This window comes from Somniosus microcephalus, chromosome 12 (assembly GCF_052327205.1).
Source record: "Somniosus microcephalus isolate GS21.2 chromosome 12, FLI_Smic_1.0, whole genome shotgun sequence".
Lineage (NCBI taxonomy): Eukaryota > Metazoa > Chordata > Chondrichthyes > Squaliformes > Somniosidae > Somniosus > Somniosus microcephalus.
Genome location: NC_140998.1, coordinates 104228271 through 104300032, shown reverse-complemented (window position 1 = coordinate 104300032; position 71762 = coordinate 104228271). Strand labels below are relative to the sequence as shown.

The 71762-nt window shown below is 45.4% G+C and overlaps 2 protein-coding genes across 7 annotated transcripts in view; both read right to left on the bottom strand.

Moving 5' to 3' along the window:
* Positions 1 to 19709, bottom strand: part of baz1a (bromodomain adjacent to zinc finger domain, 1A) — a 112155-nt gene extending 92446 nt beyond the window's left edge. For 2 of the 5 annotated variants that reach the window (XR_015080275.1, XM_086003367.1), the window contains exons 1-8: positions 19397 to 19709; positions 18908 to 19041; positions 16168 to 16446; positions 13375 to 13533; positions 7182 to 7280; positions 6924 to 7011; positions 4633 to 4761; positions 1721 to 1829 (exon numbers count right to left, since the gene is read on the bottom strand). Coding sequence is in view for 4 of the 5 variants with exons in the window: in XM_086003367.1 (XP_085859493.1) it covers positions 1721 to 1829; positions 4633 to 4761; positions 6924 to 7011; positions 7182 to 7280; positions 13375 to 13533; positions 16168 to 16446; positions 18908 to 19020 (976 nt within the window). In the remaining variant the exon portion in view is untranslated. The remainder of the gene's footprint in view (positions 1 to 1720; positions 1830 to 4632; positions 4762 to 6923; positions 7012 to 7181; positions 7281 to 13374; positions 13534 to 16167; positions 16447 to 18907; positions 19042 to 19396) is intronic. The other 3 variants (XM_086003365.1, XM_086003366.1, XM_086003368.1) reach the window with 3 other exon arrangements.
* Positions 19710 to 34931: 15222 nt separating this feature from the next.
* Positions 34932 to 62475, bottom strand: LOC147109440 (uncharacterized). Of its 2 annotated transcripts, XM_086003363.1 has the most exons (8): positions 62198 to 62475; positions 49250 to 49371; positions 48920 to 49058; positions 47665 to 47786; positions 47257 to 47367; positions 45069 to 45175; positions 38825 to 38915; positions 34932 to 36503 (listed from the first exon to the last, which is right to left on the bottom strand). In XM_086003363.1, the coding sequence occupies exons 1-8, from the start codon at positions 62292 to 62294 to the stop codon at positions 36387 to 36389; spliced, it is 906 nt and encodes a 301-aa protein (XP_085859489.1). In that variant the 5' UTR covers positions 62295 to 62475; the 3' UTR covers positions 34932 to 36386. The 2 variants fall into 2 exon arrangements, with proteins under 2 accessions (XP_085859489.1, XP_085859490.1); XM_086003364.1 differs by lacking the exon at positions 47257 to 47367 and having other exon boundaries at positions 62198 to 62473.
* Positions 62476 to 71762: the final 9287 nt, after the last annotated feature.

The following is a 71762-nucleotide window of genomic DNA, read 5'->3' as shown; positions in this document are numbered from 1 at the left end:
TCCGTAAGCATTCATGGCATACTAAGGTAAGCTTATAAAAGTTGTGGCATTGTGACACCACCTCCATCATGCCTGTCAGGAATAAGTCAAAACAGCATTCAACTCAAACAGAAAATGCTGGAAATACTCAGCAGGCCAGGCAGCATCCGTGGAGAGAGAAACAGAGTTAACGTTTCAGGTCTGGGACCCTTCATCAGAACTGGAAATGTAACAGATATTAAGCAGGTGCAGAGACCCGGGGGGGGGGGGGGGGGGGTGGTTTAAGAGGGGAGGAAGGAATTGAAAGAACATACTGTGAAAATGTTGCAAATGGGAATGGCAAAATCATACTGCATGAAAAATGGGGGCAGGGATTATTATCTGAAATTGTTGAACTCGATATTGCGTCCAGAAGGCTGTAAAGTGCCTAATCGAAAGATGAGGTGCTGTTCCTCGAGCTTACGTTGAGCATCATTGGAACAATGTAATAGGCTGAGGACAGAGATCAGAGTGGGAGTGAAGCAGAGAATTAAAGTGACAGGCGACCGGAAGCTCAGGGTCACCCTTATGGACTGAACGGAGGTGTTCCACAAAGTGGTTGCCCAATCTGCGTTTGGTCTCCCCAATGTAGAGGAGACCGCATCGTGAGCAGTGAATACAGTATATTAAATTGCAAGAAGTACAAGTAAATCGCTGTTTCACCTGGAATGGGTGTTTGGGGCCCTGGACAGTGGGAAGGGAGGAGGTAAAAGGGCATGTGTTGCATCTCCTGCGTTTGCACGGGAAGGTGCCAGGTGAAGGAAAAGGGCCGTTAGGGGTGATTGAGGAGTGGGCCAGGGTGTCGCGGAGGAAGCGGTCCCTTCGGAATGCTGAAAGGGGAGGTGAGGGGGAAGATGTGTTGGGATCACGTTGGAGGTTGGGGAAATGGCAGAGGATGATCCGTTGAATGTGGAGGCTGGTGGGGTGAAAGGTGCCGGTCACTAATTCTCTACTTCACTCCCACTCTGATCTCTCTGACCTCGGTCTATTACATTGTTCTAATGAAGCTCAATGCAAGCTCGAGGAAGAGCTTCGATTAGGCACTTTACAGCCTTCCAGACTCCATATCGAGTTCAACAATTTCAGATAATTCCTGCCCCCATTTTTCATGCTGTATGATTTTGCCATTCCCATTTGCAACATTTTCACAGTATGTTCTTTCAATTCCTTCCTCCCCTCACCCCACTGTCTCTGCACCTGCTTATGTTACATTTCCAGTTCTGACGAAGGGTCTTCGACCTTAAACATTAACTCCGTTTCTTTCTCCACGGATGCTGCCTGGCCTGCTGAGTATTTCCAGCATTTTCTGTTATTTCAGATTTCCAGCATCCACAGTATTTTGCTATGGCATTCAACTCAATACTGGCAAAATTGAAGTCACTTTATTCAGCTCCTACCAGAAACTGTGGACTTCAGCCTCTAGTTCAATCCCCAATGCTTCTCAAAGATGCACTCCCCTAGTGTCCTGTTTAACCTTCAAACCCCACATTCAGTCAATCATCCATGACTACTTACTTGCATCTCCAATGTGGTCCATTCCACCCCACCACCCCCCCCAGTGGGAAGACAAGGAAAAATGGAATCCAAAGCTGAACTCCCGTCATTCATGTTCCCGCATGGAAAATTACTATGTGGCAGTGATGGTAAGTCTGGAAATATGCCACTGCCTGCGCTTTCAGATGCACAATGAGGCAGAGCATACCTATTGCCTTCATTTCTTCCTTTTGCCTGTGCATCTTTTCAATTTCTCGTGCAGTTTTGTTTCTATATCTTGACGTGTCCTCCCCATCAGTAGCACTATCAGACTGGGACTGAAAAAGAGAGATCTAGTTTAGCTGATATTTCAACTTTATTTAGGTTCTAAAAGTTAAAAGTAATTTTTTTATTTTGCTAATAGAGTATTTTAAAAAAAAGTGCATTGGAGACATTAGCAAGAAATTTTCCATGGACTGGTAGAGGAGGGCAAAGAGGACATGCCCATTCTGTTCCCCAATTCATCTTTCAATCAGTTCGTATTCATTCCACTACTGAAATGGTTTCTGAGCAGCAGCAACCAAGTTTCCAAACCAGCATGAGGAAACTAATGCCACGAGAGAGAGAAAGAAAAGAGCAATGGGATCCACTAGGAAATGCCAATCTGAATGTACCTAAAACTTTTAAAAGCCTGTACTGGCCACATTGCTGCATTCTCAGCTAACCAACCAGCTAAGCCAAACTGCATTAAGCAACCGCCATACAAACTTTTCTCTCATTTATGGTACAAAAACAAATACGGGATTTTTGTGTCAATACCGTGGAGCCCAATTAAAAGTAAACAAACCAAAGGCCAAGGAGACCTGCGCATAAGGGTTTGAAAAATAATCTAATTTATGATAATTTAGGTGAACTTGCACATGAATCAGATATAAAAGGCGTTACTATGGTCATTGTAATACAGTTGATTCAAAACAGCTATTTTATTTTAGAATGTTATTTGAAACTAATTGCTAACAATGTGTGCACAACCCAATTAAGTTTGAACAGAATGCAATTTTAAAAACTGATATTCAAAATCAAAAAACGTTTTATTCTCTAGACTGCTGCTGGAATACTGTAATGTATTGTGTCTTGCTTGTGCTGAATAAAGTTATATCACAGTCCCCAATACAGGTCAAACTCTAATCATTTGGAATCTTACAGTAGTACAGGAAACTCTCGATTTACCGGCACCCAAACAACCGGAAATCTCGGTTAACCGGCAAAATTCAGGAGTAGGTTCAGTTAAGTTTTTCTTCATATTAGTGGCCTTTTCTTGATTCTTGGCTGTGTAATTGGGGGTTTCTGCACTTGTTGTTAAGCAACAGGGAAGCCTGGATTTGTTGCTGTGTACGGAGCTCTCGTACCTTTTAATTATAACTCTCTAATCCGGACTTTTTGATAAACCAGCACCACGCCGGTCCCGGATAAAGAGAGTTTCCTGTAACTGGGATAGAATCAGTGCAAAAGGTATAGAGGGCACAGAATTCTTGAAATACATTCAGGAGAACTTTTTTAGCCAGTACGAAGCAAGTTCAACAAGAGGCGGCGGCAGCTTTCCCCCGAGCCCGCTCCTTCCCGGCAGCTTTCCCCAGAGCCCGCTCCCGCCCCGGCAGCTTTCCCCAGAGCCCGCTCCCTCCCTGGCAGTTTTCCCCAGAGCCCGCTCCGGCAGTTTCCCCAGAGCCCGCTCCCTCCCTGGCAGTTTCCCCAGAGCCCGCTCCCTCCCTGGCAGTTTTCCCCAGAGCCCGCTCCCGCCCCGGCAGTTTGCCCCAGAACCAGCTCCCGCTCCGGCAGTTTTCCCCAGAGCCCGCTCCCTCCCCAGCAGTTTCCCCAGAGCCCACTCCCTCCCTGGCAGTTTTCCCCAGAGCCTACTACTTCCCGGCAGTTTTCCCCAGAGCCCGCTCCCTCCCGGCAGTTTCCCCAGAGCCCGCTCCCTCCCTGGCAGTTTTCCCCAGAGCCCGCTCCTTCCTGGCAGTTTGCCCCAGAACCAGCTCCCGCCCCGGCAATTTGCCCCAGAACCCGCTCCGGCAGTTTGCCCCAGAACCCGCTCCCACCCCGGCAGTTTTCCCCAGAGCCCGCTCCCTCCCCAGCAGTTTCCCCAGAGCCCGCTCCCTCCCCGGCAGTTTTCCCCAGAGTCCGCTCCTTCCTGGCAGTTTGCCCTAGAACCCACTCCCTCCCTGGCAGTTTTTCCCCCAGAGCCCTCTCACTCGCTGGCATTAAAAAAAAATTAAACGAGCCCGCTCCCGCAACGAGCTAGAAGCGCACAACGCTTCTACACAGCTTCCGGTTCGTTGGCAGCAGTCGTATCCATAAAATTGAGGGGCCTAGATAGAGCGGATAGGACAGACCTATTTCCTCTAGCAGAGAGGTCAATAACCAGGGGGCCTAGATTTAAAGTAATGGGTAGAAGGATTAGAGGAGAGTTGGAAAACTTTTTTTTAATCCAGAGGGTGGTGGGGTCTGGGACTCACTGTCTGATAGGGTGGTAGAGGCAGAAACACTCTTCACATTTAAAAAGTACTTGGATATGCACTTGAAGTGCCGTAACCTACAAGGCTACGGGCCAAGAGCTGGAAAATGGGATTGGGCTGGATAACTCTTTCAGCCAACACAGACACAATGGGTCAAAGGCCCTCCTTCTGTGCCATAAATTTCTATGATTCTATGATTACTGTCTACAGCAAAAGTACAGGAAACTTTGGTTTATCCGGAGGTTAACTATCCAGAATGCTCAAGCCACCGGCAAAATTCAAGAGTCGGTTCAGAGAGTTTTTTTTCTTTTCGTTGCTTCTTTTTCCCACCAGTCAGGCTCTGCAAGATCTAGCTAAAGCTGTTGCTTAGCTACAGAGACGCTTGCAAGCTACGGCCGACTGTTTAGAAGCTGTTGCTAAGTAACAGGGTTTGTTGCTAGATACGGAGCTCAAAAGCTTCCATATGTTTTAACATTAGCGCTGGTTTGCCCGGCAGTTTTGATAGGACGGCAACAGCTCGGCCCCGTCAGTGCCGGATATCACAAAGTTTCCGGTGGTCTTTCTCAGGGTTCAAATATATAACATGAAAATTATCTGGCATGCAAAGATAAAATTACTTTCTACTCACATTTGCTAATGAAGAGCGATTCTTGAGAGTCCTTCCTTGCCCTCTGTTAGGACTAAATGTTGATGGATCATCCGGGAACAAATGTGAAAAGTTCTGCTCTGAAAGCTTGTATTTATCAACTGTTGTAGACTGCATAATAAAATATATGGAAGCACAGTAAAACTAAATGCACATTTTGTCAACAAAATAAATCAAGTACAATATTGACAGTATTTATAACATTATGCAGTAGCAACATATTAACAAATCTCAAACAGCTAAACACATCCAATATGGTTTTAAAGATGCAGAACAGACGTTTGCAAAGTCATTTGAACTAGATCTGAAGAAGTGACTATGCAAGGCAACGTAATTGCTCCTCAAACACTGCAACTACTAAATCAGTCTCGTTCTGCACATGCATAACATTTCTATGGGCTAATCAGAGACAATGTGGAGTTGTGATGGTCCAGCCTTGATCGACAAAATTGATCAAAGTCTTGAGAAAAATCACTGAGCAGATCGACAAAAGAATGCAACCGATGTGATATATTGGGACTTGCAAAAAGCATTGGGTAAAGTGCCACATAAGAGAATGAGAAGGTCCTTGGTACCAAAGGCAAAGTTGTAGCACAAAAGATAGAACAAAAACTACTTGTATTTATATAGTGCCTTTAAAGTAGTAAATCATCCCAAGGCAGTCCACAGGAGCAAACTGTGACACCAAGCCACATAAGGAGATATTAGGACAGGTGACCAAAAGCTTGGTCAAAGAGGTAGGTTTTAAGGAGCGTCTTAAAAGGAGGAGCATGCAAGAGTGGCTTAGGGAGGGAATTCCAGAGCTTAGGGCCCAGACAGCTAAAGGGATGATCGCAAATAGTGGCGCAATTAAAATCGGGGATGCTCCAGAATTGGAGGAGGGCAGAGGTCTCAGAAGTAACAGAGCTAGGGAGAGGCAAGGCCATGGAGTGATTTGGAAACAAGGAGGAGCGAGTGAGAATTTTCAAATCGAGGCATTACCGGACTGAGGGGCAATATAGGTCAGCAAGCACAGGGGTGATGGATGAACAGGACTTGGTGCAAATTAGAATACAAGCAGCAGAGTTTTGGATCAGTTCAAGTTTACGGAGGGTGGAAGATACGAGGCCTGCCAGGATTAAGGTTTCAGCAGCAGATGAGCAGAGGTGAGACAGGCGATGCTAGGGTGGTGGAAGTAGGCGACCTTGGTGATGGAGCAGATGTGTTGTTGGAAGTAGGAGTAAATAGATAGTGTGTCTATTGGCAGGATGGAGCTAGTGGCCCTCCTGTGAGCTTTGTATTGGGACCTCTTACTCTCCATACATACATGAATCAGATACAGGCATAGTGGTAAATAGTAAAGGATTACCTCTACTAGGTCATCAAAATGGTAATAAGGGGGCATAAATTCAGGATTATTAAAAGCATAAATGACATGCTAAAAAGGATTGTTTTTCATGCAAGTGATTATTAGAAAATGGAATGCATTACTACGTGACTTCTGAAACAACAGTCGTTCACAGGGAGTTAAATGAAATGAACATTTAAAAATAAGGTACAGAGAGAAAGCTGAAAAACAGGACTAGAGTAGATGGATCTGGTGTGGAGCTAGCAGTGAGAGTCACAATAGGTCAAAATATCCTCCGACTGTGATTAAACTTTCTACTGATTCAATGCAGCATCCATTTTGTAATCCAAATTAGACTTTCTTAACTATCATTTATGAAGGACAAAGCTTCTTGCGCCCCCTAGTGGCTACTGAACAGTGAATCCGACAAGCTAGGTAGGAAAAGTCTCTGCAAAAACAGCAAAATGGAAACAAAGAATTGGTCAAAGCTCAGTGTCTTTTCCAACTGATCACTTAAAGGACAGTGGTATAAACCAACTCAGACTCTTGGAACAAACTATGGCATTCTAAAACAAAGCTTGAGATTGCTATTTTTAATACAGCATTCACATTAAATGTTGATTTTATACCAGATTGATGACTATTCATAGGCATAGACTAACTGATAAGAATGACACCATCAAACAGGCTTCACTGTACAACAGTTCCTACATGACATACTGCAGAAATCTTGGTATCATTTCAAGGAACCTACTGTGCAATGTGAAAGCTGGGAATATAGATTACAAAGGAAGCCACCACTACACGACTTTTCACTAATTACAGCAGGTGAAAGAGTGGATCTTACACTCTTCCTCCAACGTCTATGCCAATATTAATACAACTGATGTTCTCCTTGCCAAGCAATTAATGATCAACCGATAGCCCGTTGAAAGACAATTCTTACCTTGACTTTAAGCATGCCATGTCGTAATTCACAATGCTGTTTGAGAAAGAGCTTCAACCTGTCTCGGGAATACTGATTTTTCTTGCGACTATTATAAAAAAGAAAAACCTAAAATGAAACTACATACATATACACATATTAATTAGAAACATCACTATGTAGGCCCTAAGCAAATGAAAACAGATTGAAATATTTGCCAGAAGACACATTCAAATGGATTTTAATCTTCCAGGAAAACAGGCCATCAATAATACTCACTTCATCTGGGCAGACTTAATTATGATTTCATTTCCTTCAGTTTTAAGTGGTTTCACCTTGTACTTAAATAAAGCTACATCAATCTTGCTTTTCTTTTTCCTGTAAAAAAAAGAAAAGTTACAATATCAAGTTATAACAAACAATATTTGATGTTGCTGATTCAATATAAAGATTTTTAGCTACACAAGCTTTCAGGATCACTTCATGGGGTGCAAAGAGTCATGGGTAGGTGAAACCTAAATTTGCATTTTCACAATACATAGTATATTTCATTCATCTTATTTGCTCTATCAGAATGGCTAATGGATCAAAGTTTCACCATAAACATTAAATCCTGTTTTATTATTGCAGATGCAAATGCACATACTATTTGGGTATATGGACTCATCAGAAAATGTCAGTCAGTAAAGGAAACACCTTAAAACAGGCAATCATTTAAGAACATAAGAAATAGGAGCAGGAGTAGGCAATTCGGCGCTTCGAGCCGATCTTCTACCTCAACTCCACCTTCCCACATTATCCCCATATCCCTCGATTCCCTTAGTATCCAAAAATCTATCGATCGGTCTTGAATACACTCACGTATTATGCTTGCGTTTCAAGGTAATTTCCCTAGCTTGGACAATTTCAATCCAATTACTGGTGTGCTGGGGCCTACAGCACAAGATTGTCCCCAAATGCAGAAGCCACAGGATGACGGCTGCGAGAGCACATTCGTGCAGTTCAGAACATTCTTGAGGTTGGGGCAAAGAATATTTTACGCTGCATTTGGTTGTGCTACACCTGACCTGGGTTTACTGCCACTAAGTGCCTGAAATGAGAAAGTTCTGTTTTCCAGCATCAACATCCCTCACCTTGATGACCACAAATAAACATGGGGGGGGGGGGGGGATCCTACTTCCCAGAAAGTTAATTAAAATTGCATAATCCCCACTCCCCAACCAAGAAATAATATGGATTCACCTCCTTTTCCTTCCCTGTAACAAGACGAGTCAAATATACATTTGTCCAGGCAACAAATGGAAAAACTTTTGTTCCCTCATTGCAGTCTAAACCTTTAATCTCTGAATTAAAATTAAACATGCCACTTTACTCAAACAGATGTCTTTTGGCTGCAAGCTACCGTAACCCCCACTAATATATAATGATTCTGCCAACTAAAAAAGTGTACTAAACTGGACTGCGCATTTAACTGGTCGGCCATGAAAATCAATGGGCACTGCTTGATTGAATACATTTTAAGCAAAGATGAGCACGTGCAATTCCAAGTACACCCATAACAGCCCAGCTTATGGATCACTAATTTCTGGTCTTGCACTATAACCAAATCCAAAAGCCATTCTAATAATATTCTAACCATCAGTTCCCTGCAGTATATTTTGTCACAAAATTTCCTCATCATGTTGAAGCAGTTATTTCAGGTATCTAAAACTATTTTCAATTGAAATCATATCCCTAGCACAGTAAGTTGCAAAATCCAGTTCAACGACAAACCTTGACAACAGATGTAAATTAAAAAGGTACATGCATTGTAGTCTTCACAGATGTGTATCCAAGGAATCAGTGAATGTGGTCAGACTCAGCCAATACACACTTAAACAAATTCTAAAGTTAGAAACGGCTTGATAAAAGCAACAGATGCAAGGCAGCTAGAAGAAAAAGCCAGAGACAGGCCTGAGTGGTAGCTATTTTACTGAACAATGTGAAGTAGTAAGAATCTGTGCACTTCAGTGAACAGACTGGCACCTGTGGAATCTTGTGCGAGAAAGGAGGCAACAGTTTATGTGCATATGAAAATGACAAGACAGAAAAAGAGCAGCTGGTCCATTGATACGGCCCCATACCGTCACGGTGCAATTTAAACCATCTTCTCCATTACCCCAATCCACAATCTCTGGGAGAGGTGAGAGACACGAGGAAACAAAAAATCTAGGCCAATTCAAGGAAAAGAAAATCTGCGGAATTTCTCACCAATCCCCAATAGCAATCAAACAACAACAACAATTCATATAGCATCTTTCTTTAACCTAGTAAAATGTCCCACGGCGCTTCACAAGAGTACTACAAGACAAAAAATTTTACACCAAGCCAACATAAGGAGAAACTAGGGCAGGTGACCAAAAGCTTGGTCAGAGGTAGATTTTAAGGCGCGTCTTAAAAGGAGGAAAGAGAGGTGGAAGGTTTTAGGCAGGGAATTCCAGAGCGACCTATGGGGCTAGGCAACAGAAGACACGGCCACCAATGGTTGAGCGATTATAAATCAGGGATGCTCAAGAGGGCAGAATTAGAGGAGCGCAGATATCTTTTTGGGGGGGGGGGGGGGGGGGGGGTGGTGGTTGCAGGGCTGGAGGAAATTAGAGATAGGAAAGGGCGAGGCCATGGAGGGATTTGAAAACAAGGATGAATGAGAATCTTGAAAATCGAGGCGTTGCTCAACCGGGAGCCAATGTAGGTCAGCGAGCACAAGGCTGATGGGTGAACGGGACTTGGTGAGAGTTAGGACACGGGCAGCAGAGTTTTGGATGACCTCAAGTTTATGTAGGGTAGAATGTGGGAGGCCAGCCAGGAGGGCGTTGGAATAGTCGAGTCTAGATGTAACAAAGGCATGAATGCGGGTTTCAGCAGCGGATAAGCCGAGGCAAGGGCGGAGACGGACGATGTTACGGAGGTGTAAATAGGTGGTCTTCGTTACGCCACGGATGTGTGGTCGGAAGCTCATTTCAGGGTCAAATATGACACCAAGGTTGCGAACAGCGTGGTTCAGCCTCAGACAGATGTTAGGAAGAGGGGTGGAATCAGTGGCTAGAGTACAGAGCTTGTGGCGGAGACTGAAAACAATGGCTTCGGTCTTCCCGATATTTATTTGGAGAAAATTCTGCTCATCCAGAACTGGACAAATTTAGAGACCGTGGAGGGGTCGAGAGAAAAGTGGTGGTGAGGAAGAGCTGGGTGTTAACAGCGTATATGTGGAAACTGACGCTGTGTTTTCGGATGATGTCACCAAGGGGCAGCATGTAGTTGAGAAATTGGGGAGGGGCAAAGGATAGATCCCTGGCGGGACACCAGAGGTAACAATGTGGGAGCAGGAAGAGAAGCCGTTGCAGGTGATTTTCTGGCTACGATTAGATAGCTAAGATTGGAACCAGGCAAGTGCAGTCCCACCCAGCTGGACGATGGTGGAGAGGCGTTGGAGAAGGATAGAGTGGTCAACCGTGTGTCTAACGGCTGCAAACAAGTTAAGGAGGACAAGGAGGGATAGTTTACCTTTGTCACAGTCACAAAGGATGTCATGTGACTTTGAGGAGAGCCATTTCGGTACTGTGGCAGGAGCAGAAACCCGATTGGAGGGATTCAAACATGGAGTTGCAGGAAAGATGGGCAATGATTTGGGAGGCAACACACGTTCAAGGACTTGAGAGAAACGGGAGGTTGGAGATGGGGTGGTAGTTTGCAAGGACAGCAGGGTCAAGGGTTGGTTTTTTGAGAGGGGTGATGACGGCAGATTTGAGAGAGAGGGGGACAGTACCTGAGGAGAATCGTTAACAATGTCAGCTAACATAGAAGCCAGAAAAAGAAGTTGGGTAGTCAACAGTTTCGTGGGAATAGGGTCGAGGGAGCAGGAAGAGACACTCACAGACAAGATGAGCGTGGAGAGGTCATGAGGGGAGATCGGAGAGAAACTGGAGAAAGATGAGCGTTCAGGGCTAGGGCAGGGGGAACCTTAGAGCAAGTTGGCCTGTTAGGTTAGGGGAAGGAAGGGAAGTGGCAGAGGCAGCTGAACAGATGGTCTCAATCTTAGAGACAAAGAAGTCCATGAGCTCCTCACACTGGTTGTCAGAGGTGAGGGTGGAGGAGATAGGGGAGAGGGGTTTAGGAAGACAGTTAGCAGTGCAGAATAGCAGCTGAGGTTTATCTTTACATTCTAAAATGATTCTGCAATAGTGAGCAATTCCGGCAGACGAGAGCAGGACCCGATAATGCTTTATGTGGTCCAGCCAGATATGGCGGTGAATGGCTAAAACAGTTGTCCTCCAGGAGACTAGTGACTAGGACACATGTCGCCCAATGCCTCAACTACCTTTTGTGCATGGACACCACCCACAGTTAGCAACTTGCTCAGCTCCTGTGCAGTTAATGTGTACCCAGCACACGAGCCAGCAACTTGCTCAGCTCCTGTGCAGTTAATGTGTACCCAGCACACGAGCCAGCAACTTGCTCAGCTCCTGTGCAGTTAATGTGTACCCAGCACACGAGCCAGCAACTTGCTCAGCTCCTGTGCAGTTAATGTGTACCCAGCACACGAGCCAGCAGCTTGCTCAGCTCCTGTGCAGTTAATGTGTACCCAGCACAAGGGCCAGCAACTTGCTCAGCTCCTGTGCAGTTAATGTGTACCCAGCACACGAGCCAGCAACTTGCGCAGCTCCTGTGCAGTTAATGTGTACCCAACACACGAGCCAGCAACTTGCTCCAAAGGCCAATGACCTCGGTGAAAAGAAAAACTTCCTGACATCTAACTTATACGTGCATAGCTCATACGCATATCTCCTGGTCCTCCCTAACCTAACAGTAGGATTTTAAAGTAGTTTCTCAGTGGTTGAAAGTGGGTAGCTTTGTCCCACAGGGTCCAGTTCTGGGGTCATTTCTGTTTACTGTGTAGATCAATGATTTGGATATAGGTCGAGAGGAAGTAATGTTGAAATTTGTAGAAAATACCAAAATAGAATCATAGAATGATACAGCATAGAGGCGGCCGCCATTCGGCCTATTGTGCGCCTTTGAAAGAGCTATCCAATTATAGTCCCACTCCCCAGCTCTTCCCCATAGCTCTGCAAATTTTTCCCCTTCAAGTATTTATCCAATTTCCTTTTGAAAGTTATTATTGAATCGGCTTTCAGGCAGTACATTCCAGATCATAACTTGCTGCGTAAAAACATTTTCTCATCTCGCCTCTGGTTCTTTTGCCAATTACCTTAAAATAGGACATATAAATTTTTTAAGACCAAAAGGAAGCTGCAAAAGGATAGTAAGATAGACAAATAGGCTAAAAGCATTAGATGGAATTCAATGTCAAGTGTGAAGTGATGCATTTTGGGGGGGGGGGGGGGGGGGGGAACCACCAATAATTATACTCTGAATGGAAGTAGACTTAATGCTGTGGAAGAGCAGGGGGGATTTGGGGGTACAGGTTCACAAGGCTGTAGAATAAAAAAGAGCTAATCAAGGTTCAGCATAGGAGGTACAGAATGTAAAAGCCAAGTGGTAATGACGAGCCTGTATAAAACCTTCACACCGGAGTGTAGTATGTGCATTATTAGGCTCCAGACTACAAAGGATATTGAGGCTTGAGAGAGAATTTACTATGGTGCCCATATGATGAAATACAATACAAAAAAAAATTGAAAAGTTGGGTCTTTTTTCCTTAGCATGCAGAATAAGTGGCAGTATGATAGAAGTGTTTAAAATTATGAAGTTCTGGGACAGGGTAGATAGAAGCAGATGGTTTCCAGTAGTGGAGGAGTCAAGAACAAGAGGGCAGGAGAGAAACCTTATTATAGAGTTGAGGCGCTGTGGAAGTCGATGGCTAAAGCAGAAACTGTATCAAGATTATTAGACTAGATAAACAAATGAAGGAAAAGGAGCTGAAGGGATATGGGAACAGGGTGGATAAATGTGATCATAACTATTTGCTTGCGTGGAAAGTAAACGCCGATATGGACTGGTTGGGCTGAATGGCCTGTTTTCATTTTGCAACAAAACAGCCTATCCACATGGACCAAATCTAATTCTATTATCTTAAAGACTCTCAGGAAGGGAAAGTAGAAATGATGGTCAGAAGCTGATATTTCTTACAGCAGCCAAGATTGTCACTCGAAGCAATAGCAAGTTTTTCTTGAAATAAATATTATCCATAGGTGGCTCCCCAGATTACAATTGCTAACATTTAAATAGCTCCTTGAAAACAGAAATGTATTCTTACTGCAGTGGCTGGTATTGAATCTTAATTCAAAAGTCAAGCTACTTTGTGGTCCAACCAACAGTTCTACCTTCACATTTGTTGAAGAGTTAGACCCATCACCTGCTGTATGGTGTTCCTCAACCATCTTATTGATGACTTTACAGTGCCTGTATTGGAAGTTGAATAGCTTTAACAACTGAATTATGCCATTAGATCCAGTTTAATGTAAATATTTACCCAAGTTGTGCAGAAGTTGTGGAGCTTTTGGATTGTTCCTCATTGTCACTTTCATCGCTAATAACAATCACCACATCTTCAGCTCTGTTGCTTATGTGGCCATTAGCAGTCCCATTTTGTACTGGTGGGGTCAGAACTTCCAAAACTTTACATGTTTGCCTACCAAAACAGAACAAAGATTTAAATTCAGTCCGAGTGCAGAATAGCCCCTCACCAATCCATTATATCTAATAATGAAAACTTGTAGCTGAGCTGCAAGCTCATACTTAATATTGGCTTCGTTTATTTTCAACTCCTGCATACTTAAACTCATGGAATTCCACTACATATTTGTTTTTGAATGTAGAAAACTCAAATGGGTCAAGTGACATTTTATACGTCCACTTTTTTGAAAAAAATTACAATTTCCTTACCTTCATTTCTATGAAAACCCATTTTAGTTGGTTTAAAAAAAAATAAAGTACATAGATCTACATTCCATAGATGGAATGCATGAACTTAAGACTTTCATAAGTCACATGTTTACAAATGGGTTCTTTTAACAGATTTATTCAAGAATTAAACAAGATTTCATGTCCTCTACACAATCAACATGTAAACTTCCCCCACTTTTCCCTTACCGTCTCCCATATACTTCAGGGTAGTGTCCTCTGAATACAAGTGGGATTTTCTATAGAAAGTGGCAAAACATGGTCACCCCTCTCCCAGGTCCTTTGCTTCCATTGCCATGGGTTTTAAAGAAATGGCTCCAGCTACTTAAGCCCCCAAAATTATTGTTTTCAGTTACCGCTGAGAATGTAGGCATTAATTTCAACAGCTATATTTATGGCATCTGATTTCAGAGCAGCGTGCACATATTTTTGATCTTCTGTTTTAACCAGCTTACATACTATGTACTAATGGTAACCTGAACATCAATGCTCCAATGCCCCCTCCCTCTAACTACTTAGGTTTTTTTGAAAAGGAAGCCAAACATCTAGACATGAAAGCAACCAACAATAACTTCAAAAGCATAATGCCTTCCATTCTGGTGTGCTCTGCAAGAGTGCAGACTTGCATTTATACAACACCTTTCACATCCTTAGGAAGTCTCAAAGCATTTACAGCCAATGAATTACTTCTGAAGTGTAGTCACTGCAATGCAGCAGCCAATTTGCAAACAACATGGTCGCACAAACATAAGTAACCAGTTAGTTAATTTGTTTTGGTGGCATTGGTTGAGGGATAGACACTAGCCAAGACACCACCTTTTTTCTGTGAATGTTATGGGATCTCAAATAGGCAGACAGCACCAGAGTTTAACATTTTATCTGAAAGATGGCACCCTTGTGAACAATGTAGCACTCCTGCAGTATTTCACTGAACTATCAATCTAGATTATGTGCTTGTCTTGGAGTGGGACTTGAACTTATGACCCTGTAACTCAAGTGGAAAGCAATGGCCTGGAATTTGCAGTGGGTAATAACAGCAAACGCTGTAGTTCACTATGAAACTGACCGCAACTTCAGGATGTAGTGCATGCGCACATAAACGCAGAAATTCTGAAGTTGCAGTCAGTCATTCACTGTTCAGACACTGGCAAGCATCTCTGCAGCGTCTCTAGCTGAAGCTGTTACTTAGCTACAGACCTTGCACAGCTTGACTGTTCAAAAAAAGCAAAGAAAAGAAACGAAAAGAATAAAAAACAGCTCCTGATTTTTGCCAGTGGCTCCAGCTTGCCGGACGGTTCGCCTCTGGATAACAAAGTTTCCTGTAGTTATATTTTTTTAAGTTTGTTCATATTTATTTCAGGTTTACCTTCTCCCCATACGCGAGCCCCAATCTTTATTTTACTCTCTAAAAGTCACTGCAAACAAGAAAATTAAAAAGTCTGAATAAAAGCAACTTCTTCACTTCCTGGTTCCCTGTCTGCGAGAATTCTGCATTGTGATTGGCTGCTTAGACGTCACAGCAGCTCGCACTATGGAATTCCCACCATTATACAATGATCTGACTTGCGCATCGAAAAAGGTAAGCTTCTCACCAGATAGCGAGATCTTTGTAGGCAGCTTTCTTGGGGGCCAGCAGCGAAAGCCTTTGCTTCAGCGTTGACCGCAAATTCCAGGCCAAAGAATACTTTGTTCCCCCGATGGCTTAGAAGACAGCATCGGAGACGAGAAAATCCTACGTTTATATCCTGGCGTGTATTGAGTTAGCAAATTTCAGTTGTAGCAGCGGCGAGAAGCTACAATTGGGTGCAGTATCTTAAGTAAAGTTTAAAAAAAAATCAGCCTGGGTTTCCACCATCACTAATCTTTCTGGAAATGCATGAATGGATGTCAGGTAAAGGATATCAACAGGCATTGGTGGGATGTTCTCCTGAATTGAGTAGCCTACCAATAATGCCAAATTCAAACATGAATAATGCCAGTTTGGTCAACATGCCATCTGTGGAACAATACCCAAAGGAATCAACACCTTGAGGAAGACAGGGAACAACATTAGATGGGTGTACACGAGTAAGCTTGTGGCACAGAGCTCTAGATGGCAAGGGCAACTTTATTGTATTTGTGAGAAAGGCTTGCACAATTGAGTTACGGGCACCTTTATTTCAGGATAAAAACAGCATTCCAGATATAGAAAGGCAAAAAGTAAGCAAAGGTGCAGTATTGAGGAAGCGTGTTAAAAGCAACATGTTCAGAGATCCAGGGCAGCAATGCAGGAGGGGGTGAAGAAAAAAAACTCAATTATCCCTCTTAAAATACAAGAACTGTAACCTCATGTCTGTACTTTATTATCTTAAGTCAAACTTACCGGAGGCCGTTAACACTCGTTACTTCCACTATCTCTCCAGCAAAGTATCGATCCTTAGTGTACATGTAGAGTTCATCACATAGTTCATGGAGTCGTGAGCAATAAGCAAGAGTTGTCAAGTAAAGGATGGGAACCACCAGTGGCTCAGGGAAATTTTGGAGATTCTGTCTGGCCTTGCTTTCTGACTCAAGTGCTTCCTGGTAAGTCAGCCCTGGCTTGCCTGTAATAGCACAGCTCCACACTAAACTGTTGCAAAGTATGGTTCTTTCAAAAAAGTCACTGCAAACAAGAAAATTGAAATATTACAAACTTTAAACAAAAGAAAAAGGAGCAATGGAAAGAACTTTCAAATATAGTTGGAGAATTTAACAATCTTCTACCACAAAATAAACACCCTGGCAACGCGGGGCCCCCCCAGCTAGTTACTTATAATTTAGATCTGCTCTGCAATTTAAGATTTCAAACTCACAGCAAAGTTGATGTCAGTTAACAACTCAACAGGGTGCAGGGTTGACCAATGCCCTTTATGATCTGGATGTCAATTAGATGAAACCAGACTAATTAATTTATAAGTAATCCGCTTAAGTGAAAAATAAACAGCTTCTATACCTGTAACGGCTCTACTAAAGTTCACCTTGGACTGAAAAAATTATAGTTTATAGCAAAAAAAGAAAATTTCAGAATTAACCGAAACTAGCATTCAATATTTTTCTATTTAACACAATAACCAACAAGATTTCTGCTGGTACAATACACATCAGGCAAGGTATTCCTAATTTATGAATATTACCAGCATCTTTTATTTTACATCTACAAAATGGAAAAATATAACCTTTCTAGAGAGCTAGCAAAGCTGTTGAAACATTTACTGCATTTATCTTTAGAACCCATTTTAATGCAGCATCCCCAAAAAAATGCATTTACACCATTCAAGTGCAAGAACTATCTTTCCACCATTCAGTAAAATAAGATTACTATACTTAGCAAGGGCCATTGAGAACATTTCTCTAAAGCCCTTCAAGACATTTTTAAACTTGATCAATCATGGCTCCAGGAACATCAGTTGCCTAAAATACTATAGACAGTAGTACACCTTTCACAGAATTTGAGAGGTTTCCCCCATAAGTTTTATTTACTTCCCATGATGTCTCCACAGCATTCTCAACCAAGAGGGTGAAAATTATTTACTTCTAGGCATACAATCCAAGGTGATAAGTTTCCCTTTCCTCCCGTGAAGGTGTGGTTGGCCTCCACTCAGCACCTGCCCACAATAACATGGCAGAGACTGGCTACTCATCACAGGCACAAACTCACCTTCTACTGCACTGTGGAGCAACACGTCAGATGGAGAAAGCATAACACGCGTAACAAGGTATACTTTTTCCTCCAAGTACGCATTGCCCCGCCATTAGCTAAGGCAGCAATCTGCTTCGATGAAGACTGGGTATTAATATAAATCAAGTGCACAAACCACCTCACCGGACATGTATATTTGAAACTGGTAGGGTCTAATATTTAAAAGCATATTTGATACCATTTAAGACAAGTGTTTTTAACCAAGTTATGCCAAAAACCAGAAGAACTGATAAAATAATAGAAAAATCATTTTACTTCTACATCAGCCATGAAGTGTTACCACAAGGACAAATGGTTCATCAGTAACTACATTACAATCACAAATCCTTCAATATGATGATCACATACAGAGCTAGCTGGCAGTGGCACTCGCCACTAAAACAAAAATCCCAGAATTCCATAATTTAATACATGGAAATGTACTGTGGAGATTTCAACTGATCTATTCTCCAGATTTAGAAAATCCAGTTTCAGTTATGATGAATCAACTCTTCCATTAAATTACTGCCTTGATCATTTCAATTATCCTTTTTCTCTTTGGGTGCCTTAGCAGAAGCGACTGATGTTCATTATTATTGAGGCAGCCACAATCCACGTTAAATTTTCTAAAAGTTAAAGCAGGGGAGATAATATACTAACTAGATTTATCACCTTAAAACAAATGATGAAATAAACTTCCAATTCTGTAAATGTGACATTTTACAGTCGAGCAGGCTCAGGCTCTCCACCAGGCCCTCCATGTACAAAAGAGACAATGTTCGGATAATCACCAAAACAACCCACGCTCCCCACATGTCGCCCAGAAACTCAAGTTGTCTCTTCGCAGGAGATGGTTGTATATATTTTTTTTTAAAAAGCGCAGACACGCACAATCCTGGCAACAACCTCCCGTCCCCCTGAAAAAGGGCCAAGCCACGTTTGGTTTGGCGCAAAATCCGTTGAGAACAGCTCGGATCGAGTGCTAAAAAAATCAGCCATCACGATGTATGAATAAATTTACATTATCCGACAGCACAAGGCCTACTTGCAATCGACACGAGTTTATTAGCACTTGACAGCCCGCCCGCCACGGGTTAAGAGCCGGCAGGGCCGGGGGGGGGGGGGGGCAGCGACAGATCGGGATGGGGAGCCAGCAAAAGTGCCTTTCCACACCGGGGGGGGGGGGTAGAAAGAGAAGAGGAAGGCGGCCAAACCCGGAGCCGTTAACGTTGGTTTCGAATCATAGTTTGTTGATTTGAACGAAAATGAAGAGTGCGCCCGTGTGGAGGGCGAGGAGAGCAGTCCCAACAATCACCCCCCACCCATTATCACTTTCAATATCTCGGCAAAAAGGTGGTCAGGGGTAAAAAGTTAAGCGACCTGGCGACGGGTAAGCACAACTCACTCGTAGTTCCTGAAGATCTCGTTGGTCATTCGACAGTAGAAAACTTCTTCGTCCGGCTTCAGGTCGGCCGGGGCTTTTTGTCTGACGAACGGCTTGCGATGGAGCAGCGGCATCCCCCCCTCGGACAGGCGGTGCTGTCAGATGGAGAAATATAAAAAAAACGAGAGTCAGAGTCAGAGAGAGAAATACACACACTCCAAATAAAACCAACGCCCGAGGCTGGAGCCGGAGAGCGGCCACCCCGCTCAACTCAACCCCCACCACCACCCCCAAAAAAAAACTTCACCCTGAAACTTCATCCTCGCCGCCGTCCCATCGCCTTTCACATCGCGAGAAGCAGCCGCCCGGCACACGAGTGAAGCGAGGCCGACAATGTGCTGGGCAGCGGCTGCCTCGGCTCCCGGTTTGTCGTCTCTTCCCCCCCGCCGGCCGGCGTCCCATACGCGGAACAAGCCGCCAAAGTTGCGAGAGGAGGTCTGCCCGCTTTACCTGGTGTGTAGGAAGCGGGTGCTGGATGTTTCTCGGTTGCTTTTCCCCCTGAGTTTGAAGAGTATGGCTCTGTCTGTCTGTATCTCTCTCTCTCTCTGCCCCCCTCCTGCTCCCCGGCGGTCGATCCTCTCTCAGCCCGCTGTAGCGGCTCGGGCGCTTCCTCTTCCTTTCTTCCTCCTGAGCCGCCGAGCGCCAGCCTCTGCCGCCTCTCGCTCTCCCCTCCCTTCCCTCGAGGGAGGCCGCCGGCGCCCGACGTCACAAGAGGCAGAACCCGTAGCCCAACACCTCCCTTCCCATTGGCTCACGCCCAATCGTTTAACTGAACACAGGAAGGAGCGGCGCGCGCCGCCGGCCGCTGGTTGTCTCGTGCTGTGACACCGCGTGCGGCGTTGGTGTGGAGCGCGCACTCCAGGAGCATTTGCTCGCCGCTCGCCTTGTGCTTCCCACCACACACTTGTTGCTCTTTTTATTACTGCATTTGAGCCGTTTCCACTTGGTGCTTTTCTATCTGCGACAAATCCCATTCCAGTTTTAATCGTACTTTTCCAATCAAGCTGCTGTCGGTACGGGGCGAATGAGTGACGCTTTCTGCGGGGTGATTTGATGCCCACATCTTCTGTGGGGTTGTCGCTTGCGCTCAACTCGCACCAGTGGAAAGGATTTGGAACACAAACGCTTGTCGGATAATCAATAACTTATGCTGTTATCAAGTAACAGCAATATTGTATTAGTGATACTGTTCTGGTCATAATATAAATCAGTGTATGCGCAGAGAAGCGGCCAAGCCGTAGCTCAGTGGTAGCATTCTCACCTCTCTGAGTCAGAAGGTTGTGGGTTCAAGTCCCACTCTAAATGCTTGGCTACATAATCCAAACTGATACTTCACTGGCGGAGATGAGATGTTAAATTGAGCTCCTGCCTGCCATCTCAGGTGAGCATAAAAGATCTCATTGCACTATTCAAAGAAAAGCAGGAGAGTTCTCTCCATTCAACAACAGAAAATGCTGGAAACACTCAGGGCAGACAGCATCGTGGAGCGAGAAACAGAGTTAACGTTTCAGGTCTGTGACCCTTCGTCAGAACTGCTATTGTATTGTATTGAGTTCTCTCCATTGTCTTGGCTAATATTTATCCCTCAACTAAAACTGATAATCTGGTCATTAGCTCACTGCTGTTTGTGGCACCTTGCTGTGTGTAAAGTGGCTGTCATGTTTCCTACATTACAATAGTGACTGCACTACAAGGTCCCTTTGGGACGTCCTGAGGTTGTGAAAGGCGGTGTATAAATGCAAGTTTTTCTTTCAATGTTTTATTCACCATAGCACCCTTGGACATATAACGATCAAGTTCAATATGATCTGGGATTCAACTATAATATGTGACATGAATCAACTGAGCAGCTTGCAGGTGGCGCTGTCCACGGAGCATATAAATACTCGGGCACAGGCCCAGCTTGCGCAGGACATTCTTAACAGGAACTAGTGAAGGACACAACTAGACCTCCATGTTGTAAAACAGTTGATTAAAGCCTTGTTCAACGCTTAGACCAAGTGGCTAGTAGTTTTCTTACGTCAATTTAATCAACTGAAACTTGCTCCACGCTCTAAGTGATTTTGGGAACAGATGGCTATGACTCTAATGTGTAGAAGGAAACCAGATGTAGTAATCAATGCATCATGGAGAAACTACTCAGAGCTGCCCGTCTTGACCTGGACCTGAATTCACCTACAACTGCTAAGGTATGGAAACACTGGTATCGTACCTTCAACTTCCTCGGGGCTTGTGGTGAGAATGTTCCTGATGAGATACATAATTGGCAAGCATTTGTAACTCGTGTTTGATTTATATCGAAGACTGTGTAGACTATGACTCCGCTATCCAAATACTGCAGCAACTATATGTTAAGGCCCCAAACGAAATTTTTGCTCGGCCCTTACTGGCCACAACTCGACAACAACCCGGGGTATCACTTGACGAATTCCTTCAAAAGTTTCGCAGGCTCAGCAAAGACTAATCTCAAAGCTGTCTCAGCTGAGCAGTACCAGGAGGAATTAATTTGAGATTCTTTTATTAATGGAATTGCGTCTCCCTTCATTCGCCAGCGTCTGTTGGAAAATAAAACCCTCGAGTTACAAGCTGCCTATGACCAGGCATATTCTCTGGACATAGCAAGAAAAATGCAGATGCCTATCTTTTACCATGTGCACGGACTGCTGCTATCATTTTTAGTGACTCCTCCGATAAGCCTCAGGCGGCAGCCCTCACTGATGACGACTCTAATCTAGCTGATGACGACCCTACCCTAGCGGCATCTTGGCAATCTAAAAAGTGTTTCTTCGGTGGAGGTGCATTTCACTACAGGAAATTTTATCCTGCTTGTAATGCAACCTGCAATCATTGCAGTAAGAAAGGTCACTTTTCTAAAGTATGTCAGTCAAGAGCCTCTCCTAGGGTTACAGCTGCTATCTATAAAACTGCTCCTTCCCCAAGAGCCACTACTAATGTTACAGCTGTCATCTGTAAAACTGCCCCTCCTCCCATCACAGCTGTTTTTCCCCAAAGCCTGTCCCATGCAGTCACGAAGGTTTCGGTAAATGGACACATTTTGAGTGCACTACTTGACTCATGTAGCTCTGGCAGCTTCATCAGTGAGCAGGCTGTCAGTAAGTTAAAACTGCGTATTTACCCCTCGGACAGGGAAATTGTAATGGCTCTGATGACACTGACCACCAACTCTTCCGGCTTTTGTCTTGTCAACCTTATTCTCAATGGTCGCACTTATTTTTCCACCCGGCTTGGGGTGCTCAAAAACCTATGCAGTGATGTGCTCCTGGGACAGGATTTCCAGAAGCAACACAAAAGACTCACTTTCGAGTTTGGAGGGTCAAAGCCGGAGCTTACTATTTCCAAAGTACTGTTTTGTGCGCTTTCGGCGGCTTCGCTCGACAAGCCCTCCTTGTTTGCCAATTTTTCCCCTCGATGTAAGCCCATAGTCACTAAATCACGATGTTTCAGTCAAGATGACCTATCCTTTATCGAGGCAGAAATCTCTCGCCTTCTAGCGGATGGTATCATTGAGCCAGGTTCATCTTCCTGGCGGGCTCAAGTCGTCGTCGTTAAAAATCCTCTGAAGCAACACAAGAAACGTCTTTGCATCGATTACTCGCAAACTATTAACCAGTATACCGACCTGGATGCCTACCCACGCATCGATGACATGGTCAATAACCTTGCCAACTATAGGGTATTTTCAACTTTAACTTAAAGAGCGCATACCATCAAGTACCGTTAAAGGACTCTGAGAAGACGTATACGGCCTTTGAGGCCAACGGTCAGCTTTACCAGTTTTGTCACCTTCCGTTTGGGGTCACCACTAGACTGTCCATTGGCCATCTTTCAACGTGCAATGGACAGTCTAGTCAAACAGGAGAACTTGTCGTCGCAACTTAACCTTAAATGAGTCCAAATCCGTGAAATCAGTACCATCAGTCAACATCCTTGGCTACTGGGTGGGCAACGGTGTCATCAAACCGGATCCGGAACGACTTCGTCCGCTTCAGGAGCTCCCCCCTCCTATGAATCTCGGCTCTCTCCGTCGTGCCCTCGGCATGTTAGCCTATTATGCGAAGTGGATACCCCACTTTTCCAACAAGATCCAGCCACTGCTTCATGCAAAGTCATTTCCGTTGGAGGCAACGGCTATTTCAGCTTTCGACCTCCTCAAGCAACAACTGGAAAAAGCCACGCTTCGTTCCATCGACGAAAATCTCCCTTTTGTGGTCGAGTGCGATGCATCGGAGGTGGCGATCTCGGCTACCTTGAATCAAGGTGGTAGACCCATTGCATTTCTGTCCAGAACTTTGCAGGGTAGCGAGCTCCATTATCCTCCTGACGAGAAGAAGGCTACGACCATCATCGAAGCAGTACGTAAATGGAGTCATTTTCTCGCTCGTCGCCATTTCACGCTTATAACTGATCAGCGCTCCGTGGCCTTTATGCTGGATAACTGGAAACGCACTAAGGTCAAGAATAACAAGATACAGCTCTGGAGAATGGAATTGGCCACCTTTGGCTACACCAAACATTATCGACCCGGCAAAGATAATGTGGCCCCAAATACCCTCACGCATGCATTCTGCTCTTCCATGTCAACTTCGACTCTTGCGGATCTTCATACTGACTTATGCCATCCTGGCGTTACCCGTATGTTACATTTTGTGCGATCTAAAAATCTCCCATTTTCCACGGAAGACATGAAAAGAACATGCTCCACTTGCAGAATTTGCGCGGAATTAAAACCGCAATTTTTCCGTCCGTCGGATGGCTCGCTCATACACGTTACACAGCCTATGCAGTGACTCAGCATTGACTTTAAAGGGCCACTGCCTTCTTCAACACGAAACACCTACTTGCTTACTATGGTGGATGAATATTCACGCTTTCCACTGTCCCAATATGCTTATTTCCACAGTGATCAAATGCCTCGATCAGGTCTTTTCCCTTTGCGGTATGGCCAATTTCATCCACTCTGATCCCTCCTTCATGTCAAGTGAACTCAAGAGTTATCTTTCCCAACGGGGAATCGCCACAAGTAAAATGACACCGTATCATCCTATTGGAAATGGACAGGTTGAGAGATACAACGCTATCATTTGGAATGCTGTTCATCTTGCACTAAGGTCACACAGCCTACCAGACCAGCAGTGGGAAACTATGCTCCGACGCGTTGCATTCCATCAGGTCTCTCATTTCTACATCCACCAATGTTACTCCTCACGAACGATTCTTCAGGTTCCAGCGTCGCTCCACTCATGGGACGTCCCTACCATCATGGTTGGCAGCTCCTGGCCCTGTGCTGCTCCGAAGATTCGTCCGATCCTCCAAGAGTGATCCCCTCGTCGACGAAGTGGAACTAACGGATGTCAATCCTACATACGCGTACGTGTGGTACCCTGATGGCCGGGAGTCCAGTTTCACTTCGGGATCTGGCTCCCTGCCCACCCAGTCTCACGGACCCAATCGATAGAGGGATCCGTATTAACGACGCTGATACTCTGCGCTCCTCCGAGGATGACGCCATAACTGGGACGTCAAGGGATCTGCCAGCTGCTCCGCCAGATCAACCTGGGTACAGAGCGCTGGTCAATCACCGACTACTGAGCAGGATGACGCTCCCCGCGGGATGACCACTCGAAGCCAGGACGCCGATCAATCACCGACTACTGAGCAGGATGAAGCCAGCTCTGCACCTGTGGGGGCCCGCACCCGGAGTCACGATCTCCCCAGTCCCCCTCAGGTCGATCAAGGCGACACGGGCTCTGCCAGCCTGCCGGTATGAACCAAGCGACCCAGGGACCAAGACTCGGTCCGAGGAGACGTGCCTTCCCAGCCACAAACGGAGATCCAAACGACTGCGGCTCTTCGTAGTCCGATTAATCCGATAGAAGGAAGTCGCCGGACTACTAATCCTTCAGGCGGGACGAATGAAATGAATCAACTGAGCGGCCTCCGGGTGGCGCTGTCCAGGGAGAGTATAAATACTCGGGCACGGGCCCAGCTTGCGCAGGACATTCTTAACGGGAACTAGAAGGATACAACTAGACCTCCATGTTGTAAAACAGTTGATTAAAGCTTTGTTTAACGCTTAGACCAAGTGCCTAGTAGTTTTCTTACGTCACTATGCATATGTGTGTGTATATAATTTTAAAAGGCCAATTTCAAGACAATGCATACTTGCTTTCCCATTCCTTCATGGACATAGGCTGCTGAAACAACTTCTGCTCCTTTAACACAAATCCATTTCTCTCCCTGCTTCCTCTGCTCCATTATTGGCTTTTATTGCTTCAGCCATTATACCCTGACCTCTGCAACTTCTTTCTTCAGCAGCTCTGCCTCATCAGAATGATAACTGAATCACAGAATCATACAGCAGAGAAGGAGGCCATTTGGCCTTTATGCCCATGCCAGCTCTTTGAAAGAGCTATCCGATTAGCCCTGCAAATTTTTCCTTTTCAAGTATATATCCAATTCCCTTTTCAAAGTTACTATTGAATCTGCTTCCACCATCCTTTCAGACAGTGCATTCCAGATCATAGCAACTTCCTGCGTAAAAAATTTTCTCCTCATCTCCCCACTGGGTCTTTTGCCAATTACCTTAACTCTGTGTCCTATGGTTACCAACCCTTCTGTCAGTGGAAACAGTTGGTACTTATTTAATGGACAGAGTTGTGAAAGTCAATCCCGAATGCATCAGTAAAATCGCAGAATATCATTTAATAAAAATAGAATTTGACTTATTCTGTCACTGTAAATCAGTGGCATGGATATGATTCCCTACATGGCATAAACACCTGTCTAGACATTCCTCTGACTCACGATGATCAACACCACAGGAGATCTACTCGTATCTTATCAATAATCTTGTGCAGGGCTTGAGCTCCATTGAAATCTGAGGGGTAAACATTTGCTGTGGGAATTTTGTTAAAATGTCAACACTTAACCAATTACATTTTCCAGTAAGGCTACTAGGTTGTTCTCTAATAGGATTTCTAATGTTAATGTGATCAGCGACCTGTAACAGCTCTCCGTCACACCAGTAGCTCACACTGGCGCTGCCTGCCGTCAAGACTGTTAATGATATTTTCAGTTTAAATATCAGCACCTTCCCCAAGTTGTGAGAATGCCCTTTAAGGAAATTGCTCCCTTTAGTTTGAAAACCTGCTCCTGGTTAAAGCCAGGAATCTGTATTGATCTGCAGGGAGTGAATTTCCTAAAGGGCTTCCCCAGAATTTGAGGAAGGGCCCATCATTTACACCAGAAAGGCTTTAAATAAAATGTCCTTCCCCAAACCTTTAGCAGAGAACAGAATCCAACATTCTTGCGACCCATTCCTGACTCTGTCCTGCTGCCTATCTCTTTCCAGCCCCACTACTCCCTCCTGCTTCTCCCACAACTCCTCAGGCCCTTTCCTCAGCTTTCCCACTACCATTTCAACCCTTTCTGCCATGATTCCTGCTCCAGCTCTGGTGCCTCTCATCCAGAGTCTTCAGCCTCCAGCTGTTCCATCCCTTCCATCTACCACTGCCCAACCTCGCATTGCCACTTTGGAGTTTCGTGACCTTCCACTGCTCCGTCAGATCTTGCTGCAGTGGCTCCTGTCCTAATTCTTTAGCATCCCTTCTCTCTGGATGTTGCTGGCTCTAAATATTTAAAGGCCTCCTGCTGCCATTTCCAGCCAGCTCTTCCCACCCTACTTCAGTGTTTTTGTGGGAGCTTTGCTCCAAACCTCTTCCTCCCATCTAAATAGCATCTTCTCCAAGTTGTGGGAAAGCCCTTTAGGGAATTTCCTCCCTGTAGTTCAAAACCTGTTCCTGGTTAAGGCCAAGAAACTACATTTGTCCTACAAGGAGACTATTCCCTAGAGGGCTTCCCCACATCTTGGGGAATGTCCTATTACTTAAACTGGAAAGGCTTTAAATAAAAGGGCCTTCCCCAAAACTGTAACAGGAAGTGGAATTTAATCCTACCTTCTCCTATCCTGACCACCCATTCCCTCTTTCAACTTGCCTCCTACTACCTACTGCTCCAAATGACCGCCTTGCACACTTACCCTCTCATGCCACTTCCCATTCTGAGTACAAGCACCTGTTCCTTTCTGAATTTCACCCTTTCCTTCTCCCTTCCATTGCATTGACCACATCCCTCTCTAAGCAGCATCCCACATTCTTCACTGGAAAATATAACCTGTGGCCTACATCCCTTTCCTTACCCACCAACTGAGACTTGACACCCAAATTGCAACCATGAGGTGTTCGCCTACCTGGATCCCTCTGCCATCTGGCACCCCCTTACTACTTCCCTCTCCATTTTACCACCTCCCACTCTGTGAGCACCCATTATTTTCTGCCACTAGCTTTTTTATTTCACTTCTACTGCCTCTCACCCCAAGCACCCCTTGTACTCCCTCCCCCTTTCTGCCCCTTTGCCTTTTTGCCCTTTCTCCTTTCCCCGCTACTGCCTCACACCCCTGGCAATGTTTCCCACACCTAGTGTCCTGCAGTCCCAACTATAAAATACTCTCTTCCCCGCCATACCATCCATCACCACCCCACCTGAAAAAATAGGAGGCAGAGAAGCTAAAGGGAGAAGGAGATAGAACCAGAGGAGACAATCAGAAGAGCAAAGAGAGAACTTGCAACACAAGAAGCGTAAGAGAGATATTTTCTCCCAACTTTCTGTGGGCAATGACATGGGAGATCAACATATATTAAAATTCTTCACTTTCTTTGTCATGCCTATTTCCTGTTGTTACGGTTTAGTAATGCTTTTTAACTGTTGGGAATGCCTTGAGAAAACTAGTATCTGTTATTCACTTCTAACCATTGGTGTTGCCCAAGTTTGTTCCCATTTTCTTGCAACTAACTTTATTTACTTCCAGACCTGCAAGTAAGTTGTGTAGTAGTGTCTGTTCTTCATTTTAATTGCTATCCCCAGAAAAAATCTTCAATCCTATTTTAAAAATCCTGACATTCTTAGAATGCTTCAAAAAGATGGCTGTTCCTCACAGCCTTCTGTATATACTTTATTTTAATTGCTTTTCCCCGTAGTGCCTCGAAAAGCTTGATGCCCCTCCCGGGTTCTTTGTTCTTTATTTAAACTGCTGCTCCCTCAAAAAATCTTCAGTCCTATTTAAAAATGTAAAATCTTTTGTAAATTCTTGGAATGTTTCAGAAACGCCACTGCTCCCCCCAGGCTTCTTCTGAAGTCCACCATTGTCTCTTCCCCACCCCATCCTCCAGCTGTGCTTCCAATAGGCCTCTGCTTCTCGCAGGTAGACAGCCAATTTATGTAGCAACATCCGTCGTTTATTTCACTGCCTGCTCCTTCTTTTCTCCGCTATGCCTCCAAAAAGCCAACTCTCCTCCTGGCATGCAGTACCTATGCTTTATTTTAATGGCCCACGCTGCTTCAAATGCCACGGTTTCTTTTTCTAACATCTTCCCAAACTCCATGGCATCAAACCTGCTCTCTCTCTCTCCAATGTTCTAACCGCCATTCAACCTAAATCGATCATTCTCTCGGAAATACCACCACTCCTTCACTCTGCCTCAAAATTATTTTAAAAAATCACCAACTGTCTTCCTCTCAGTGCCTACCATGTCACCATTATAGCTTACTCCATTTCTATTTCACAATTAATAATTTCTTATACTTCCCAAAAGCCACACGCTATTCCCACTGCCTCCATTTCCCCTGATCTGCCTCCCCACAGAATTACATAGAAATTACAACATGAAACCGGCCATTTGACCCAACCAGTCCATAATGATGTTTATCCTCCACATGAACAATAGTCCCAAATGTGTGTGCCCTCCCTGTTGCATATCCTTTTATTTTATTTTCCTTCAACCACCTATCTAACATATTCTTAAATGTTGAGATGGTCTCTGCTTCAATCACTAACACTAGTAGTGTATTCATTCCACACTCATATCTCGGTTTCTCCTGCTCTCTGTTCTAAATCTTACATCTATGTCGCCTTGTTCGAGATCCCTCAATCTGGTAATAGTCTGTTTCTATTGCATCATAATTTTAAACACCTTTATCAAATCACCCGATTATCTCTTCTGTTCTCATGAAAAGTCACAATTTTTGAAGTCTTCGTATTTTTATTTCCTCATACCAGACAACATCCTAATGAATCTGCACTGCACTCTCTTTATTGCCGCCATATCCTCCTATAGTGTGGACAGAAAATAGTACTCCAACTGCGGTCTTACTAACATTTTATATAGATTCACCATTACATATTAACTTTTATATTCTATACCTCGTCATAAAACCTGCTCCCAGTCTTTCCTCTGCTCTGCCCATGTAAATTTTCATCCTTCCGTTTCCCACTACTTCCTACTCACCCCATTTGAAAACAGATATCTTCCTTTTCAGTACCTGCTGCAGCCATTAGTCACCTCTCACAATTAATAATTTCCTTTAATTACCGAAAACCACCTCTCACTTTAGGTCTGCAGCTCTCATTCTCCCGCTGCTGAGCCGAGCCCCAACCTTAGTCTCATAGCTTGTTCCCTTCTTTGTGGCCTTCTGAATTTTCATCTGCCTCAGGGTCTCATCCCCCCCCCCCCCCGTCCTACCAACTATTGAAAATACTATATGCTGTGTTCAAGCCTCCTGCCTTAGAGCTTGGCCTGTTGCAAAGCTGAATGTCCCTACCTTTTTTCCCAACCCTATCCTCCAATGCCCTGCAAGGAGAGGAATTTTTCAGATTTTTTTTCTTGCTTGTTGGCCTTGTTTTATTTGCCTCTCCCAAGTTCCAGGCATCACGAGTGTGGAGAAGGCTTGATGGACGAGCTGGTCTTTTCCTGCCCATCCTGTTCATATTTTCAGTATTACTGCAATCCTAACTGAATTGCTTGACCCCTCTTTTCCCTCTCTCTCTCTCTCTCTCTCCCCCCCCCAACAAACAAGACCATCTCATGTTTCTTGGTGCTAATGTAATCCATTTGATGGTCCTACCCAGAGTCATCATCCTATCTCACAGGAAACCAGTCATTAAAACTTGAAGATGATAATTGTCTCTGGGCATTTCTGCTGTTGCCTGTCCCACCTCATTTCCCCTGATCTGTGGATAGTCACCATTTCTTCTTCTACCACAGATAGCTCCATATCTCTCAGTGGGATGACTACCCTCTGAAACTCTTGCTTCAAAAACTTGGTGTGTCATAACTGCAGTATATGGGAGTTTGTGGAGAGCATCGCGATCCCAAGCAACCACATCTGCAGTAAGTGTCTGGAACTCAAGAAACTTTGGCTCAGAATTGTTGAGCTGAAGTACGAGCTGCAGACATTGCGATGCATCAGGGAGGGGAAGAGTTACCTGGACACTTTGTTCCAGGAGGCAGTCACACCCTTTAGGTTAAGTAGTACTTTAGAGTTCGTCAGTGGTCAGGGACAGGAAGGTGTGACTGCGAGTCAGGAAGGTATGGGGACCCAGGATATAGTGATGGAGGAGCCTCAGCCCTTGACCTTGTCCAACAGGTATGAGGTACTTGCTACCTGTATGGATGAGGAAAAAGACTGCAGGGAGGATGGGCAAACTGACCACGGCACCGTGGTACAGGGGGCCATCCAAGTGGGGCGAGAAGGAAGAAATGTGGTAGTAGTAGGGGACAGTATAGTCAGGAGGATAGATACTGTTCTCTGCAGCCACGAGAGTCCCGAAGGCTGTGTTGCTGCCCGGTGCCAGAGTTAAGGATATCTCCTCGCGGCTGGAGAAGAACTTGGAGGGGGAGAATCCATTTGTCATGGTCCATGTCAGAACCAACGACACAGGTAGAACTAAGAATGAGGTTCTGCTGAGGGAATTTGAGGAGCTAGGGTCTAAATTAATAAGCAGAACCGCGAGGGTAATAAGCTCTGGATTACTACCTAAGCCACATGCAAATTGGCATCGTGTCATGCAGATCAGAGTTAAATGCATGGCTCAGAGTGGTGTGGGAAGAAGGGGTTTCAATTCATGGGGCACTGGTACCAGTACTGGGGAAATAGGGAGCTGTTCCATCGAGACAGGCTCCACTTAAACCGGGCTAGGACCAGGGTCCTGATGAATCAAATAACTAGAGCTGTAAATAGGGCTTTAAACTAAAAAAGGGGGGTGGAGGGGTCAGGTATGGGGAATTTTAGAAATCTAGAAAGGTCAAGGCAATAGAGCAGTTTAGCGATTTGTGTAAAAATAAGCAGAGTGTGACAGGAAGGGACAGAGAGTTTAACGGTAGCAGTGCAGCAGAGAATAAAGGTCAAAGCAGGGAATAATGGTAAAATTTTTAAAATTAGACGCTCTTTATCTGAATGTATGAAGCATTCGTAACAAGATAGATGAACTAGTGCCACAGAGATAAATGGGTTTGATCTAATATCCATTAGAGTCGTGGTTGCAAGGTGACCAAGGTTGGGAACTAAATGTTCCAGGGTACTTGATGTTTTGAAAAGACAGGCAGAATGGGAAAGGAGGGAGGAGTAGCCCCGATAATAAAGGATGACATAAGGACAGTAGAGAGAAAGGATCTCGGCTCATAAGATCAGGAAGTAGAATCAGTATGGGTGGAGATGAGGAAAAACAAGGGGCAGAAAACAGTGGTAGGCGTAGTATTTCGGCCCCCTAACAGTAGCTATACTGTTGGACAGAATATTAATCAAGAAATAGTAGGAGCTTGTAACAAAGGTAATGCAATAATCATGGGAGACTTTAATCTTCATATAGACTGGACAAATCAAACTGGCAAAGGTAGTCTGGAGGAGGAGCTCATGGAATGCATTCAGGACAGTTTCCAAGAACAATGTCATGGAATCAACCAGGGAACAGGCTATATTAGATCCTGTATTGTGTAATGAGACAGGGTTAATTAGCAATCTCACAGTAAAGGATCCTCTGGGGGAGAGTGATTATAATATGATAGAATTTCACGTTAAGTTTGAGAGTGACGTGCCTAAGTCCGAAACTAGAGTCTTAAACTTAAATGAAGCCAATTACATAGGTATGAGGGGCAAGTTGGCTAAGGTAATTGGAAAAATAGATTAAAAGGTATGGCGGTAATTAAGCAGAGGCTAGCATTTAAAAAAATTCCATAATTCTCAACAAAAATACATTTTGTTGAGAAACAAAAACTCCACAGGAAAAGTGATGCAAACATGGCTAACTAAAGAAGTTAAGGATAGCATTAGATTGAAAGAAGCAGCTTATAATGTTGCGAAGAATAGTAGTAAGCCTGAGGATTGGGAGAGTTTCAGAAACCAGCAAAGGATGACCAAAAATTGATAAAAAGGGAAAAAATAGAATGAAAGAAAACTAGCAAGAAATATAAAAGCAGATTGTAAGAGCTTATACAAGTATGTAAAAAGGAAGAGAGTAGCAAAAGTAAACATTGATCCCTTAAAGGCTGAGACAGGAGAAATTATTATGGGGAATAAGGAAATGGAACAAATATTTTGTATCTGTCTTCACAGTAGAAGACACAAAAAGCATACCAAAAATGGTGGGGAACTTAACGTAATTAATACAAGTAGAGAAAAAGTACTAGAGAAACTAATGGGACTAAAAGCCGACAAAATCCACTGGTCCCGACGGCTAATATCCTAGGGTTCTAAAAGAGGTGGCTGAAGAGATAGTGGATGCATTGGTTTTGATCTTCCAAAATTCCCTAGATTCTAGAACGGTCCCAGCAGATTGGTAGGTCGCAAATATAACACCGCTATTCAAGAAGGGAGAAAACAGGGAACTACAGGCCAGTTAGCCTGACATCAGTCGTCAGGAAAATGCTGGAATCCATTGTTAAGGAAGTGGTATCAAGGCATGATTAGGCAGTCAGCATGGTTTTATGAAAGGGAAATTGTGTTTGACAAATTTATTAAAGCTTTTTGAGGGTGTAACTAGCAGGGTAGATAAAGGGGAACCAGATGGATGTAGTATATTTGGATTTCCAAAAGGTATTCGATAAGGTGCCACATAAAAGATTATTACACAAGATTAGGGCTCATGGGGTTGGGGGTAATATAATAGCATGAATAGAGGATTGGTTAACGGACAGAAACCAGAGAGTAGGGATAAACAAATCTTTTTCAGGTTGGCAGGCTGTAACTAGTGGGGTGCCACATGGATCAGTGTTGGGGCCTCAGCTATTTACAATCTATATTAATGACCTGGATGAAGGGACTGAGTGTAATGTATCCAAGTTTTCTGAGGATACAAAGCAAGGTGGGACAGTAAGCTGTGAGGAGACCACAAAGAGTCTACAAAGGGGTATAGATAGACTAAGCGAGTGGGCAGTAAGGTGGCAGATGTAGGGAAATGTGAGGTTATTCACTTTGGTAGGAAAAATAGAAAAACAATATTTTTTAAATGGTGAGAAACTTCCAAATGTTGGTGTTCAGAGAGATTTGGGTGTCCTCATGCAAGAAACACAAAGGTAGCATGCAGGTAAAGCAAGCAAGAAGGAAAGCAAATGGCATGTTGGCCTTTAGTGCAAGGGGTTTGGAGTATAAGAGTAAGGATGTCTTGCTACAATTGTACAGGGCCTTGGCGAGACCACACCTGGAGTACTGTGCACAGTTTTGGTCTCCTTATCTAAGGAAGGATATACTTGCCTTAGAGACGGTGCAACGAAGGTTCACTAGATTGATTCCTGGGATGAGAGGGCTGTCCCATGATGAGAGATTTTGCAGAATAGGCCTATACCCTCGAGTTTAGAAGAATGAGAGGTGATCTCATTGAAACGTACAAGATTCTGAAGGGGATCAACAGGGTAGATGCTGAGAGGTTGTTTCCCCTGGTTGGAGTGTCTAGAACTAGGGGGCATAGTCTCAGAATAAAGGGGCAGGCTATTTAAGACTGAGATGAGGAGGAATTTCTTCACTCAGAGGGTTGTGAATCTTTGGAATTCTCTGCCCCAAAGGGCTGTGAATGCTGAGTCTTTGAGTATATTCAAGGCTGAGACAGATAGGTTTTTGGACTCTGGGGGAATCAAGGGATATGGAGATCGGGCGGGAAAGTGGAGTTGAGGTCGCTGATCAGCCATGATCTTATTGAATGGCGGAGCAGGCTCGAGGGGACATATGGCCTACTCCTGCTCCTATTTATGTTCTAATTTCAGTTGGAGATACTTTCCACAGATATACTTGAAACTCCCACATCCTGCAAGAACCACGCATCACTGTTCCTTTCTGTGCTGCCATTTATCTACTTAAATTTCAATTCAACTTCTGCTCCTCCTCCTCATTCTGCTCTGAAACTCCACTCTAGCCAAACCCTTGTTTTGGAAATAATGTTCTCACCCCGTTGCCACCTCGCTCCAGTCTGCTCTGCTTGAAATAGGAAATAAATTGAAATATTCCCTCATCACATTGTCTTTCATTTTCATAAGCCCTTGTTCTCCACATATGCGTGGATGCGGGAGAAATGCATTGCACAGGCGTTACTGGAGGGGAGGATCGAGCTCGGCTGTGATACCCTCCACATTTTGAAAAACTTGCTGGTCTTTTACGAACTAGACTGATACAAGAAGAATTGGCGCGTGCACAAGGTACTGGAAAGCCACTGCCACCTTTAGACTTGTACCCCAGCAACCATCTGCACTTTGAGGAGGGGATGGGAGAAAATTGGAAAAATAACAAAATCGAAAAAAGTTGCCCTGAATGGGGACAAAGATTGGTTTTGCTCACGAGATGTCAATTTTATGCCATGGTGACCTTCAATCAAGAATAAAACTGGACCAGTTTGGGATACAGGAAAAGGGGGGGAAGGTTTAGGATTCATCATGATAACCAGAGGATAGCTGGAACCTTGGATTTTCTTCCCAGTTTTTAATTTCTCTGGAATACTCTATGAAAATCTGTAAAACCCACACTCTTTTAGTGAGAAAAATTTGTGCAGTATGTGTATTATGACTGGCTGACCGATTGTGAACTCCATCATTGCCATAATCCCACAAAATATAATAAAAGGATTACATCACATCAAATCCCTAGATTAAAATTAGGAATCATATTTTAATAGTTTGCATATCAATGTATTTAAAATACAATTGGCAACTACTGTATACTGCACCAGGTGCAGAAAAATAGCCATGTTTTGTTGTAAAAAAAAACCAGTGGAATTAAAAGATAAAAAATATTTCAGAGGTTATAGTGAAACATTCGAGATTTGTACAATTAAAATGCATGTACTTTTCTTCCTGGAAAGGCATATTAAACCTAAGATCTGGCTGGACTCAAGTCCAAACATAGTAAATCTATTTTAATCCCGATAGACAGCAAATCACAACTAGGAAGAGGATGGTGACTCATAATTACACAAGTAAATCATAAAAGTAAGCGGGATTGTTATGGAACATAAGCAATTGGTTTATGCTAAATAAATACAATGGGTATTATTGCTCCATACCATTACATCTTTGCAAGTTGATAATCAGCAACTTACATTCTCTACAGTGTAAAGCTATTTTAGAAAGTTACCCTACAGAGGAACCAAAAGGAAATTCATGATGTGTCTTCATATGTAATCTGGTTCCTTTGAATAAAACAAAGAACTTGCATTTATATAGCATCTTTCACAATCTCAGCACGTCCAAAAGCACTTTTACAGGCAAGGAAGTACTATTTTGAAGTGGAGTCACTGTTGTAATGTAGGAAACGTGACAACCAATTTGCATATAGCAAGGTCCCACGAACAGCAATGTGATAATGACCAGATAATCTATTTTAGTGATGTTGGTTGAGGGACAGATATTGGCTAGAACTCCTCTGCTCTTCTTCGAAATAGTGCCATTTGATCTTTTATGTGTACCCAAGAGGGCAGACAGCGCCTCGATTTAACATCACATCTGAAAGACAGACCTCCAACAGTGCAGCACTCCCTCAGTACTGCACTGGAGTCTCAGCCTAGATCTTGTGCTCAAGTCTCTAGAGTGGGACTTGAATCCACCAACCTTCTAATTCAGAGGAGAGTGTCATCACTGAGCCATGGCTGATACCGTGAATAAAAATGATTCTATATGTCATAACAAAAACTGAGCCGATGGCTGGCGAGCCCAATTCAGGGTGCAGGGCTTCCACGTTTGTTTCTTTGATTGACACAAGAGCCCAGAAAGGCAGACCACAAGAAAAAATGTTGTTAGTCTGCATAAATGCCCTTAAAGATTTACCAAAAAAATCAAAAGGAAAGTAATAATAATGCAGAAAAAAAGGCAACATAACTATAAAACCGACAGGAAAAAGACAAATATAGTTTTAATAAATTCAAATTCAACTTGTACTGTTTGTCATGCTTTGTGCATGTTCCTTGTCATATTCTTAGAGCAACAGTCCTTCAGTTTCATGAGTAAGGCATGTGTTTCCAACACTGGATATTTCAGAGGTATTGAAGTAAAGCTAACCAGTTGTTATTTAAAGATATGTTACCGCCATCTTCAGAAATGCCCCATCTTTACAGCACCTCATAAAGATGGAGTTGTTTCAATGCATCCACATCAGTATCTCTCCCCAAGTAAACATTATAATCTAGTGGCACTTCCTGAACCCACTGGCTGAGCTGTATGCCAGTCTGTAGGAAAGAGAACAAAAATTATGGGTATAATCATATAGCATGAGGTTTCTATACATAATATTTGACACATTGGGTTGGATCATATACAAGGGGTCTCACGTTGAGATATTCAGCACTAATTTCACTCCAGTGAGAAATACTATAATTACCATATACATTGTATTGATGACATATCCTTGTATTTCCAAATGCAGTCTGTAAAGTGAAATTGCTGCCTCAAGTTAACTATGTACACAGCTGTGAAGACCCATTTGCACAATACTGTCCATATCAAATAACATACACATTAAAGCTGGCAGTCCAGAATGTTTTTATAAAGGCACTTAAAAAGAGTTGTCCTGCAAATGTTAGTATCTCCTCGGAGAGGAATTTCCCATATTTTTCCCCCCCAAATTGGCCTGGGTTTTTAATTTTTTTTTGCCTCTCCCAGGAGATTACATGGTTTCGGGTGGGGTGGAGTGTATATGTTGTGATACACAAGGTATCGCAATTATGTGGGACAGGATCGATGGACCAGACGGTCTTTACCCGTCAGTCATTATTCGTATCTCATTGATAGCTGCCAAATTCCAGTTGGTATTAATTCTGCTATTAAGAATTTTTATTCTCCTTTAGTTTTCCCACATAATCCACTGGTTCTGGTGGAGGGGAGGGGCAGGCAACCTGTTCTGCAGCCTCGGCTGATGATGTACTGAAACAATCACCAAGGGATGCACAAGAGCAGCTTAGACCAACTTACTTGCCAATTTTTTTCTCCTCTCTTGACGTGCCAATTCCATTAAAAGTTGGAGGATTGAAATCACAATGAGTATTTGCACTTCAAAATAGTCACCTTTTTAGTCAATTAATAGGCAACTTTGTTATTCTAGACTGTCAACAGGTAACTGATGTTTTATTAGCCAGTATCTTGTCCTTGTCTGTCCTGGAACAGTGCCAGTATGAGGAAATACAGTTGTACATTGCCACTTTCCAACTGTTCAATCTTTAAAATACAGGAAGGATTCTTTGGGTTCCCTACTCTATCTGATCATGAAGGAACAACAAAGCTGGTCTAGACAGTTTTTTTTTAAAGTCAAAACACTAATATATTAAGAATCCATCAGTTATACTGGAAAGGTTTATAAGCAGGATTTAAACAACATTATTTAGGCTCAAATTGTATTACTTTAATTTGGCACACTACTTGTTCCAGTTTACACACAAAACAAGCCTTCCAAATCTTGGCTTACAGTACTATTTTACAATTCTACTCAAGTGTAGCAAAATTAGTTTTCAGTAGATGGGATCTCTTAACTTCTTTGCTCTTTTAGACACTTACCATCCTACTGTGCATGTCCACCCTGGATGTTTCCTAGTGCACAACCATCATACTACATGGGAGTAACACAGTTCTGAATGTTAATTGCTTTTTGTGTTGAACTTTGTCACAATACCCCAGGGGAACAAATATTACACTGACTCGTTTGTTTTCTATCTGGTTTCGACTTGGGTTATCACTTGGTTTCTACTTGGGTTGTCACGTCCTCAAAGAAGTCAAGGAGGTTGATCAGTAAGGATCTTCCCCTTCTGAACCCCTGTTGACTGCTGTTTACTATGTTATTGTTATACAGATATTTGTCAAGTTTATTCCTGACAATCGATTCCATTATTTTACATAGAACTGAATTTACTCGTGTCTGCTTTGTCACCATTTTTTGAATACAAGCACCACATTAGCCAGTATTTAATCTACTGGCAGCCCTCCCCCACCCGGTGTCCAGTGACTCCCTCTTGATTGGCAATTCCTCAAGTTTCCCTCAGCACTCCAGCATAAATACCATTTACCTCTGGGAACTTGTTTTAACCCTTTTAAGCTTCTCTGGCATTTCCATCTAATTTATATCAAAGTCATTGATTTTATTAAGGTTATCACTGTTTGGGGAGAGCATGTCTATTTAGGGTCACACTTGTTCAGCAAACATTTGCTGATTCTTGGTATGTATTTATCCTACATGCTGAGCATTATTCCTTTATAGGTGTTCCTCTTGTACTCTACTGAAGTGTTGAACATCCTCTTCCAATCAATTTGCTGTACTCTCATTTCTTTGAATTTAGTTCTTTTAAAAAGTTATATATACACCTGAATCCCAGATCTGGTTAAATGTTATCATTGAGATTGGTGTCCCCAATAGATGCTATGATAAGATAACCAGGCTGAATTCATAAAAAGGAAAACATATTATTTTTGATGTATACAACAAGAAATGATGGTACTTTGTTAATATATATGACCTGCCATTTGTATGCATGCATAATGTTTCAACATAAATAACACTGACCTGAAGTTGTGAGAGAGATTCCTGAAGGCTTGGAACGGTCACAAGTAAGGCACCCTTCTTTTTCAGAGTGAAACAAATAAATTGCCATGTTCTTGGAATAAAATGAAGCAACATTATTTCAACAGCTGCTTTGAATGGCTGAATTTCAGCACTAACTGAACACACAACCACTTTGCCGGGTAATGTAATATTTTACCTACAAGTTTTTTTTTAAATAACATCAATCTCAAATTCTTGTCTGTAACAAGATGTTTCTTTTATTTATTTGAATGATAAGTATTTTAACTATCAATGTTCTATTCCATGCAGTATGACTGATCACCCAAAGAAAAAGTAGGTTAGAGGATAGTAGAATGGATTGGTATAAGCAGAACAAATTTAATAAGTCTTGGTAGTGAAGGAGCTACTACAATCAAAAGTGGCATATATACTGTATTCAAATGGTTGTAGCCTGCTTGTATGTCTATTAAAACAATGATTATATGAAATTCATAATTGTACTAAGATACATTTCCTGTTTCTAATACGGTACAGTACTGGCAGAGGCAGCTACAAAGACAACTGGAAGTGGGTGAACTTCTGTTCAGACTCAGTAAAAAAAAGTGTATAATCTCTAAAATAGCATTCGAGACAAAACATACATTAGTTTTTTTTAAATTTTTTTTAAAAGGAGCACAATGATGTGGTTTGTCCCCATAATTTCCCTTGGAAACCTCAGCCTACAGGAAGAAAGAAGATCGCAGAGTAAGCTCCCCCCCAACCCCCCGCCCGGCTATATTTAAAAAAAATCTAATTTACGAATAAACTGTATTTGAAATTCATGAAAAGGTTTCTCCGATGTTATATAGCAGTCAACCCTGCATATTAAAAATACCAGTTTGGCATGCAAAACATTTGTTATGTGTGGGTGTTTGTTTAACATGGGATTGACTGTTTTTCCACTTTTCTGATTGAAAATGAATAGCAGTTTTATAGTACTGTGTGATGTAATTACTATCGACACAAATGTTATAAGCTAAATATCCAGAGAGCAAAATTCCAGCTGCCAGAAATCACCTTTTTATATGTGTATATATAAATATAAGAATCTGGTGCATCACATTTGATTCCCAATTTCTGTGTAAATATTGTGGAAAGATTAGCAGCCAGGAAGCAAAGTGCAGACAGTATTGTCAAAGGGTAATCCATTTGAAAGAAAAAAGACTTGCATTTATATAGCGCCTTTCACGACCACCGGACGTCTCAAAGCGCTTTACAGCCAATGAAGTACTTTTGAAGTGGAGTCACTGTTGTAATGTGGGAAACGTGGCAGCCAATTTGTGCACAGCAAGGTTCCACAGCAATGTGATAATCACCAGATAACCTGTTTTTGTTATGTTGGTTGAGGGATAAATATTGACCAGGACACGGGATAACTCCCCTGCTCTACTTCGAAATAGTGCCATGGAATCTTTTACGTCCACCTGAGAGAGCAGACGGGACCTCGGTTTAACATCTCATCCGAAAGATGGCATCTCAGACAGTGCAGCATTCCCTCAGCACTGCACTGGAGTGTCAACCTAGCTTTATGTGAAGTCCCTGGAGTGGGACTTGAACCCACAACCTTCTGACTCAGAGGCGAGGGTGCTACTCACTGAGCCACAACTGACACTGTTTGTTATATGCAAGTGCTATTATCACAGTTGCATTAGAATCAAATTAGGAGATTTAAAAATACTTGTTATAGATAGGGATTTGTTAAAACTGAGTAAATATTAAACAGTGAATACTGTACAAAATCATACAAATTTTGGAAGTGGTCAAGAAAATTCAGTACTCAGTTAATATTCAACTCTTATTCAAGTGAATGGAAAAAAATGAAGACTTTCACAATTATAATTGTGTACAGTTCCCCTTTAATCCCTATGTTAAACAAACCCATCTGTATCAAACACATTGGGCTTTGTCATGACATGTTCTGATGCAGCATCATTGGGGACCCACTAATAAAAGGGTGTAAGTATCAGAGGAACAATTCTTAACAAGTGGCTTTCTTGAAAGTAGCATAGGCCTACTGCAGTTTTTAAAAGAATATATTTAAGATGATTACTGGTTTCAGTAATCAAATTGGTACATGAAGGTTGGTGACAAGTAAAACAAAAACTACTTAATAAAATTTGTTTATTGTACAGAACTTTCTGTTAGGGATTCTTCTTGTTAATACAAGTTCTCCAGGTGAATCACACAAGAAACCCAGTCCATTATATGCTTTGGAGACTGGGATATGTGGAATCATTGTAAAAAGTGGAATAATTGTAAAAAGTGGTATCTGTGAACTGTATAAATACTGAGGTTAGTTATTTAGCTTAACTACCTTTTTTCGCAGTCCTTTGTTCTTTTGAGTTTTCGCGATGGTCTAAAAAAATCCCAGATTTATCCATGTTCTTTGAGGTCCAATTTCCAACCCCCCCCCACAACCCAAACCCGATTTGCTCCTGCTTTTGATGCTAAAAATAGAATCTGAAAAAAAGCTGTATTTTTAAATTGGCAATAAGAAATGACTTTAATGATCCTTAACCATAAACAGATTATATATACACAGGAGTATAACCAAGACTTTAAAAGAAATCACACTTTTAGTGATTTGGAGCACTTTCTACTGAGCGTAAACAGTCCATTTCCAGGTTCTTTGTAATTCACTGCCTGTGAAGTGCTTTGGGATGTCCTGAAGACCTGATCAGGTGCTATAAAAATGCAAGATCTTTCTATGCACAAAAGTAGTTACAGAATTCTGGAAGATGGGGTTCTTGGTGCGGGAACTTTGATTTGCATATAAATAAACAAGTACATTTGAATAATGCTTTTAGTGGAGTTTTAAATGTTCTCTGTATATAATTATCATAAAAACTTCTTCAATCACTCCATGTCTTTCTCAGTCTCCCTACATCTTTTGTTTTCTGTGCTCATTTATTTCTATCCTCCTCCTAATTCAGTGTTGGAGGAGTGGAAGGTGCGTAATAGGAAAAATAACATATGGAGGAGATTGGGAGGGACAAGACCATGGAGGGATGTGAAGGTGAGCATGAGAATCTTATTTTAGTTTTCTGGGGTACAGCCAGTGGAGCTTAGTAAGGGCAGGGTGCTTAGTGCAGCTAAGAACATGGATGGTGATGTTTAGGAATATTTCAAGTTTATGGAGAATGAAAGTGGGTGGGCCAGTAAGGAAAGCATTTGAGAAAACCAGCATAGGAGGTGATAAAGGCAAGATTTAGGGTTTTGGTGGAAAATGGAAAACATAAAAAGGTGGAGGCTTCAGATGTTCCAGAGATGAAAAAAAATCTGATGTGGAGGAAACTAAGCTTGGGATCGAGATTCCACACCTGTGGGCTAAGCCGGACATGGCAGATGGGGATGTCCTTGGGAGTGTATGATTACAGTACAGATTTAGAAAGATTAAGTTTACAGTCTGTATTGAACAAATCACTGTAAATGCCAGCTCACAGGTGTTTGCAGGAACTAAAGAAGGTGGCTTTGGTTTTGCGAGATAAGCAGTTGGAGAGAGTAGTAACAACCTGGGGTCGATGGAAGAGACAGACACAGAGCTGAGTATTTCGGGCCTCTCCATATACCATGGTGTAGATGGGCACAAGAAGGAACAAAAAAGATCCTGAGGCAACTGGGCTGAATTTCCCTTTTCATCGAATGGAGTTCAGTTTGAATGAAGATCTCTTGTGCGAGATGCTCAAGTTAAACTGTTAATCCTTGTAAGGCATGCATATTTACTGGTATAGCCAGGCTAGTTAATTAGCAACCCAACACCAGCTTGAGTTAGGGGCCGGTCAAAAAGACGAAAACAGACTGATGTCATGGTTTTTGAACAGATAACCATTAATGAGGACTTGAAAGACAGCTGTTAACAAAGTGTTGTCTCCTAGGGATGTAGGCACTGGAAGGCAAAACATTGGAAAGATAATTGAAAGGCTGTTAATTAAAATCTGGTAAATATAGTCTCTGACATCTGTTTAGTTGAATGACATCGTTGAAATCTATGTAGATGAATGGATTATCTTGACTGGTCCTGTCAAAGAGGATTTCTTTGTGATACTTTAAAGGAATTTAAGATCAGACATTGTTCAATTAAATCAGATGGTAATGGAAGGTTTTTGAAAGAGGTTCAAACATTCCAACTGATCTTCAGGAGTTGAGACAGAACTTGAAGGTGTAAAGTTAGGTTTAAGAAAAAAGTTAAGTGTTGGGCCAAATTGCCTCCTGTGCTGTACTATTCTGATTCTATCAAAAACAGAATCAAATACTTTTATAAAGTGCATCACAACAGTTAAATTTAATAGCCTAAATTCTAGTCATGAAGAGAAAGTACAGCTATAACAGCAGAAAATTGCAATACATTCAAAGTTAGCTAAAACTTGAAAGGGAGGAAGACGGCCAATGGACACCAACATGCTGCCGACATCACCAGAGTATGCAAGAGGAAAGCAAAACTCCCTGATGCAAAGGAGCCTAATTCTCAAGTTAAAAAGGGTTGCATGATTTTATGCCCATGTCACAAAGAAACAGCTTTAAAACTTGAAATCTACCACTGGTATGTTGAATAACTGCAAAATTAACTGTACTATGATCTTGGATATCAAATATAATTGTTATATACTGTTATTCAAAATTATGAAGGGTTTTGATAGAGTAGATAGGGAGAAACTGTTTCCACTGGCAGGAGGGTCAGTAACCAGAGGACACAGATTTAAGATAATTGACAAAAGAACAAGGGGGTGGGGGCGGGAGTGGAGCAGAATTTTATTTACGCAGCGAGTTATGATGATCAGGAATACATTGCCTAAAAGGGTAGTGGAAGCAGATTCAATGGTAACTTTCAAAAGGGAATTGGATATATACTTGAAAAGGGAAACATTTGTAAGACTACGGGGAAAGAACAGGGGAGTGCGACTAAGTGGATAACTCTTTCAAAGAACTGGCAAAGGCATGATAGGCTGAATGGCCTCCTTCTGTGTCACAAGATTCTAAATTACTACAGGTATGTGAAACCCAGCCATGATTGATATATTGTGATATTTAATTATTGTTGCATTTATGATTGAGATTCTGTTGATTACTATTAATTATAAGTTCACTTGCTTATTATACTAATATTTAACCTTCTTGTGGTACTGATCATATTGTTGCAGCGGTAGTTAACGAATGTAGTTTTAGTCAATGTATCCACGTGTCTGATTCAGTCTTTAATGCCTCTGGCAAGTGGTGGTTATGGTGCGCTTCATTCATGGTTGGAGGCGGGTTGGGAGTGGGTTCGGGACCCGGTCCGATTCTTTTTGACTTGCCCAGCAGTCCCGCCTCCAAACTCGCCTCCTCCGGGCTGGTAAAATCCAGCCCAAGGGATTAATCACACGAATAGGGGTATACTACAGATTACCCAACAGTGGAAAGGAGGTGGAGGGAGAAATATGTAAGGAAATGAGTAAAGGCGATAACATAATAATCATGGGAGATTTCAACTATCCCCAAATAAACTGGAAAGTGGAGGCATCAAAAGGGGTACAGGGAATTGGGGGTTTACAATGTGTGCAGGACTTTTTTAATACCCAGTATGTAAAAAGTCCAACAAGAAAGGGAGCATTGCTGGATCTGATAATGGGAAATGAACCAAAACAGTTAAGAGAAGCAGGTTTTGGGGAACATCTAGGCAACAGCGATCATGACATAAGGTTAAGATAAATATTGAAAAGGACACAAGAAATTGGAAAAAAGCAGATTTTAAGCAGATGCGAATGGAACTAGGGAAAATAAACTAGAAACCTTTCCATGTTTTTTCCTTCTCTCACTCGATCATGCCCACTGACATGATGACTTCAGGTGCTATCATTCTAGTTTGGTCTCCTCAAAACTTGGCAGCTGCAGATTTGTTCCCCAGTTACATAAGCTGTGATCTCCAGTTATTCCAAATGTTGTTAATCTGAATTAGCAGATTGATCTGGTTCAGATGTCAATTGTTACTCTCTGCTTCAGAGCTTAGACAATGTTTTTGGAGAGTATGACACAGAAGGATAAATTCACTGATTTTGAAAACAGGCTCCCTGCTGGGAATGCACAAAGAGCACAGGTAGGTAGGTAGGTAGGAAGTAGGACTGCAAAACAGCAGTGCCAATTTTTTGAATTACAGACAAGACGGACCATGGGATCAGTGAATTTACCCTTGCATCGTTCAATTATATTTTTTCATTCTTAAATTGTTTACCTGATTTGTTGTTCTTTGTCTAGAAAATATTCAAAGACATTGTTCATAACTATGACATCAGCACTCTTAAGCAAAGACCCACGAGTACAAATATCAGCACAGACAACCTGAAACAAAAAACAGTGCAGTCACATCATTCATCCCAGAGTGAAACTCTGTCACACCATTAAGAAATACTAATTTCACGGTTCAACTTTCTTTTTTGTGCTCAAAGATATCAGTGATGGAGAATGGAACAGTTTTTATTTCAGGCACCAGTGTAGCATCAAGCAGTCCTAGCTAAGACACATCACAGCCAGAGGCAGAGCAAAGCTACCTTTACTCTGTCACATCAACATTCCTCAGCCCCAAACTGAGAAGAGCACCCCAAATGCACCACTGTGATAATGTTTTCCTTTCATTTCGCACAGCAGCCATCCTGTGACCTAAGTGAGTACTAAATTAGTTTAAACTGTTTTGTGCTATTGACCCACTAGAAACTGGATTCAGACAGCCCAAACTCATTTCTAATATGACTCTTGCAGCTAGCAGACAGAGACTTATCACATCTGATTGGACTGGGTTTGAACCCAGGTCCCAGAAATGAAGGACCAATGTGTAAACCACTAGTCACCCAGTTTCATAATTCAGTTTTCTAGTAGCATTAGGTTACAAATTCAGGTCTGCCACAGATGTCTTCTCGGGCTCAGTGCTGTCATTCAATCCCTTATTTAGTCTGAACTTTATGAGAGTTGATTCACACAGCCTACATCTACATGTACCCAGGGATAGAATAATAGCATCCCTTTGTGATCTGGAACAGATGTTTGTTTCTTTCATACATGTTTTTCTTCAATTTCCCCAACAGCATCTGAGTTACTACTAGGAGAGGCAAGGCTTGTTACAAATCATTAAGCTATAATTAATTAATTCCAGAGTAATGGGAGGATACTCAACAACATTATGATCGGTTTCATTTATTTCCATCAAAACAATTTGTCTTTTTGTAAAAACAGTGAACACGTAGTGCTGTGTCACTTCAGTAGGTTATCTTGATTGACTTAAAAGTTAATTTCCTAACACTCCTCTCCTGTGTTCCATCCTCCTCTCAACTCTTTCCTGTCCACCAGCTTTCGCAGCTATTTAAAATATTTTTCATTAAAGTCTGACTCCAGTGTTAGCTTTTATTTGAACTGTCTACCCCAACCATCAAGAGTGGAATCCATCTGCCTAACTTGGCAATGGCCCCTGTTGAGTTCAAATCAGAAGAGTTGTTGCAGGAGAAATGGGTGTCATCATCAGAATGCTAAACTACCTTTCATTTTCTCCAGGATATCGGTCTAGACACCCCATCTGAAACCTAATTTACATCTGCCAGCCATGTTGCTCTGAATTTTTTTTTAATTCATTCCTGGGATCTGGGCGTTGCTGGTAAGGCCAGCATTTATTGCCCAACCCTAATTGCCCTTGAAAAGGTGGTGGTGAGCCACCTTCTTGAATCACTGCAGTCCGTGTGGTGAAGGTACTCCCGCAGTGCTGTTAGGGAGGGAGTTCCAGGATTTTGACCCAGCAACAATGAAGGAATGGCAATATATTTACAAGTCAGGATGGTGTGTGACTTGGAGGTGGTGGTGTTCCCTTGCGCCTGCCGCCCTTGTCCTTCTAGGTGGTAGAGGACGCGGGTTTGGGAGGTGCTGTCAAAGAAGCCTTGGTGAGTTGTTGCAGTGCATCTTGTAGATGGTACACACTGCAGCCACGGTACGCCGGTGGTGGAAGGAGTGAATGTTTAAGGTGGTGGATGGGGTGTCAATCAAGTGGGCTGCTTTGTCCTGGATGACGTCGAGCTTCGAGTGTTGTTGGTGTTGGAGCTGCACTCATCCAAGCAAGTGGAGAGTATTCCATCACACTCCTGACTTGTGCCTTGTAGATGGTAGCTCTCAAGAATTAAACCTCGAGAGCTAAATAGTAGCATTTTTAACATATTATACCACAGTCCCTTGTGGCAACATAGTCTCAAATCCTGAAATATAACACTTTAATTATCCCTTTCAGTGCCAGATATATATACACAATATATAGTATATACACATTTTAGCACCATTATCAAATAACTTATAAAGAATGAAAAGTCTAGTGATTGTGGACATTGCTTTATGTTGAATGCTTTCATGCGATTGCAACTTTAAGAACACAATGCTTTCAGTCATACCTGTACTTTGTCACTGAACTGATACTTTTCTATCATCACTTGTTGTAACTGACAGAAATCTGCATTGATCTCTACTCCTATAATGTGAGAAGCAGCACTATACAGGTAACCCTGGGTACAAAAAAAAACACATCAGTTGTTGCAAGATCAATGTGCAAGCTGTAAGCATTCTCTATGCAGAATGTGAAATTGATTATTTTGCATTGTTTCCAACCTTATTTTTTCCAAATATGGTCAGAAGGGACGAATGAAAAGTTGTATAAAATCTCCAAAACTCTAAACAAAATGCCAGACTCTATCGCAGGAATGAAATGGAAGGCAAGGAAAGGAAAAGCTCTAAATTGCCTGCTCCTAATAGTAAAGTGTTAGATTTTACAGAAAAGATCAATGTGGTATGATGAACTGTACCCCAAATAGAACTGCTCCTAGCCTAGAGCCAACATCAATAAGAATTTTTCCTGATAGATCTGGCAGCACATGATGAAAAAGGAACTTGATCTCCAGTGGGGAGAGTGAATGAGAAATGAAAGCTACAAAATAAGAGGAAAAAAACATTGTTAAGTTTTCCAACAGAACAAATGGTTCACCAATACAGGAAACTGTGTGTTATCCGGAGGCTAACTGTCCGGAATGCTCGAGCCACCGGCAAAAATCAGGTGCCGTTTTCGTTAGGTTTTTTTTTCTCGTTGCTTTTTTCCTCAACAGTCAAGGTCTGCTGAAGCTGTTGCTAAGCTACAGAGACGCTTAGACTGTTTAGAAGCTGCTAAGCAACAGGGTTTGTTGACAGATACGGAGCTCAGAAGCTTCCGTATCTTTCAACATTAGCGCTGGAGTGTCCGGCAGTTTTGAGGGAACGGCAACAGCTCGGTCCCGGATAGCACAAAGTTTCCTGTACTGTATTGTATCCTGGGGTTAACAGCTATTTTAAAATTTGATTAGTATAATTAAACTTTATTTGGGTTCCAGTACCACCAAACACTCATATCAGATGTGATGCAGAGTACAGCTCTCTCTACTCTGGGCAATTAATGTGCCTTGTCCCCCATCTTAGAACAGAAGTTACAATAGCACCATTGGAATTTCCACTTTCCATACTGTCTTTGATTAACGCTACATTTACTTTACCATGCTGTAGCTGTTGGTGACAGAACGGTTAAGTAAACAAAGGAGTTCAGCAAAATAGTGGTTCGTACTGCACCTCTAGATGTGGTGCCATCCTCAACTGTAATAGAACGACTGCCAGAGACAGCTGTGTTTTTTCACCACTGTTGAAGTGTGCTGCACACGCTGCTTGTGCAAGCTAGTTAAGCTAGGTTTCACTTGCTAGTGTGTAAATACCTTTTTGGGAAGGTACTGTGGTCATAAACAATGTCAGAATTTAAAAACAGCTGTGTGTACACAAGCATGTTGTTCTGGCTGCTGTGAAATCTACCCCACAAGATCAATGGATGGTTCTCAAAGCCCAAATGGTTATTTTTCTGTCATTTTAAAAGGAAGTTTTGACCTTGTTTTGATTGGCAATGTTTCTGTCACTAAGCTTGAAATGGAACAAAACGTAACCCTAAGCGTGGTTATTGGGTTTAAAATAAAAGTGAAAAATGTATTCGGTTTATCTTGCTATGCACAGACTCCATTTATATCTGTAAATAATTACAAAACTAACCCAGTGGTGCTGTTTTATGTGATCCACAGCCCAAGCAGTAGTTTCTGCTCATCTTCCCTTTTTCACATAAGGAATCAATCAGATCATCATCGAATAAGAAAGCATCAATGTGAACAGTGGGTTCTGGGTTCTGTTGTGTCTGAAAAAGCATAATACGTACAATATCATCATCAATTTAGATGTTTGTAAAATTCAAGTTGATTGCTCTATATATTAAATAAACATGAACTGATACTAGAGCAGTCACCAAGAAAAAAAAAGACAGCATAGTCTGTCGGAACTCAAAACATTGTTGGTCAGCTCTGAAAAGAATAAAAGTTGCAAAATTACCTTTTTGAATGCCAAGGGTTCAGAACTGAGCATTGCTCCAATTGGCAAGCAACCCCTGAGATCTTCTGCAATGCTTTTGAGAAGGATTTCATTGTTATCTGTACAGTATTCATCAAAGTCATCTGGAAATAATTTTGCATAATGCATAGTAGGCAAAATTAAACCAAAACATCCTAGACATTGTTGGAAGCAAATATATACGTTTTTCTAAACAAACATGCAAAATCTTGGCGACTCTCAGACTGTTAATCACTAATCATAAGTAATATTAAAGAGATTCCCTAGTTGTTCAGTGAGTTAATCTATTGAATAGCTGAGCCATACAGAAGCAGGAAGGTTCAGTACTCAGTCTGTGCTGACTTAGCTAATCTCAGCCAAGGCAACAGTAGGAGGATTATAATTAGCTTCAGCAACCTGAGTTAGAGAAAGGAAACAGCCAGCATTCCTGCTCCTGATAGCTATGCAGTGCCTTTGGGGTAAAATATCAGGTTGACTTTGAGTCGCTCTGTAGTTGAATACTCTACCAACTTCCTTTTCTGGCTCCCATATTAGCTGATATTGTTAACTGTTCTTTCTCCTCAGGTACTATTCCCCCTCTCCTTCAAATTTTCCTTCATCACCCCTCTCCTCAAAAAATCAACTCTTGACCCCCTCCAACCTTGCAAACTACTGCCCCATCTCCAACCTCCCTTTCCTCTCCAAACTCCTTTAACATGTGGTCACCTCCCAAATCCGTGCCCATCTTTCCCGGAACTCCATGTTTGAATCCCTCCAATCAGATTTCCGTCCCTGCCACAGTACCAAAACGGCTCTTATCAAAGTCACAAATGATATCCTGTGTGACTGTGACAAAGGTAAACTATCCTCCTCGTCCTTCTCGACCTGCCTGCAGCCTTAGACATGGCTGACCACTCCAATGCCTCACCACCGTCGTCCAGCTGGGTGGGACTGCACTCACCTGGTTCCATTCTTATCTATTCATCTATCTATCTATCTATCTATCTAATCATAGCCAGAGAATCACCTGCAATGGCTTCTCTTCTCACTCCCACATCATTACCTCTGGTGTCCCCCCAAGGATCTATCCTTGGTCCCCTCCTATTTCTCATCTACATGCTGCCCCCTTGGTGACATCATCACTGACAACACCCAGCTCTACCTCACCACCACTGTCTCTAAATTGTCAGACTGCTTGTCCAACAACCAGTTTCCTCCAATTAAATATTGGGAAGACCGAAGCCATTGCCTTCAGTCCCCGCCACATATTTCGTTCCCTAGCCACCAACTCCAACCCTCTCCCTAGCATCTATCTGAGGCTGAACCAGACAGTTCACAAGCTTGGTGTCATATTTGACCCTGAAATGAGCTTCAGACCACCATAACGAAGACCGCCTATTTCCATCTCCGTAACATTGCCCGTTTCCGTCCCTGCCTCAGCTCATCTTCTGATGAAACCCTCATCCATGCCTTTGTTACCTCTAGACCGAGTGCTGGCCTCCCATGTTCTACCCTACGTAAACTTGAGGCCATCCAAAACTCGGCTGCCCGTGTCCTAACTCGTACCATCCTGTACACCCATCACCCCGTGCTTGCTAACTTACATTGGCTCCCGGTTAAGCATGCCTCGATTTTAAAATTCTCATCCTGGTTTTCAAATCCCTCAACGCCCCTCCCCATCTCTGTAATCTCCTCCAGGCTCACAACCCCACCCCCTGCCAAGATATCTGTGCTCCTCTAAATCTGGCCCCTTGAGCATCCCCAGTTTTAATCGTTCCACCACTGGCATCTATGCCTTCTGCTGCCTAGGCCCTAAGCTCTGGAATGCCCTCCCTAAACCTCGTTGCCTCCCATTTCTCTTTTCGCCTTTAAGACACTACCTCTTTGACCAAGCTTTTGGTCATATGCGCTAATTTCTCCTTATGTGGTTCGGTGTCAAATTTAATTTTATACCACTCCTATGAACTGCCTTGGGACATTTTACTATGTTAAAGGCGCTATATAAATACAAGTTGTTACTGGTGTTGTTGAATGTCTAGGCTCATAATTGAGCAAGGTAACCAAGGGTACAAAAGTAAAATACTGGAAATCTGAAATAAAAACAAAAAATGCTGGAAATACTCAGTAGGTCAGACAGCATCTGTAGAGAGAGAAACAGAAGAAAGGTCATCGACCTGAAACAATGGGCCAGAAATTCCAGGCCAGAAGCGTGAGTGCGGTCGGCTTACTCACGCTTCTGGCCGTTGGAAATGCCGGCGTTCAGCATGAACAGCGCATGCGGGGAACGCCGGCATTTCCAGACCTCGAGCGCGTGCGACTGCACAGGCAGCGCTTGCGCAGTGAACTTCGTGGATTTCATTCATGAAATCCGTGAGGTTAAGTCCTTAGAAGTTACACTGAAAAAAAGCAAGTGTAAAGTGGTTCATTGGCTGCGGAGGAAGATATATTTTATCGTGGAGCTTTTGAAATGCAATATTTTTGTTTGGGAAAGGGGAGGGAAGTTATTTTAAGAAATTTTAAGTAAGTTTTAAAGTTCAAATTTTTTTTTTTTTTTTTAAAAAGGGTTTTCAGAACGGTAGGTAGAAGGAGCAATTGTGGCTGTGTGAATGGAATGTGAGAATGAGTTATGTATGTATGTCCACATATATTCCTTTACGTATATGTATGTATGTTTTATATTCCTTTACTATGAATGTATGTTTTTAATTATGATTTTCCAATAAGTTACTTTCTCTGAAAGTCATAATTAAATAATACATTCATACACATAAGTAAAGGAATATATACATAACACGCAAAGGAATATATACAGACATACATACTTTCAGAAGCTCCACGATAAGAAATATCTTCCTCCGCAGCCTCTGTAGCAACTGTACCCATGCTTTTTTCATGTGTAAGTTGTAATGACTGGACCTCACTGAAAGCATTAATGAAAGCGGCGAATTGTACTGCGCACGTGCTGCCTGTGCAGTCGCATGCGTTCTGCCTCTGAACCCCTTCGTTCAGAGGACAGGAAATGCCGGTTTTCCCCACATGCACTGTGCATGCTGAAAACCGGCATTTTATCCGGCCAGATGCGTAAGTACCCCGACCGTACTAGCGCATTTGGAAGGGAATTATTGGGCCAACATTTTACATGTCAATAAAATAAAAAATTTAACACTTGCACGACTTGTCCCCTCGCATCTGCGACTGAGGGTCCAAGGAGGTGCATTGCGCAAGAGGTCATCATCGCACGTATCCTCACACTGTTCCCTTTGGGGAACTGTATGAAGTGGTGGAAGGATTTATGGCCGTGATTAACGCTCATTCCGTGACCGTAACCATCTTTGAACCAGCCATTAGGGTGGTTAGTCCTATGGCAGGAGGGTTTTACGGGCTCCCACAACCCATCTGAGGGGGGGGGGGGCCACCAACACCCACGGACGCAAGTATCCCGCTGGATGTCCACCCAGAATTTAAAGTTGGAGCTCCGACTCCACTTGCCGGGACTGTCTGGAGTGGGGTTCAAAACCCTACTCCTTCTGGCCCAACGGCAGGGATGCTTACTGCTACGCAAAAGGCCCACTCCGCACAAAAGGTGACACCCATACGTTTCCTGCGCCTTTTCCCTCCCCGTGACTGGAGCCCTATGCTGCCATTTCACGTAGCTAATCGGATTGGGCGTTTGTCATAGCGGTAGGATCCCCGCCGCTGGGCCAGATCAGGGTAGGGTTTCGAACCCCGCTCCAGACAGTCCCGGCAAGTGGAGTCGGAGCTCCGGCTCTAAATTCTGGGTTGACATCCAATGGGATATTTGCGTCCGTGGGTGTGGGTGGCCCCCCCTCCTTGTATAGCTTGTGGGAGCCCGTAAAACCCTCCCGCCATAGGACTAACCGCCCTAATGGCTGGTTCAAAGATGGTTACGGTCACGGAATGAGCGTTAATCACGGCCATAAATCCTTCCACCACTTCATACAGTTCCCCAAAGGGAACAGTGTGAAGACACGTATGACGACGACATTGCTAAATAAATAAATGGAATTAAAAAAATTCTTTTAGGGCTTTTAAAAGTCTTTAAATTGCTTTAATTCTCTTTAAAACTACTTCAGATTACTCAAAATAATGTAAACATTTAAAAAAGTTTATAAAAGTTACCAAAATCTTCAAAAAACCTATTTAAACTGCTGCTTTGCATGTAAAAAAGCAAAGCAGCTTGACAGAAACATTGGGGGCGTGTCCAGTGAAACTGAGACCTCAAGGGGCGTGTCTCACTTACACTGCACGCTCCTGGGTCCGCGCTGGCTGCACTCCTGGGCGGCGTGACGTCATACGCTGCCCGGGAATGTGCTTTCAATTTCTCCAAGTTCAGGCGTCCCAGAAGCTGATCGGCAGGAGCGCGGGGTAAGTGCAAATATGGGGCTTGCACGCGCTGCAAGCCCCGTTCTGGAATTTCTGGCCCATTAACTCTGTTTCTCTCTCCACAGATGCTGCCTGACCTGCTGAGTGTTACCAGCATTTTCTGTTTTTATTTAAGGTAACCAAGGATGCCTGCGGAAAACCCAGCAAAGAATCAACATGTTCAGGAGACAAGGGGAGAAAACTGTGATGTAATAAACAATATTATTTTAACTAAAACCCTCCCACTTTTACCTCCGTGTGTACTAAACCATACAGGTAAGGAAGATCCCAGGTGAAATCTGGTCTGCGCCGAACTAACTGATTAATAATTTTCTTTGAACTGCATCTTTTTGTAGCTGCCATGTGAATGGCATTCTCATCCTGAGCCAGATGTGTGGGCATGTGTGAGACAAACTCCAGAGCTTTCCAAATCAGCTTGTGCTACTCTATTGATCTATTCATCACACGGAAGTAGAGCTACCATTGCCACAGAGAAATAGATTCTCATAGCACTTGGAGAAAGTGAGACAAGAAGAGACTGCTATTGAAATGACAGCTGTCTTCTGTCAGTTGCTTCACACGCCTGTTCTTTCCTTTGGGGCATTCCAATCCAGAAATCACAGTTCTATATACCTTCAGCATTTACTATCTTGAGGCTGCTTAGTTAGATGATCCATTGCCAAGATCAAAAGGGGAAAATGGTAAAGAGGGATCTGGACTTCAGGAGACAAACTGATTCATGGAACTGGACTAAGAAATGTTATGATTCAAACAGGAAGTTAATCAGAAAGTAATTTATACCAAGTTGGCCTGGGCGATCTTAGATATTGACATTTGATTTGCTACTACCATAGCAAAGAGGAAGTATTATTAAAAGGAGTCAACTAACCATTTTTAAAAAAAATGCTTATATATCACTGGAGCACCTCAGATGGGATGAAGGACAATCTGTCAAATGATGAGAGCAAATTTATTAGATACACCTTAGCAGATCTGAGAGAAAGTACTTATCAGGTTAATAATCAAAGTGGAAAGGATAACATCTAACTTCAGTAGCTACTAGATGATGAAGTTCTTTCAACTGCTGAGGGGAAAGCAATCAATAATTATTGTAGGGTCTCAAAAAGACTTGTAAGAGCCAATTTAAGTGGAACTACAGAAACAATCCAGAAATTCACAAGTAAAAGCCTCGATATGGCCAGTAAACAACAGAAGGTACTATTGAATCATGAGTTATAGTAGAAGCTGATGAGCCAGAAGTAGAGATAGTGGGCAAAAAATTCATCATTGCCTAGGAATGGGTGCTAACTTTGGAAAAGTTTGAGATTTAGTGCCAGGCGCTAATGAATCTCGCTGCATGCAAAATTCATCGTCATCGCTCAAAGGATGGGAGCGCTAAATCAAGTGCTAACGGCCTAGCTCAATGGTGTTACACTCAAAGCGCTAACCAATATCAGGTGCAGTCTAATCACAAGTCATCATTGCCATAGGCTCTTTCATGCTGCAGAACTGCATTCTCAGCATTGCTGGCTGTGAACCTGTGTCAGCAACCAGGAGCAGGCCAAGCCCAAGTAGCCAGACAACTCGAGCAGGTGTCATGATGGCAGATCCGCTCCCCAGGAAGAGAGCCCACAGATTTTCGGACCAAGCATTGGAGGAGTTGGTGTCCGCTGTGGAGAGACGGTGCTCTACCTGGCAAGTAGCAGGAGGCCCTCGCCGCAAGTCTTCCATGACATGTGGAGGGAGGTTGCCCATCAGATCTCGGGCAGCACTGTGGTCCCCAGGACCCACACACAGTGGAGGAAGAAATTTAATGACCTCACTCGGGTGGTCAGGGCGAGTCAATGCCTCAACAAATGCTTTATACCACCGTCTGAACATACTGGCCAAAGAACCACACCCCCAGCACTCACTCACCAACAATCTCTACCTACCAACACTCTCACCCACATCTCACACCTTACACACAATGACAATATTCAACAATGGCAGGCACATCACCCAAACACTCTCACTTTTCTTTCTCTTGCAGGCCAAGGTGGCTCACTACAGGAGGGAGAAGTGCACAGGCGGGGGACAAGCCGACACCCAACCACCATCTGCGGTGGAAAATAGAGTGCTGGAGATCATTGGGCACCAGGTGGTGGGCGCCGTGGCCACCAGCAACCTTGGGGACAATGGTATGTTCATCCCTACTCCTCCTTCTCACATCCCACTTTACACTCACCCCACAAGCCTTTTGCATTTTCCAGCTAATCATGCTGTAGGTATGCATTTCTCCCTCCGTCCCCTTCCCCTCACCATAACCCATCTCTTGTGCCTTTATGCTTTAATGAGCAAGCGCCGGAGCAGCCCGTCCGAGGTCACCGTTGAGAGCGATGCGGGAGGAGGAGGCAGAACACATCGCGTCACTACATGTCTCACTTGCAGGCACCAGCTCAGATACTGGCACTATGCGTTCTTTAGAGGCTAGTATAGTAGCGGGATCTGCACAGGGCGATGCACCGGGAACAAGCGGGCTGCAGCAAGGCCAGGGGGAAAGGGGAGCTTGGGAGCCAGCTCCCCGGAAGGCGAGTTCGCGCGCATGTTCTGCTGCACAGGACTCAGATGGTGATCTCGATGGGGAGGCCTTCAGAAGAAGGGTGATGGACATGCACACAGAGATAAGTGCAGCAGCAAGGGTGCCCAAGAGCCTGTCGGCAATGGTAAGGAGTCTGCCTCCAACATTGCACAAAGCTCTGCACAGACCATGGAGCCCATCATTTCCAGCCTGGAAAGGATGGTAGATTCCCAGAGAGACCGTGGCGACCCAGACCTGATGCCGTGTGTGATGGGTGGTCTGGCAGCTTCCAATGCAGCACAGGCGGAAGCGACGTAACGTCTTAGTGCTGTAATGCAGTCTATGCTTGGTGGCATTCAATCGCGGACTGCTCTCATGCAGTCTCAGCTTGATGCCACGCAAGCTCTGACTGCTGTCATTGTGGCTGGGTCTACCACCGTCGACCAGGGATTTCACGGTGTCGCAGCAGGCCAGCAATCTGTGCTGCAACAGATTGGTAGGAATGCGGAGGTGCTGCCCTGGGGGAGTGGCAGTGGAGCAGCAACCTGCTGTCCTCTCAGGATGACAGCATTCCTGCTCCCACCACTGGCACTCTGCCATTGCGCTTGTCGCTGTCTGTCATCCAGCCAGCCCAGACTGCTGCTGCCCATGCGGAGGTGGTGCAGTCTACAGCCGAGCCTTCCAGGTCCAGAGCTGGTCGAGGGCGTCCTGCAAGGCCATCTGAAGTCTCCCGCACGGACACTCAGCAGCCTTCCACCAGCAGTGCTGCAGCCACTGGGCCAGCACTTTGTAGGAGCACTAGAGTAGGCAAAGGCACAGTAACAAGAGGCACTAAGGGATTGCTCAAGGGTGAACAGTGAATAATGTTGTTGTAAAGATGTGATCACTGATTATTGATAAATTTATTAAATTGCTTTGGATAATTTTGTACTGTCTCCCATTTCAGCTGTGCGCTATGATATGGCCTGCGACAGGGATGGAATGATGGGGATGTGGTGAACAGGGTTGTGGGGTTGAATTTACTGGAGTCTGATGAGGTGGTCACAGACCGCCCTTCCAGAAGGCCGATTGAGTGGCTGCTTCCTCCCTCACTCCTGTTCCTCCTCCTCGTCTTCCTCATCCTCCTCGTCCGGTGGTCCCGCAATCCCTGCTGGCAAGGGGTGGGCCCTCATGATGGCCAGATTGTGCAGCATGCAGCACACGATGACGTAATGGGACACCCGCTCAGCCGAGTACTGGAGCCGTTGCTTGAGCACCCCAATGGTCTGCTCAATGATGTTCCTGGTGGCAGCATGGCTCTCATTATATGAATGCTGTGCAGGAGTGTTGGGGTTGCGCAGGGGAGTCATGAGCCAGGTGGAAAGTGGATACCCCTCGTCTCCAACAAGCCAGCCACGAGCTTGATGTGGTGGCTGGAAGAGTGCTGGATGAAGGCACCGTGGCTGCTGCCAGGATAGCGGGCATTCATATTGAGGATTCGCTGTCTGTGGTCGCACACCAACTGGACATTAATTGAGTGGTAGCCTTTGTGGTTACGGAAGATCTCAGGATTGATATGTGGTGCCCGCAAAGCCACGTGGGTGCAGTCAATGGTGCCCTGCACCATAGGGAATCCCGCTATCCTGGCAAAGCCACATGCACGTTCATCCTGCTTCTCTGGTGATGGGGAAGGAAATGTAGCCCCTTCTACTATAGAGAGCCTTTGTGACCGCCCGGATGCAGCAATGGATGGCGAACTGCGAGATGTTCGCTATATGTCCTGTTGCAGACTGGAAGGATCCGCTGGTGAAGAAATTGAGGGCGACGGTGACCTTGACTGCCACTGGGAGCCATCCTTGTCCTGATCGGAGGCTCGAGGTCTGGTGGCAGGGTTCTGTGACCACCTCCTTGCTGAAGCGCAGCCTTTTAAGACACTGTTCCTGGCTTAATTGGAGGTAGGAGAATTACTGTCGGATGACCCTCGGAGGGTAAGGACTCCTGTTGAGCCCCGATGGCTCTTCTCCTCCCTCTGGCCACATGTGCCATTCTATCTCGCTGCCTGCACTCCCTCTGCAGTAGATCCTGGAGGGCGAGGTCGACTGCCAGTATAGCCCCCGTTAATGTAAGGAAGTGCAGCAGTTTGATATTTTGAGAGAATAAACTAATTTTTAGTAGCCACAACACTAAACAACCTTTAAATGACTGATTTAAACTGTTCCACAATGTCAACCTGACAAGAAAGCAGTGAAACAGCACTAACCCGAGAGCTGCGACTCATTACTCATGATCACTTTAAGTAGCGCCCCTGGAGCCGGTTACCGACTGCTTCACGCCACCTCTCCCTGTTGCTTTCGGGGCAAGATGCTAAGGCAGGGGGTGATACTCAATTTGGCAGATCGGGTGCCTAGTGAGCGTTGCATGCTCACTGACGTCACGACCTGCCTGGCGCTGAAGTCCCCAGCGCTAACTCGTTGCAGCAGCGCTACAGGGGGGCTGAATTTGGCGTGTGGCACTGGATTCGCCTCGCTGCGGCGCTACTGCCTCAGCACCCCTTTAGTGCCCTCGTCAAGTGCTAAGGTACCAAATTTCTCCCCCAGTGAGTTTTATCATATTGAATAAGGTTGATAAACAATGACAACAATACGATCCAAGGTATGGCAGGAAACTAGTTAACCATCAACTAGTATATTTCTCAACCAGCATCACTAAAACAGATAATCTGATCATTATCCGATAGCTGTTTGTGGGACCTTTCTGTGTGCAAATTGGCTGCTGCATTTCCCTACGTTACAACAGTGACTACATTTTTAAAGTATTTTATTGGCTGGAAAGCGCTTTGGGAACATCCTGAGGTCATGAAAGGGACTATATAAAAAGGCAAGTTCGTTCTTTATTTTCTATAAGGACTTGGGGGTACAGGGCACCATTTCGAAATTTGCAGATGACACAAAATTTGGAAGTGTAGTAAACAGTGAGGAAGATACTAATCGATTTCAAGACATAGACAGACTGGTGGAATGGGTGGACACGTGGCAAATTAAATTCAATGCAGAGAAGTGTGGGGTGATACATTTTGGTCGGAAGAATGAGGAGAGACCATACACACTAAATGGTACAATTTTAAAGGGGGTGCAAGAAAAGAGAGACCTGGGGGGGTGCTTGTGCACAAATCTTTGAAGGTGGCCAGGACAGGTTAACAAAGCATTTAATAAAGCATATGGGATCCTGGGCTTTATAAATAGAGGTATAGAGTACAAAAGCTATGCTAAACCTATATAAAACACTTGTTCGGCCCCAGCTGGAGTATTGTGTCCATTTCTGGGCACCACACTTCAGGAAGGAAGTGAGAATACCAAAGAGACTTACGAGAATGGTTCCAGGGATGAGGGAATATAGTTACATGGATAGGCTAGAGAAGCTGGGGTTGTTCTCCTCAGAGCAGAGAAGGCTAAGAGGAGATTTGATAGAGGTGTTTAAAATAATTAAGGATTTAGATAGAGTAATGTAGACAAATGCAGCACCCAACTGAGCATAGCAAGGTCCTACAAACAGCAAATGAGATGAATGCTCAGTTAATCTGTGCTTTTGGTAATGTTGGTTGAGAGGGGAATATTGACCAGGACACCAGAAACATTTCCTGCTCTTTTATCAAATAGCACCAAGGGACCTTTGATGTTCACTTGAACAGGCAGATGGTTTAACGTCCCATCTGAAAGGCAGCACCTTCAATAATACAGCAATTCCTCAGTACTGCTCTGAAGTCCTGGTGTGGGGCTTCAACACAAAACTTCTCGACTCAGGCTTAGTGGCAGGAGTGCTATCAACTGAACCATGCTAACCAGTATAGTAGCAAGTTGATGAACAACAAATAGGAGCCAATGAGATATGACAGTCAGCAAGAACTACGCCCATGAATACTGACGTGAGATGGCAGTGTCAAACAGGAACAGGGCCTGAAGAGATTTTGGATATAATTAGGAGGTAGATGCATACAGTTTCTAGGCAATGGATCATTGGAGCTGTGAGGTACAGTATAGGTGTGAATCAGGAAAGGACTGAAATAGGCAGTCTACTGAACAGACCACAAGTTCAGAGAAATTAGAAATCAGCAGGGACTTTCATATTAATATGCATTCCTGGGAGAGCATTGTTCAGAAACCAGTGATCTCTGAACACAGCTTTTTTCTTTTTGGTAATGATGGCAATGATGTTTGCAAATATTGGCAAGAGGCATAGGGTGCTGTCCTATCCTGGCCCACTGGTTAGCAGGCTCCTATTCCAGACCTACAACAACAGAAAAGTGATTATTACAATGCCTTCACCGAAAGGCATCTCCCAACAGAGCTTGCATTTTAAGATACTAACTGTGAGTGCTATTTCCATAGTTCTACACATGCATGTTTGGGAGTGGGTGAAAGAGGAAGGCAAAATATAAGAAATGGATGCTACGGACCCATAGATTGGTGGAGGACACCAATTTCACACTTGCTTACCCCCTTGATGCTCTCATAGGTAAGGATGTCTAGGGTGATCGACAAAGTCAAGGGCTTGTTTTTCTGAGCCCTTCTTTTACTTGCATGTTTCTTTGGATTAGATGTGATTTTTTAGATGCAAGCAGAAAAGCAGTCTTGACATATGGTAAGTTGAAATTGCAAGTTTAGTCTCTAAATTGGGGAGACCAAATGCAGATTGGGTAATTGTTTTGCTGAACACCTCCGCTCAGTCTGAGTTATTACCTGAGCTTTCAGTTAGTTTGCCGCTTTAATTCTCCATCCCATTCTGACCTCAGCCTCCTAAACTGTTCTAATGAAACTCAATGCAAGCTCGAGGAACAGCACCTCACCTTTCAACTTGGCACTTTACAACCTTAACATTGAGAGTTTAATAACTTTAGATCTACTCAGAGCTCCGGCACAGCAAGAGAGCCCCAGGCGGGCAGAGGAAACGCTTCAAGGACACCCTCAAAGCCTCCTTGAAAAAGTGTAACATCCCCACCGACACCGGGGAATCCCTGGCCCAAGACCGCACAAAGTGGAAGAGAAGCATCCGGGAAGGCACCGAACACCGAGTCTCTTCGCCGGGAGCAAGCGGAAGCCAAGCACAGGCAGCGCAAGGAGCGCACGTCAACCCAAGTACCCCACCCACCCGCCGTCTGCCCCACCTGTGACAGAGACTAAGTCCCGCATTGGACTAATCGGTCACCTGCGAGCTCATTTTTAACATGGAAGCAAGTCATCCTCGGTTCCGAGGGACTGCCTAACAGAGAAGAGTTTCTCTGACATTTGCTAGATTTGTTATGCTTCCTTTCCCCTTTGCTATTCTGCTGTAATCATTTACACCTCCTCTAGATCCATCTTGTTTCTATATTTGTCCAATTATCACCTCCTTTTGCCTTGCACCATCATCACTTTCTTCACTTAATCACACCTGCCCTCCATCCGTTTTTGCCCTCCCCTTTTATTCCCATGTCTGTACTTGTGTGAGAAAAAAAAAGACATGCATTTATATAGCACCTTTCACTACCACCGGACATCCCAAAGCACTTTACAACCAATTAAAGTACTTTTTGAAGTGTAGTCACTGTTGTAAAGCAGGAAACACGACAGTCAATTTGCACACAGCAAGCTCCCACAAACAGCAATGTGATAATCTGTTTTCGTGATGTTGATTGAAAGATAAATATTGGCCAGGACACCAGAGATAAATCCCCTGCTCTTCTTCGAAATAGTGCCATGGCATTGATTAAAAGCTGTTCCTCTCTTCTTCCAGTTCTGATGAAAGGTGATCGACCTGAAACGTTAACTCTATCTCTCCCCCGCCACCCCCCCAAGATGCTGCCTGACCTGTTGAGTGTTTCCAGCATTTTCTGTTATTTCAGATTTCCAACAACCGCAGTATTTTGCTTTTGTACAATTAAACAAAGCTGGAAAAGCTCCAAAAGTACAGTGGCCTATATGCACTGAAACTTAGTTTAAAAACTCGATTTTTTTTGGCCCCAAAGTTAATGTCCAGCCTGCTGGACTCCTTACTTGTTGTTTTCAGCCATTCGACGAATTTAACGAGGTGGACTGATGCTACTTTCCCCAGCACATCGTGTATTACAGCTTTAGCAGCGGCGAGCTCCATGTACCGCAGCCTGACTACTTCAGCAGTGGATTCGGCGAAACAGGGTACGCGGAATTGGGGGTGGTCGTGGAGGAAGCGCGCATACACAGCGATTCTTGGGTTCGTTGATTAAACAAGATTCCTTCGTTGCACAGCCTGCAGGAACCGACACTCACACCAGAGCGGACTGAGCTGGTGAACTCGTCACTTCCTCTTAATGTTAAATTTACCACAGGCCGCATGGGTTGATGCTCGGCATCGAAGTACTCCAGTCACCAAAAAAATTACTCCAGTGTATAACATTATTGAACTTGAAACTCACTGCAGCTGAAGGGTTCCTATTTTCAGTAAAGCAACCTTTCAGTAATCAAAATACTCAGCAATGGGAATACAATTGTTTAATCTATCACACGTAAATATAATCGTATATAATTTCCACCTACAGTTTGAGAATGAAATATTGATAAAGATGAAAACTAGGGAAACACTTTAACACTTAAAGATATCCAAATCAAGTATGGTTATTATTTCAATGTACTTTAACCGTCCTTTGGGAACAGTAGCATAGTGGTTATGTTACTGGACTAGTAATCTTAGAGGCCTGGACGAATGATCTGGTAGTTCATATCCCACCACAGCAGCTGGGGAATTTAAATTCAGTTTGTTAAGTCTGTGTGTTATATTGCGAATTACTACACAGACCACAAGAGTAAACTTTAACAGGACTTTACTGGTTGAAGGTCCTCTTTTTATTTGAACCAAAATTTAAAATTTAAACCAAATCAACTGTAAATAAACAGAAGTTCAACTATACCTTAATAAATCAAATTAAAATTTGGTGTTCCAAATTGATGATGCACTCCAGTCCCCGCGGCGCCCAATGGTCGCGGAAATACTCAAGCGTACCGGTGGACACCGCGTGCTCCATCTCCAGGGCCACCCGGGCGCGAACATGGCCGCGGAAGAGAGGCAGGCAATCCGGCTGGACGACCCCCTCGATCGCCCGCTGCCTGGACCAATTGATTGCTCTTTTAGCCAGGCCCAGGAGCAGGCCCACAAGGAGGTCCTCCAGCCTATCCGCTCCCCTCCGCACCGGGTGACCGTAGATCAAGAGCGTGGGACTGAAGTGCAACCAAAAATCGAGGAGCAGCCCCTTCAAGTAGTGAAAGAGGGGCTGCAACCTCTCACACTCCATGTACACGTGGAACACGGACTCCTCCAGGCCGCAAAAAACACAGGCGGCCTGGGAGTCCGTGAACCTACTTAAAACCTTATTGCACGGGACCGCTCTGTGCAACACCCTCCAGGCGAAGTCCCCGATGGAACAAGGGAGGACTCCTGCGTAGAGAGCCCTCCATTGGGGACCTCCGCCACCGCCAGTCGGCAAGATGCCATGCCAAGGCGTGTCCGGACGGCAGACGAAGATGGCAAAGTGGAGAGTGTGCAGGAGCAGCCCGTACAGGAAACCCCTCCGCGCGGAATGAAAAGGCACGGAGGGTATTTCCTCGAGACGGCTCAAGTTGTGAGGCGCCGGCTCCCGAGGGGAGTTTCGGGGCCGGGCGCCAATAAGGAATTCCGTCCGGACGGGGGTAAGCTCAGACGGGATCGCCCCACGTGCCTGAGCCGCCTCGATACACCTAGTGGAATCGGGGCCCAGTGCCGCTTTCACCGACTCGATGGCTTCGGCCGCGAGCCGGACGTTGGCCCAGGACAGGTGCCACGCCAGCTCCTCCGGCGCCATCCAGCCCGCTCCTCCGACATCGAGCAGGTCCCCGACTCTGGTCACACCGCCAGCCACAGCCCCGCCCTCCGCCAGCCGCCCGAACCCACATTCACGGAGGTGCGGATTCCTGAGCAGCGGCTCCCGTAGGAGGGCCGCCGCTCCTGATGGGGGAGAGCTCCGCCTGGAAGCGACATAGTTCCAAACCCATAGTAGTTCCTGGTAGAAGACAGGCAGCTCCTGCAGGCCGGCACGCCTGCAGCCCACTTTCACAAACAGGAGCTGCGTGTCGTAATTGAGGCCGTGCAGCTGACGGAAGAAAAACGTCGCCAGCGCACACCATCTCGGAGGATTCTCTACATACAGGTATCTCTGCAGCGTCTGAAGACGGAAAGTCGCAGCCTGGGTGCGAAGGCACACCAGCGCCTGACCGCCCTCCCTAAGCGGGAGACACAGAACCGCAGCAGAGACCCAGTGCTTCCTTTTGTCCCAGAAGAAGTCGATGAGCTTCTTCTGTATCTTGGCGACAAACGCAGGGGGAGGGATCAAAGTGACCAACCGGTTCCACAACATGGCAGCCAGCAGCTGGTTTATGACCAGCGCTCGACCCCTGTAGGACAACACTCGGAGCAGTCCTGTCCAGCGTCCTAGGCGAGCGGTGACTTTGGCCTCCAGCTCTTGCCAGTTCTCCGGCCAGGCGTCCTCGGCAGGGCTAAGGTAGACTCCCAAATAGAGGAGGTGCATGGTGCTCCAGGCGAAAGGCCTGAACTCCTCCGGCAGGGAGTCCACCCGCCACTGACCCACCAGGAGTCCGGAACATTTCTCCCAGTTGATCTTGGCGGAGGATGCGTGACCGTGAGGAGCACGTCATCGGCGTAAGCCGAGAGGACCACCTCCACGCCCGGCCCTTGCAGAGCCAGTCCCGTCAACCTCTTCCGCAAGAGGCGCAGGAATGGCTCCACGCAAATGGCGTATAACTGACCGGACATGGGGCATCCCTGACGCACCCCCCTCCCGAAGCGAAGGGGCGCCGTCAAGGACCCGTTAACTTTAATCAGACACTCTGCGGCGGCGTACAGAAGTCGGATCCGGGCGACGAAATGCGTCCCGAACCCGAATGCGCGCAGAGTCCCGAAAAGATACTCGTGATCCACCCTGTCGAATGCCTTCTCCTGATCCAGGGAGAGGAAGGCGACCGACAGACCAGCCCTCTGGGAGTGGTGGACCAGGTCCCGGACCAGATGGATGTTGTCGTGGATGGTCCGGCCCGGGACCGTGTAGGACTGGTCGGGGTGGATCATGTGGGCCAGCGCGGTGCCAAGCCGAGCAGACATAGCCCTGGCAAAGATTTTATAGTCCGTGCTAAGGAGGGAGACCGGACGCCAGTTCTTGAGGAGGCGGAGATCGCCCCTCTTAGGCAGCAGGACAATGACCGCCCTGCGCCAAGAGAGGGGCATCTCCCCGGTCGCCAAACTTTCCCCCAGGACCCGCGCGTAGTCGCCCCCCAAGACGTCCCAGAACGCCCTGTGGAACTCCACGGTCAGCCCGTCCAGCCCCGGGGACTTTCCCCCTAGAGAGCTGGCGGAGGGCGCCGGTCAGCTCCGCCAGGCTTAGCGGAGCGTCCAATTTTTTGGCGCCCTCCGGACTGACCTTCGGCAGGTCCTCCCACAAAACTCTGCGTGCATCCTCGCTGGACGGATCCGGAGAGAACAGAGCCCCGTAGTAGGCGCGGGTCTCCGTGCTGATTCCCTCCGGATCCGAGACCAGAGATCCGTCGTCGGCCAGCAGCCCCAAGAGCTGCTTACGGACCCCTCGTCTTTTTTCCAGCGAGTAGAAGAAGGGGGAGCTGCGGTCCAGGTCCCGCAGGAGCTGGATCCGCGACCTCACGTACGCGCCTCGGGACCCGACGAGCTGCAGGTCCTTCAGCGCGCCCTTCTTCTCTTCGTACACCTTCCGCAGGGCCGAGTCCCCGACGACTTGACCGAGACGGGACTCCAGGTCGAGCACCTCCTTCTCCAACCGCCCGACCCGGGCCTCCCGCCTCTTGGTCGACCCCTTCGCATACTCCTGACAGAAGAGACGCATGTGAGCCTTGCCCACGTCCCACCACAGCCTCAAGGAGGGGAAGCCCCCCTGCTTCCTTCTCCAGTCGGCCCAGAACCAACGAAACGAATCCCGGAACCGCGCGTCCTCCAGCAGCAGGTTCTTAAAGTGCCAGTACGCGGACCCTCCCCGAGCGCGCAGCGGGACGAGCTCCGCCCACACCAGGTGGTGGTCCGTGCACGGCACCGGCCGCATGGAAGCCGCCGGAACGCAGGATACGTACGCCCGGGAAATGTAGAGGCGGTCGATTCTGGACCCTCCTCCTCCAGACCTCACGTAAGTGAAGGCGCTGGAGTCGGGATGAAGATTTCGCCAGACGTCCACCAAGTCGAAGGACCCGACCAGGTCCCTCAACTTCTCCATCGCCGGCGGGCATCGCGGGGGACCCGTACGGTCCCTCGCCTCGAGGGTACAGTTAAAATCCCCCCCGAGGATGACGCACTCGCCCATGTCGATGGAGCCCAGAAGAGCGGACACTTCTTCAAAGAAGCGCACTTGCTGCGCACCGGCCTGAGGGGCATACACGTTCACTAGATGGAGCGGCACGCCCCCCAGGCGAACAGTGACCTGGAGCAAGCGGCCCGGCACGTGCTCCTTGACCCCCAAGATCTCCGGCTGAAAATGCGGGACCAGCAAGATAGCCACCCCGCTGGAATTATTGGAGAGGTGACTCATGCTGACCCCTCCTTGCCACTCCAGGAGCCACGTGGCTTCGTTTCCCGGAACGGTGTGGGCTTCTTGCAGGAAGCACACCGCATACTTCCCGTCCCGAAGGACCGAGAAGTTATTGAATCTGCGGCGCGCCTCCCCGCTGCCGTTGATGTTGAGGCTGGCTCTGGTTATCTTCATGTCAGAAGCATAGTGCAACCTCTACCTACAACTAACGGGGGGAGGAAGCGCAGCCGCTAGTCAGCCGCCACCTCCTCAGCAGCCCAGTGAGAAATGTTCTGAGCCGACGCAGCTCAAGTGGGTTCACACCCTCATCCGCGTCCATGGTCTTAACGGCGGCGCGGACGGAATCAATGAGCAGCGCCAGCTCCGACCACCTGTCGAGGGCCAGCCGGACCTTCCCGCGCCGACCCAGGCACGTGGCCATAAAATCCCGGAGTTCCCTTGCGGGAATGAGGGGAGACTCGGCAAGGGTCACGAGGTCGTCCACTGCCTCGTCGGCGCCGGAGTCCGACTCGTCCTCCGTGCCCATCACCGAGTCCCCATCCTCCTCCAGGGGGTCGTCACCAGCGGCCGACCCGCCCACTGCGCAGTGCGCAGCGGACGGCTCGGCCGCAACAGCCGGCCCCGCCTCCGCCCGGATCCCACCCCCAGGATCGGTGGCGGAGGAATTCTCCCTGGGCTCCTCCGGGGGCGCCGGGCAAGAAGACGGCGGCGGCGTTTCGGAGCCCCCCCCCGCCCCAGACGCCAGATCGAACGGAGAAATCGGGGAGAACACAAATCCGAACTCCCCCAGGACGTCCGGTGCCCGAGACACAGCCAGAGGGCCTTCCTCTTCCGCGCCACCGGCCTCTGACCCGGCAGATGGGGCGTCTTTGGCTAAATCCTCGACCAGGTCGAGCAGCCCCTGGGAAATGACCGGGCCGCTTTGGGCGAGCTCACTTTCTTCGAACTCGCCCGACCCAGACCCCAGGCCGCCCGACCCGCCGAGGGGTAACGGCACCGATAAATAGTCTATTTCAGCCGCGGGTTGATCCGCGACCCCCCCCACGGGCAGGGTCTCGTCCCCATCCCCGGGAGGCACATGCTGCACAGACACATCTGCCTCAGCCTCCCGAGGGACAGGCGACCCCTGCCGATCGCCGGTGACGGTGACAGCGGTGGGGGGGGCGCAGCACCCGCGGCGGGCGACGACTCCCCCTGTTCGGAGGGACCCTCCTCCTCCCGGTCCTCCTCCTCATCCAGGGTGTTGCGCCTTCTTTTTAGCGCGGAGGTAGCGAGGGAGACCTCCATGTCTGCAAAGGCCTCCTCCTCAACTCCCTCCGGCGGAGCAGGTTTGTCGGGTTCCTCGGGCCCGAGCCCGGCCGCAGATAATGGCAATACCGCTGCGGCGGTTGCGGCCACAGGCTCGGGCACGAGGCCCCTCCCGCTCGCATCTGCCCCGGTCAACTCCGCGAGGAGCGCGGGTGTAAGGGGCTCAAGGGGCAAGGGCTCGCCATCCACGGGGGGACCCGCCCTAAGGTGTTTTTTCTTTCCCCGCGCCTTTTTTCCGACCGGACACGCTCCCTCCCCCCCGCCGGAGGCCTTGGTGGCATCGGCCCCCGACGTCAACCGCGCATCAGACGTACCTGACGCGCGGGCAGACCCGGGGGGAGGAGCAGCGGCGGCGCCCGCCTCGGCCGCACGAGATGAGCCGGCGGCCTTGGAGGCAGGGCAGTTCCTCCTGATATGCCCCACCTCCTTGCAGGCGTGGCACCGCACACCGCCCGACGTCCAAAAGACGCGATAGGCGGTCCCCTCGTGGAGGACGACGAACGCTCCGTCAGTGTCCTCCTCCCGCGCCAGCTGGATAAACAGCTGGCGCCGGAAGGAGAAGACGTGGCGAAGGCTGGCCTCCCGGAAGCCGAGCGGGATAGGCGTGATCCCCGACCTCACCTCCCCAAGCTGACGCAAATGGGGAAGGAGGAGCTCACCGGGAACATAGGGCGGGACGTTAGAGATGACAATCCTCTGCGCGGTGGCCTCGAGAGGATCCACCGGCAGGAAGGTCCCGCCCACGGTGAGCCCCTTGGTGATGGCCAGGGACACCGCCCGCTCCGACCCCAGGAAGAACACAGCCTTCCCGTACATTTTCGAGGCCGCGACGATGGCTGAGGGGCCGACAACCCCAGCCATGGCTTTGACGCAGGCCTCGATGGTCATAGTGGGGTGAGTGTAGCTCTTCACCCCAAGCTTTTTCGTTATCAGTTTAAATGGTGACGGGGCAGCAGAAGCAGCGGGAGCAGCTGTGGCTGTGGCTGCCGCTCCCGCATAAGTCTTGGCTTGCCCCGCCACCGGCGATGATGTAGTCACCATTCTGGGGTGCTTTTTTAAGGGCTACACTCACCCCAAGTCACAGGCCTGAAGGTGTTAATGGCCTCAGGTAATATATATATTTTTTGTCCTCTATTGAGCAGAGGGAGCTGATTAAAATGAGGACACACCTCTCCCCTTACTGAATGAAATTGGGGGAGGGGCCCTCTCCCCTCTGCTCAATAGGCAATTAATAAAAGGTGATGGGACTGAGGTGCCTTAGAAAGACAGGCAGAGAGAGAGAGAGAGAGGGGGGCGTAGGAAGGAGGGAGACCACAAGGGCAGTGTTGCCACTCAGGATGGTGGGTGGGTGTTGGCAGGGGGGCACGCTCTGATGTAGTTTAAAAGTCTTTGGTGATGGTCTTCTGGCAGGGGGAGAAGATGTCTTCACCTGGAAAAGCTGGAGAAGCCCAGGCTCAGTCCTGCAACAGGTCTTAACGATGTAATTAATGAAATTAGAGACTTCACCTGGTCAGCTCCAGCTCTCCCAGGGCAGGCAATAGTAGGGGTGATAATTAGTGGTGTGTGTGGCCTAGCTTTTAACAAGAGCCACACACACACACACTACACCCCTTGATGGTCCGGCCTTGCTTCTTCTTTTCTCCCCCCACCTAAAATACAAAGTCTTGGGAGAGTGCCCCAAATAACACCCACCTGTAGATGTTTCAAACGAGATGAATCTTCCCTCCTTCCAAACAGTTGGTGGTTTTTTTTCTGATGTTTCTCTCCCCTCTCTCCTGAAGTGGAGGCCAATTTGGGGAGGCAGTGATAGAAAAGGCCTCTCCCCGGTTGATGTTGATATAGGCCTCCTTTCTCCTTCTCCTCCTCTGTCCAATCTCTCCAGGCACCTCAGTTGTTTGAAGATGTTGGAGGAGGTGGAGGTGGTGATCTATCTTTCAGCTACTCCTCTTCCTGGTCAGGAGACCACCACTCTCCACTCTCCACTCTCCACTCTCTTGTTTTGGCAGCTCCTTCTCCTCTTGCTGCTTGAGACAGCCAGAAAAGCACACAGGACGTTACTGGTTGAAGGTCAGGGCGGAACTGCCCAATAAATCATTACACAGCACTTATATACCGGTGTGGTCACCGCCGGTATTACAGTATACAGCAGCCAAGATAAAGTAGTGCAACTTTTAAAATAGTTCTCTTAAAGGTGGGACCATTACATACACTACAATCCTCCCTTTTTAGCTTACAATATATATATTCCCCATTAAACATAACATCATAACATAGATACACAACTTCATGTAAAACAGTTCACAGATTCAGTCTCTGCGGAGGCGCCTCCTGCGCTTCCTGACTCGGTCCGGATAACACCTCGGTGGTGTAGTAGTTTTCGATGGTGTAGTAGGTTCTTGTTGCTGGGGTGACTCATCTAATAGTCCTTCACTGGACTTAACAGCTTGAACTTCCGTAGCTTCAGAACCAGCTTGAACTTCCGTAACTTCAGAACCAGCATTGCTGACTTCTAAAAGCTCGAGTACCTTGGGAAGTTTTTCTACTTCCAAACTGATTTGACTCGAGGGACCACGTGCGTGACCTGGTAGAGGTGATAATGGTTCAGATGGGTCATCATCTTCTGCTTCGTCTTTTCCTTTTCTGCTTCTTGGAGACTCTCTGGGCTCCACTCCCAGCTGCATGCACAGTTCCTCCTCCTCTTCCTCCTGTTGCCGTATTAGCGCCACCATCTCCCGGTGTTTCTTAGACTTTTCGTGATTCTTCATGGTTTTTGCACTTTGGAAGATTTCCCCACAAGCTGGGCAGAACAGGTCGTGGTAATATTCGGTGTCGTCCTGAGCTAGGCTGGCGAGAGGGTCTTCTATTTCCTCCATGCCCAGCTGGACGTTAGCCAGCTTTTGTTCCAAATCCAGACATCTCTCCTGAAGAGACTTCTTCATGTGTTCAGCTTCATCCAGCTTTTTCTGGGCTTCCTGCAAGTCTTTTACTAAAGACATCATTTGTGATTTCAATACTTCAACTTCATTCGGAGATTGATTGATCGGACTATTCAATCCCTCTACTGGAGCAGCTGTTTCAGCATTCTGTTGTTCTACATTGACGTGAGTCAGCGTACTCTTGGCATCCAAGGGCTGCTCTGCTGCAATCTTCTCAGTCTGTGTTGCAACCTCAGCTATTTCAATAACTTTTGAGAGCTCTGAACCCCTTTCCTTTGACGATTGAAGCTCGTGTTCAAGTTTTTCCCATTTCAGAGTCTTGTCCCTCAGCATATGAAGGTGTTGGCTGACCGTTAACTCTTCTGACATCAGACGTTTCCCAGTATCGTCGTCATGTGTTTTTGACGTATAGGCTGCAGGGCTGTTTGTAACCTTGCACTGGGGCTCCTTTGCTGCTTTTAATTCGCCATCATCCGCAGCCTCCACCATTTGAATTTCAACAAATGAATCGTCCGGTGTTGCTGCACCCAACTTCAGTAGGAGCTCGGAATTCATGGCAACCAAATCAGCCTTTTCTGCCTGCAACCTGCTAACAAGCGCCTTCAGTTGCTGAACATCTTGCTCCACCAGATTAGAGCACGCACCTTCAGAAACCGAATCAGCTTTGATTCGTTTGGCCTCCTCGCGCAGACGGTTTGTGTGTTCCTGCTCCATTTTCTCCATCAGCTGCTTCTGCTGTCTTTCCAG

Excerpts from the sequence above, each read along its gene's own strand:
- LOC147109440 (XM_086003363.1), bottom strand. The coding sequence starts at position 62,294 with ATGGAGCTCGCCGCTGCTAAAGCTGTAATACACGATGTGCTGGGGAAA. Across the intron at positions 45,176-47,256 it reads AGTTCAGTGACAAAGTACAG|GTTGTCTGTGCTGATATTTG; the intron begins GTATGACTGAAA and ends TTTTTGTTTCAG. Across the intron at positions 38,916-45,068 it reads GACAAAGAACAACAAATCAG|AACATGGCAATTTATTTGTT; the intron begins GTAAACAATTTA and ends TTTTATTCCAAG.